At 41.0% G+C, this 61241-nt stretch overlaps 1 protein-coding gene and 1 non-coding gene across 2 annotated transcripts; both read right to left on the bottom strand.

Moving 5' to 3' along the window:
- Positions 1 to 4604: 4604 nt before the first annotated feature.
- Positions 4605 to 5648, bottom strand: LOC103696314 (uncharacterized protein At5g48480-like). Its single transcript, XM_008777899.5, has 2 exons — positions 5282 to 5648; positions 4605 to 5089 (listed from the first exon to the last, which is right to left on the bottom strand). The coding sequence occupies exons 1-2, from the start codon at positions 5545 to 5547 to the stop codon at positions 4864 to 4866; spliced, it is 492 nt and encodes a 163-aa protein (XP_008776121.3). The 5' UTR covers positions 5548 to 5648; the 3' UTR covers positions 4605 to 4863.
- Positions 5649 to 14147: 8499 nt separating this feature from the next.
- On the bottom strand, positions 14148 to 14253 carry LOC120106392 (small nucleolar RNA R71). Its single transcript, XR_005508554.1, has one exon. It is a non-coding gene; the product is annotated as a small nucleolar RNA R71 (small nucleolar RNA).
- Positions 14254 to 61241: the final 46988 nt, after the last annotated feature.

Genomic DNA, 61241 nt, shown 5'->3' with positions numbered 1-61241 from the left:
ACAAGTTTGGTTGTGAGCTCGTAAAACAGCAAGTTTGGTTGTGAGGTCCGAACCACTATAAAACTTGGGGTTTGTGTTTGATTGTCTCTCTTCTTCTTCCTCTCTTATCACTCACAGCACATAGCATTTAATTAAACAAGTTGCAATAGTTTTAATTAGTCATCCACAACGTTTTAAATATCTAAATTATTTTAAAACCCAATTCACCCCCCCCCCTCTTGGGTTGTCTATCTGGGCAACAATGAGATCAAATCTCATACCTGATTCCTTGGAGGTCTTGGATGACTCCTTGATCATGCTTTGCAGCCGCACACATGTCCGGCCTCTATAGATTATCCATGTGAAGCCCTAGGTAGATCATCTTCCGTGGGAGTGCTGAAGCTTTCTCCTTCTAAACACTCAACCTTTGATTGTTCTTTAAGGACATGGAGGATGGACGTGAGGAAGAAGGAGAAGAAGGGATGGAGGCCCTCAAGAATTTTTTTCAGAATTTTTTGAAACCTCTAAATATTATATGTTTTGAACCCTAGGTGTGGGGGTCTTTTATAGCCAAAAGACCCCCCCACGCCTCACACTTAATTTAACCAATTAATATGGCTGATAAAATCTCCAAAAAATTCTGGTGATTTGGTAGCTAAGAGGAGATAAACATATCCAAATTTCGTGCATTTTGGATCCCTAAGAGATAGGAATTCATGCATCCAAAGTTCAGCCGCAGACCACCCTATTTCATGCGCCATGCAATCCCAACAAATTAGGAAATTCATCTAAATCTTTTTAGGTAGATTTGAGGCGACATTTTTATAGAAAATATAGTCCCATGCCTCCTCTCTTCTCACGCCAATTTTGACCAAAAATAAAGAGGATAGGCATGGAAAATCTTGGGGATAATCAAGGTATCATTCTTCTCCAAGAAAGATAAGGATGGGTTCCTAAAATTTAGAAATTCTTCTTCTTATCCAATTCTGATTATTTGGACTCATAATCCTCATCAAATAAGGTCTTTTAATTGATTTGGATCAAGCCCAATCCAATTGGGTCAAGTCCCATCAATTGGGTCAAGCTCAATCTACTTGAGTTGAACCCAATTCAATTAGGTCAAATCCTAATGTAGCCCAAATTGAATCCTATTCAATTTGGCTCAACCTAAGCCCAATTACTCAATCAAATTGAGTTCATTAGCAATCTAATTTTCAATTAATCCTTCAATAATTCAATAATTATTTTAATGCAACTTTTGCTTAGGATAATTTAATCGAATTGACCAAATTACCCCAGAATGATTCTTAATCATCAATCAGCCATTTGATCAACCTAGAAACTTCTATGCTTGTGACTCCATAGGTTAGAACCTAAGCCGGTAGCACAAGAATAACTTCTTGTACTAATCGAAATGACCATTTAGCAATGATACCCGACGTCCGGATAGGCCGAATGATTGCATAGCAACATTCAAGAATCCTTGGACTATGGTTACCGTATAATTTATTCCTATAACTCCAAATGCTTAGGACGACTTTAGAATTCATTGTCAACTCTTTAATCAGTTCGTCCATAATGTGTTTCAACTTTACAAATCCTGTGACTCTTCATAAGGATTCCTCTGGACAAAGTTTTGCTAAATTGAACACAAGGGCATTATCTCCTGTCACTAGGAGGGGTCAATTTCATCTTGATTCACACACCGACTTCACAAGTACTTAACTGTACCCAGTAACTTTCCATCATTGAATTAGAAACTCAGATAGTCCGGTACCAAAGTACAGTGAGTTGTTTGCTGATCACCGTGGTGATCTCAGGTTGGAGGGACACATATACCCATATCCACTAAGAACAATCTCTTGACAGCAGAGCATTCCGGAATTGGTCACGTTCAGTGAAATGTACTCCTACACTTCACCTGTGTGGCATATCAGTGTCTCTACACTCCTTGATTAAGAGGACAACCAACGATATGGCACACAACGACCTATTCTTAATAATGCTATTGTCATAGTAATAGCATGTCATTTGATCGCAAACTGGTTTAAGGACTCATAGACAAATCCTCCTTTATCTCTTAAAAGAGTCCTAAGGACTTCATCACATCACAAGAGTTCAAAAAGATGTATAGAATATATACAATGAATAATGTCAAATAACCTTTTATTAATTCATTAATTCATATACAATTCAATCATCAATAGGCCGACGATTGACTTTTAGGACACAATTTCCAATATATCGTGGGTTAAAAAAGATAGGTTTACTTGGCTTGCCCTTTATTATTGTTTCAGATAGATATTGCCAATCCATGTAATAACTATTAATATTTTTTTTTTGTGTTTGGATGCTTTTACGGATACGCATTTGGATGTGAGGATAAATATGGAAATGACTTGGTCAAGTTTGCCCTACACAGCTATCCTCCATTTATTCGTAATACATTATTCTAAAGGATAATTAAAATAATATTACTATATAGAGAATATCAATTGTTAAAATTACTAAAATCATTTTTTAGTAATATTAACAAATTACAATATTTTAACATTATTGTGTGCGGCTATTTTATTTGAATAAATATAATTAATAGTATATTAATAGTATATATCGTTGTAATATCATATGAATATTTAGAAAAATATTGTACAGCATTAAAGAGCAGGGAAGAAAAGAGATGAAGACTAAAGTAATGACATAAGACCTCAGGCAATACAAGCCTTACCCCAAACATTTAATTGCCCGGCATCCCAACTTACAAGTTCACTCTCCACCACCATCAAGCCATCCACGTTGGCCCTAGGTTGACCAAACCATCAGGGAAGGGGGCCGAGGTAGGATTTGGGGGACGTTTGGGGGTTACCCGTAAAATAAGTGGGAATAATTGCACCATATTCGGCTTTCAAGCTGACCTTTGGAATTCTTTTGTCTGATATCAGACTATTTCTTGTTACAATATACCCTAAAATGTTTCATTGATATTTTATAATCATTACATAAAATTTGAGAAAAAAATAATATTACAATTATATTATCTTATTACATTTTATATATATTGCCTTTTATCCTTATATATCCTATCTAGAAAGCTAACACTTCAACCAAAGCCACCAAGATGGTAGTACATATAGAATGAGGCGTTTGCTTCCACCGGGATGGTTCAGATTCGAAATGCGGGCGTCGATTAAATTTGGAGACCCGATGGAAACGCTACTGATCTACTGATACCGAGATGGCGCTAGGATGACATAGTCACACGTGGATATTGATCCTAGTAGGAGAAGCCCGTGGAAACTTACGAGCTGCTACACGAGTGTGGTTCTCCTCTTCCGTCTTCTATTTTCTCTAAAAAAAAAAAAAAACTCCAAAGAGAGAGAGAGAGAGAGAGAGAGAGAGAGAGAGAGAGAGAGAGAGAGATCTTATAGTCGTACACAAATCACAAATTACTCGATGCTCAGAACAGCCGCGTGATACAAAAAAAAAGCTTATCAGCAAGGCATAACGTCGAACGGACTTCTCAAGGTAGAATCGGGAAGCAGGATAGTCACTCTAGGTTTTACTAGCTAAAGCGAGTAGGGTAGGGATTCCTAGGTGACCAAAACAAGGACCGTGCAATGCACGTATTATTTTATTTTTAATAAAGAATAAAATGTACAAAAAGACCGGGGATGGGGAAAACGGAAAGGCAAGGCCCAGATGGTGAAATAAAACGACCACATTTTGGCATGATACAGTAGAATATAAATCAGGAACGTACAAGGAAAACAAAAACCGCCACAAGCTCCGCAAAACGAGCTAGAACCACATCAATTAACATCCCCTGGATTAAAGGTGACAGGATTGATGTAAACATCATTGCCGTTCACAACGAAGAAAATCTTAAAGAAGCCTCCCAAGGAAAGGTGGGTTTGATGTGTAAAATGACGAGGACATGCGGCAATAAGACCCTTAAGAGAAAAAGGACAACAAAACCACTATTTTTACAAAAACTAATATTTTAAACAATGAGATCTCCCAGCGGTTTGAGGACATCGTGCAAGCGGGCCCATCAATGGAATAGAGTTTGAAAAAGAACGCAGAAAAAGGAGAACATGGTAGCTGCTCCCGAAAAAATATTTGCGGACTTCGTCTCTGAAATAACTGCTACCAATTTTATAACACACATTAGAAACAATGCACCACAAATAAACCAAAGAGCGGAGTAAAATTATGCCACCTTATCAATCCACAGAGCCACACCGTACCAACAATCCACAGTCAGTCAAACCAAGATTAAGAAAACATATCCACGCACAAAACAAGCTGCTTCCACGATCATTATTTTATTCCAGTCGCTAATAAACAAAAGAAGAAGGCCAGTATTGCTGTTCCCCCAAAAGGAAGAACCTCTGCCTTCTCCAGAGCTAAGGTTGTCACCAACATCCAAATGGCGCGGAGAATAAAAAAAATTAATACATAAAATTAAAAGCAAACATAGAAAACAGAAATGATAAAAAAACTAGGGTTAATTAGATAGAAGATTAAAGGAAGCTAAATCATAGAAAACAGGAATTACAACATGATAAGAGAGAATTAGAGAGATATTATGGGAAACTATATAAAGCCCACATGGAGAGACATGGTAAGGGTGCAATCGCCACATGAAAGTTAGTCCATTCCACTTGCCAAAAAAACCATGATATCCACAACCGTCAATCACGGGCGACCGCCACGACCAACTTAATAATGTCCAACGACATTAGCACAATCCATCAAGTGTCCAACTACTTCAAACTAAAAACAAGTAATACCAGTTTACTACCAGAGATAATATAGTAAAGTAGGTAAAAGAGTATTCCGTTCAGTTCCAAAAGGCGAGAGTCGAAGGAGACCGATCATGGCCTAGGCCTCCGCCTCGAACTCGGCGCACTTCTTGCCGGCAGAGGCGATGGCCCAGACGAGGCCGAAGGGATCCTTCACCTTCCCGAGGAGCCCACCGCCACACGCGTCCTCCTCTGTGATCTCCCCCTGCAGCGCCGCTCCCGCCTTCACCGCATTCTCCACGGCACCCTCCACGTCCCCCGTCTCCACCCGGAACACGATCCCCCCTCCGATCGCCCCCTTCTCCCTAAATCAACATCAACATCGAAAACAAAGAAAATGCCTTAGATCTCCGGCCAAAACGCTTCAAGAAAAACAAAGAGCCTAGAGGTTTCAACTAAATCTTGTTAGATCTAAGGTAAGATGGACTTATTCTAGGGAAGAAAAATCGGAAAAGAGACGAAAAAAAGGTAGATCCCAGAGGAGAAGGGAAATTTACGCGGCGGCCGAGGAGTCCTCGGTTTGGTCGCAGACGAGGAGCGAGGAGGAACCGATCTTGAGCTCGGCGCAGAGGATGAGGGGGAGCTCCTGCTCGGCCTTCCGCTTGGGGTGGGTCATCCGCTTCAGCTCCACCGCCCCGAACGCCGCCTTATAGAACTGCACCGCCTCGTCCGCCTTCATCGCCGGCACCACCAACTGCGGCTTGAACACCGCGACACTCACAGTCTTCGCCGCCGCCCCGTTCTCCGTTCCATCCTGCGCCATGGCCGACCCTCGAAACGAAGAAGAGAAAACCCTAGCTAAAGCCCAAACCCACAGAGAGAGAGAGAGAGAGCGAGAGAAGAAGCAGCGAAATAAAATGGGAAAGGTCGGGCAGGTGAGGGGCTATTTATAGAGGCGTCGAGAGAGAGATGAGGGCCGCGAAACCGGTTCACACTTTCACTGCTTCCAATTTATTGCCATTAATTTTTTCTCCCCCTAAAGATCCCTGCTTTTTATGCGAAACTACGAATCCACCCCTCATCTTCTTCTGGTGTTTACCTCCTTTCCCTTTTACCGATGTGGGCAATGAACAATCCCACAATCCATTCAATCACAGCCGTTGATTTCATAAATTCTTAAATCTATAGATAGATCATTTCAACGGGAATCGACGCATTTAAGAAATATCTTGACAGCAAGGTGGCGGGTTAGTTATATTCCCCTGAGTAGGGGTATAATCGTAATTTAGTTGGAAATGAAAGGGCCGGCTTTTTCTCTGCATCACGTTTATCCGCCCGCCTCTTGCATAGGACTAGGGTTAGGGTATCGTGGCGTCCTTTCTGCAGCACTGGCCCTTTTTTTTTTTTTTGGGTACGTTAGCCGCGTGGTTCGATCCGCTATAATAATCTTTCCGCCAAAACTTAACACCTTCACACCCAAATCCACACTCCGACATAACGTCTGTGGGCCCGGCATTCAGGGTGTCATTTAAGGGGGCAAAAAATAAATTATTACTATTATTATTGCAATTCTTTTCTTTTCTTTTCTTTTCTTTTCTTTTCTTTCTTTCTTTCTTTCTTTCTTTCTTTCTTCTTTTTTTTTTTTTTTTTTTTTTTTTGGCTAAGAACGGACATATCATACTACACGGTACGAATACACCCAGCAGAATCTGCAAACAAAAGGCCCCGAAATGCACCGGGCAAGTCATCCTCACCAACCCATAGGGTGCTTCCTGAGTGGTTCGCAACATACGACGCCACCCAATCAGCCGCCCCATTTGCCTCACGATATATATGCCTAGCCTGAAAAGTAAACCCCTCCCTCACCATCAACCATATATCACGGAGCAAAGGATGAGCCCCTCCATCTCTGTGAGAGCCCTTTCGGACCCAGCTAATCACCGTGGTCGAGTCACCCTCCAGGAGGATGGAACTCGCCTGAAGTACATGTCGTGCATCTCAGGTTTCGGACGATCTCAGGTTTGTTGGAAACGTGGGGTCTGGGGGCGCACTAGAAGGCGCCACGTGGAATTTATGTAACGGTTGATGCGAAGGCGCCGTGGTTCCAGGAGTAAACGGCTGAAGCGGTATACCGTATACGTATCAACATCTCAACGGTTGGTATTCGTTGATTTGTCGTGCTAGGATTTGGGTAATAAAAACCTGGCGTCTATGCTGAGGTTAAATGCCAATGGGCCAGCAGAGGAAAAGCTAGTCATGGCTCATGGGTCTGTTAAGGGGCACAAAGGTAGTAATGCTTAACCATTCAACGTGTGTAACCTATTTCTACCATTCTAGATCGAGCTAAATTATTTGTTTAATAAACTGATCATATTCAAATCTAATTTTTTAATTTATTTAATAAATATATAAAATTTAGAGTGACAATTTTTTGATCTGTTATATATTCAATCCAATATGTAGCTTGTTCAACTCGATCCGACCCATGCATTGTAGTGACCATAGCATATGATCTCCAAGAGATCAGAATTGGATGTGGTAAAGAGTTAGATAGGCCTATTGATTATTCATTTTTTATCCTAAAATGGCCAAATAGTACAAACATGGTTTCAACAAGGTTACGGCCGATGTAAGGATTTTTCGTAGTAAACTTCACTACTTGTAGCCCTTAGTGAGTGATAAATTCTATGGGAAGGCAGGTGTTTAGTGGATAATAGGGATCAGTTATCAACATCTTTGGCATGGCCCTAATTTTTTATAACATGGAACCCTTGCATGATGTGCTCCTCTTTTTATTTGATCTTTCTAGAACAGGGAACAGAAGACACATGCATTAAATAGAAGAGGAAGTGTACATATGGAAGTGAGACTGAGAGATTCGAATGCAAACATCTGGCCATGATTGAAAATGCATTTACACCCTACATTTGGTAGATCTTATGAAAAATTGAACGCGTTATATCCTCAATCCTTGCACGGATTCAACTTTTTTTTTTTGTTTTTAAATAGTTATTATTTCATTATTGGCCAATAAAATTGAAAATTAATGTATAATGATAGCTGTGGAATAATACCTTTGTGCATTTATCTGAACGTCAGCAAGGAGTTATAATATGTTTATGGAGTTATAATTTGTTTATGGTCAGTGGAAAAAAGCCTAGCCTCCCCGTCACATATTAGCTATTTATTTTATATGGAACATTATCCTTTTTTTCTTTTTTTTTTGGTCATGAAGCATTATTAAAAAGCTTTGGAATAAATACAGCCACTAGCATTTGCAATCAGCCTATCTCGTAACTGGATGCTAAAAGGGTGAACCAAGTCCTAGATGACTGAGCTTGAGTAACTGCCAGCATAGGCAGAAGGTCGTCCTTCTTAGATCCTCCCAAATGGGGTGGGAGAGTATTGTCTAGTATAGGCTTGGTCCAACTTAATCCATAGAAAAAAACAAACGAACCATCATGTTGATAGGGTGAAATTTGTACGCTAGAAAAATGAGTAATGTGAAATAAGTATGCACAGCAAAATAAGTGATAAATAAATACACAAGATAAGAACAAGCAACTCAAACATAAATTTTATAGTAGTTTGAAGCCAAACTTAGCTCCTATGTTCGCTCTTTAAGACTTTCTTCTTAAGAATTTTACTATAATCTACCAACAAGATTACGGCTCAGTTATTTTTCAGGCTCATAACCAAACTCAGTTGATTTTTTCTAACAATTAACCAAAACCAAGCTGTTTTGCTGATGCAGCTCGATCAATTTCGAGTTATTGTGAATGATTTTTCTAGACATTGTTAGATGTATGCCCTAGAAGCCAATTTTGGCTGACACATTATTAATTCTAGGACATAATTTGTACTTGACTTTATTATTGAATAAATGAAAAGCATCTTTTTCATTCATATGTTATTGTGTCTATGAATCGTCCAAGAAATTAATAAGATGATGATGCATATTCTCAAGAGTTGAGAATTTGAGCCATGTATCATTAGTGATTAACTTCTAAACGCTCCTGATCGATGGATCATCGCGAGGACGGTGATCGATCCGATGAGATCAGTGCACACATTACTTTCCCTATGGATGGACGAGACTCGAGTCCACTGTGTGGAGACACTGAAGTAATAGTGCAGGTGCTTGTTAGAGAACAAAGGTACTGAGCGTGACCAAGACAAGAAGTCACTTGGATGTCTATCCACTCGTCAGTGACTTGCTTGATGTTGCAGTAGTGTGACTGGTCCTTTGACCTGCAGTGCTTCGGCTACTCACAGTAAGGTTATTGTAGTTTGACTGCACACATGCATGGTCTCTAGCTATATGGGTCCATGCAGTGAGATTGGCTGCAGTAGGTTCACTGTAGGAGTAGGGTATGCACCTATAAGGAATCTATCGACCTTGATAGATAAGGAGAGATCCTATGTGATTTATAAGACTGAGTTCGTAAGACCTTGGCCGGGGCAGTATGCACAGTGGAGAAAGAGTTTTTCACTCTCGAACTTAAGTCGAATAAATCTTCACATACGACAGACGATGGGGTTTGACGAGTTGTCCATGACCTCCGTCCTGTAGGGATCAACGATAGTAGGACTGTATCATATATTAACTGCACCTAGAGGTTCATCATTCTATTCTGCTGGGTAGCCACTACATGTTGCTAGGTGTAACTGGTGGATGGTGAGACTCACAGAGAATATCTCGATGATCGATAAACCCTAATGAGTTGAGTTGGAATCGTTCCAACCTATTGAAAGGAGTTTTCAATGATATTGAGATAAAGATCGTAATATATCTCACTACCAGTCAGAATAGAACCTATGGGGTCACACATACTAGAAGTATTGACCGATCCGATGGTTGAAAAGTGATTATGAATCACAAGTAATCAATTCGATTGATAATAAGTTGAAGAAGAAATGAAAATTGATTAATTGGACTTAAAACACGAATCCTACTTGGAGTGGGATTCCTAGAGTCCTAATTGGATTAGGACTGGAAGTCCTACTTGGAGTAGGACTGGGATTCCTACTTAAAGTAGGATTTCCATAATCCTAATAAGATTAGAATTTTGAATCTATGTTGGATTCCTACTTAGAATAGGATTCCTAGAAATCCTAATTGGATTAGGACTTCGGATTCAAAATTAGAATCCTAATTGGATTAGGACTAAAATTAAATAAGTCCTAATTGGATTAGGACTTCTTAAGTCCTAATTAATTATTAATCTAATGAATTATGATGACTCCTAATTTGATTGGAATTGAATGGTTCAATTAAGTCATGATTCAAACGAATCCTAATTGGATTAGGATTTGAAGGGAAACAAGTGCACCCAATCCTCTTTGGAAGAGGATTGAATCACCTAGAGTTAGGACCCACGCCCCACTTGATTAGATCAAGTGGGGGCGTGCGTGATGAGGGGTTAGGAAGAGGGCTTGGCCGAAATCCAAGAGAAAAGAAGAGAGGCGTGCGCCCCTCCTCTTGGTTCTTAAAAGGAATATAATGAAACTCCTAAAAGGTAGGAGCATCATATGACTTTATAAGGACCAAAAGGCCAAACCCTAGAGTGAATTCCTCTTTTCCTCCTCCTTGTGCCGTGGCCCCTTCCTCCTCTTGGTCTTCAGCCGCAAGCAAGGGAAAAAGAGTCCAAGGTGTTGGCGGCCTCATCCTCTTCCCTTCCTTCTTCCAACGCAGGGAAAAGAAAGAAGGCTGCAGGGGCTTTGTTCCTCTTCCTCTCTTCATCCTTCTTCTTCATCCTCCCAAGCACAATCAAAGGTCGATTCAAAAGGAGGACATTAGCCATTAAAAGAAGTCTCTGCAAGGGAGCTAGCACCCCGGGGAGACAAAGAAGCTTGGATCGATTTTTTGCTTCGTGTGGATACCCGTAGAGGCCGGACACGTGAACGGCTTCAAGAGAACCTGATAAGTGCTGATTAATCTATAATTTAATATTCTTTTTCCAGCACTTATCAATGTTCTTAAACGGATAACTACTTGTTTTACCATGAAATTGAATAAACAATGAAATAAATTTAAATTATGGTAAGAGGTAAATAATACTTTTCTTAAAACAGACTCTGAATTTGTCTCTCTTCTGGTTGAGATCTTTCATAAAAACATATAAGGAGGAGATTGTGTTGACCCGAATTATTAACCTGATGGAGTTGCAATCAAGCTAAGGGTATAATTCAATGGGCTTTGGTCCTGGTTAGATTGAAAGTTATAATTATATGGAAAAATATTTGATTAACCCTTTTATTAAGTCACGGTCTGATCTGGTTGAGTTCAATCTGAAGCGGTATAGAAAGAATTAAATGTCATTGGGCTCGAGAACAAATTCAAGCAAATCAACAATCATGACCCACCTCAAACCCAAAGTCAATTTCCAACCAATGCCTTGCGTGCCTTCATATAAAATTTATAATTTTAAAATAAAAAAATAAAAAAATAATAATAATAAATAATAATAATAAAATAATAAAATAAATAAAAATAATTTCGGGAAGAATTACTGTTCATATGAACAGTATCCCGTGAAAACACTGTTCATATGAACAGTGTTTTTACAAATATATATATATATTTATGTATATATATAAATCAAATAATAAATAAATTAATAAATGATATCCCATTGTTTATCTTCTTTCCCCCCCTCCCCCGCAGTGCATCCGGGCCGTTCCGCTTCTTCCCGTTGATCCCGCGTCGATCCGCCGCCCGTGCCAACTCCCAGCAGCCAGCGATGCAAATCCTCCACGCGGTGCAGCCGGCGACCAGCTCCTCCACGATCATCGTGCGTGCAGTCAGCCTTCCGTTCCTCCGCCTCTTTCTCCGCCTGCATCCCCGCCTCCGCGCTGCCGTTCTGAGCATCCAAGATCCCGGCAGTCCAGCCTCTTCCGTCGTCCATTAACCACCCGGATCCACCTCCCGGAACTCCAGCACCCCAGCAAAGCCGCAAGAATCGGTCCGAATTTCCTCACGCACCCGTTTCTTCTCCCACCAGCCCATGGGTCATCACCAATCCTCACGGCATCCCGCAACGTCCCAGCTTTTCCGTGACCCAAGCACCGCATCCGGATGATCGCCTCCTCCTCCGCCTCTGCTTCCGCCGTGATGCAGCCAGCTTCATCATCCACGGATCACCTTTTCCGCAACCAGCTCCCGAGATCCAGCCCTTCATCGTCTTCGTTCGCGACTGCCCTCCGGCATCACGCCCCGAAATCAACCACCCATAATCTCTTCTCCCTTCCCAAATGAGCACTCCGGACGGCTATAAAAGGAGGAGGGCGTTCGGTGGCAAAAGGGGGGGCTCGGTTCGAAAGAAAACAGGGGAACCCCTGTTTCGGTGAAGAAGAAGAAGGAGAAAGCCGAGAGAAAGAAATAAAAAAAGAAGAGAGAGGGGAGGAGAGAGAATAGTTTGTGATATATTGGGAAGAATGGGAGGTGAAGGCTTTCATTTGAAGATGGAAGGACATCCGGCCACCATGCGCGGCTAAACGTCTAGTCTAGGGCTGGATGAAGCCCTAGCAATGTAACAGGGCATTGTAGTTCTTACTCTTTTAATCTTTTTGGAGTTTGTTTAAATTCTCATTCTCAATGAAACATTATTTTATGATGTTTAAACCTTGAGCATGCCATTTACTATTCATGTTTGCTAAAGTAGTCTAAGATGATCCATGCCTAGGAAGATGAGATGTGCTACACCCTAGATTAGCATACTTAGGTAGACACTTCATGCTATACCGAAGATGGATCTTCCTAAAACTCTTTATGTTTTTATTTTAAAAGGCTTGTAGCCAAAATTGCATGCCTCTCCAAAAGATAAAAACTAAGAACACAATCCTTGATGCAATGCTATGTGGTGGATTCCAAACCCTAGATCTATTTACTTTGATAAAATTTCAATTCGTACTCATAGATTAATTTAGTTAAATCAAGTTAGCAAATCCTTCTTTTTGATTTATTTTTAAAAGAAAAATAACTTGTCTCCAATCCCTGTGGACCGACACCCGTAATCACTATCCTACGGGATACGTGCTATTGCGTGGTTTATTTTCAAAATTGAAAGAACCGATCAATTTTTGGCGCCGTTGCCGGGGATTGCTAGCATAGTTATTTTTCTTATTAAAAAAAAATATTTAAAAATTAAAAAAAAATTAAAAAAAAATTTATTATTCTTACTTTTCTTATCTTCTTTTTCTCCCTTACTAATTTTTATTTATTTATTTATTTTTTTATCAGGAATCGAGAAAAAAAATCTGGGATGATCAAAAGGAGAACTGCCGGAAAAGAAATGCTGTAGAGGTTTGCAAAAAAAAAAAATTTAAATTGCTGGGGAAATTCCCTTTGGTAACCTCTAAACTTTTCTTGTTTAAATTAATTATTGGCTTGAAATTTTGCGGTGATTGTTTGATTTTAATTATAGCAAAATTGTGAATGCATGCTTGATACACATACACAAATCAATTTGCACATAGTAAGGGCAATCACCCCAACAAGATAAGAGCCGGATTTCATCACCGGACTCTTGCCCAACTTAGGTGAACTCAATCTCACATAGTGTCATCTTTAATTAAAATCAATTAGACGTTGGCCCCTAGGGACATTCGAGCTCAATAGGACGAAGATCACCGAAGGTTGCACCAATTTCGCTCTGTGGCTTAGTTGATGTCTAGGCAAGCTTTGTCCCTATAAGGGAGACAGTTCATCTGTTCGAGGTAAGTGGGTTTTAAGTGGGACCTTTGCGAACGCATCGTGACCCCTCCACTTACCTGGGAGCTTACCTGGTCAACTCGGTTCATTAGACCGGATTGGAGGCTTAGGTGCCCTCTTCAAACCAGTTAGGAGCTGTCTAGTGATTTTAGGTCAAATACTAGGATTGTTATGCTTTTCTCTTTTATTGCATGCTTGATTGATCGAGTACTAGTGTATGTACGGTAGTCGTTCTAGAGTACAAAATCTATTACCTTTCGACCCTGAAATAGAACGAACCCTTAGGAACATTCGAGCTAAGATCAAGACATTAGGATCATCCCCACCTCTTAAGATGGCTGAAGAACAACCCAAACTCCTGAGGGAGTACTTTACTCCCACTATTTACACTTCCCCATCTTGCATTCGATTACATGAAGTAGCAGCGGTACAATATGAAATAAAGTCTAGTGTGATCCAAATGCTTCCATCTTTTTATGGGCTCACCAATGAAGATCCATATAAACACCTAGATGAATTCCTTGAGATTTGCACCACTGTCAAGATTCAGAATTTCACTGATGATGCTCTGAAACTTAGGTTATTCCCCTTCTCCCTTAAAGATAGAGCCAAACAATGGCTGAATTTTTTAGAAGCTAACTCAATTCGTTCTTGGGATCAAATGCAACAAGAATTCTTAAAAAAATACTTTTCCATAGGAAGAACGAACCAGTTTAGACGTGCTATCACAAGCTTCTCCCAAACTGAGGGAGAAGAATTTCATGAAACGTGGGAGAGATTTCGGGACCTAATATGTAAATGCCCACATCATCAAATACCTAAGTGGCAGCTAGTGCAATGCTTCTATGACGGATTGACTGAACGAAACCGTCAGATGATTGATGCCGCATGTGGGGGGACATTCATGCTTCAAAATGAGCATGAAGCATGGAAATTATTTGAAAATCTAAATGAAAACTCTCTCCACCATGCTTCATGTTCTCGTCAAGCACCCCCCGAGTTCTCAAAGAAAAGGGACTATTTGTGAAATAAGTCATTCTATGGACCTGTCTAGCAAGGTAGATGCATTGTCCCATAAGATTGACCAACTGATGATAGGTGGGCATTACATGAACTCTTCCCAAGCACAAGTGTGTACTATTTGTTCTAGCCCATCCCAATTTCAACACACTTCTCCTCCACCCCAAAGAAACACAGCCTTTGAGGAGAAAGTGTTGAACGCCCTTCAAGGTTTAGAAACCATTACACAATTAGTGCACTCTCACACGCAATCAATCGCCAAGCTAGAATCCCAAATGGGTCAACTAGCTAATGCACTAAACAAGCGAGAGGAAGGAAAGCTTCCAAGCCAACCACTAAGTAATCCTAGGGGACAATACATGGCTCAAGAAAATCAACTAAATGCAATTCATCATGAACAAGCCAATGCTTTGACTACCCTAAGGAGTGGACGTATAATAGACAATAAGATTGGGGAGGACAACAATAAGGAAGGTGAAGAAGAGGATAGAAATATGTCAAATGAAAATCTAAAACCTTCTTCTTCTTCTTCAGCTAGTCCATCTTCTGCCAAAACTCACATCCCAAAGGCCCCATTTTCTGAAGCTCTTACTTCACCCTCTCCATTTGGCAAAAAGGGAACCTCATTAGAAGAGATGATGGAGGTCTTCAAACAAGTTAAAATCAACCTCCCACTCCTTGATGCCATCAGACAAGTTTCCTCCTATGCCAAATTTCTCAAAGACCTTTGTACACAAAAGCGAAAATTTAGGACACATGTGCCTAAAAAGGTCTTCCTAACTGAGCAAGTGAGTTCAATTCTCCAACACAACACCCCTCCAAAATTCAAAGATCCTGGTGCTCCCACGATCTCCTGTGTCTTAGGAAATAATTTCATTGATCGAGCACTCTTAGATCTAGGGGCAAGTGTCAACCTTTTACCTTATTCAGTTTATGAGAAACTTGATTTAGGTGAGTTAAAACCAACCTCGGTATCCCTTCAATTGGCTGATCGATCTGTAAAAACACCACGTGGGATAATTGAAGATGTTCTTGTCAAGGTAGACAAATTTTATTTTCCAGTAGATTTCATTGTCCTTGATATGGAATATGAGCCCAATCCTAATAAACAAATCCCCGTGATCCTTGGGCGGCCCTTTTTAGCAACAGCCAATGCATGCATCAATTGTAGAACAGGGGTAATGAACATATCATTTGGGAACATGAAGGTAAAATTAAATGTGTTCAATGCGGCCGACCAACCCGCAAGGAAAATTGAGTGTTTTATGATAGACAAAATAGATGACCTCATAGAAGGAGATGCAAAAACTATCTCACTATGTCTGGCTGAAGACAATAAACTTAGCGCTTGTTGGGAGGCAACCCAATTCTCTTAGATTATTTCTTAACATTGAGGACAATATTAGGTTTAGGTTTGGGGGTATTCATCTTGATTTTCATTCCAAAAAAAAAAAATAATAATAATAAAAATAAAAAAAATAAAAAATAAAAAATTAAAAAAAATAAAAAAATAATAATAATAAAAAATCATTTTTTAAAAAAAGAAAAAAAATAAAAAATAAAAAATATTTTTTTAAAAAAAATGTGTTTATTTTTTATAAAATAAAAAAAAAGTTATTAAAAAAAGTTTTTGTTAAAAAAAAAACCCTAATTTATATACATTTATGCGAGAATGATAAACACACAAGGTATATAAAATCTAAAAAGCCCAATGACTAGTGGGAAGTAATACAAATTTAAGTTCTTTTTATTAAGTCTCTCTTAGGGAGTTGTAAGCTAATTAATACTTTGGAATTTCACTACACACTGGCCAACTCTTCTAAGGTTTAGGCTTGACATTATGTTGAGAGAATGGTAGCAACCTTGGACCCTGATGAATCATACTTATCTAATCCACAAAAAAAAAAAAAACATCAATAAAAATGGATTTAGTCAGGAACATCGAAAAGGGCTACCTATTGTCAAAGATCAAGTGGGCTTGTGATGAGGACTCCGAGCATAAGTCCGTGTTAGATGTATGCCCTAGAAGCCAATTTGGCTGACACATTGTTGATTCTAGGGACATAATTTTGTACTTGACTATTTATTATTGAATAAATAAAAGGCATCCTTTCATTCATATTGTTTATGTGTCTATGAATCGTCCAAGAAATTAATAAGATGATGATACATATTCTCAAGAGTTGAGAATTTGAGCCATGTATCATTGGTGATTAATTTCTAAATGCTCCTGATCAATGGATCATCACGAGGACGGTGATCGATCCGATTAGTGCACAGATCGCTCTCTTTCTAGATGGACGAGACTTGAGTCCACAGTGTAGGGACACTGAAGTGATAGTGCAGGTGCTTGTTAGAGAACAAGGGTACTGAGCGTGACCAAGACAAGAAGTCACTTGGATGTCTATCCACTCGTCAGTGACTTGCTTGATGTTGCAGTAGTGTGACTGGTCCTTTGACCTGCGGTGCTTCGGCTACTCACAGTGAGGTTATTGTAGTTTGACTGCACACATACATGGTCTCTAGCCATATGGGTCCATGCAGTGTAGATTGGCTGCAGTAAGTTCACTGTAGGAGTAGGGTATGCACCTATAAGGAATCTATCGACCTTGATAGAAGAGGAGTGATCCTATGTGATTTGTTAGACTGAGTTCTAAGACCTTGGCCAGGGCAGTAATATAAAGTGGAGAAAGAGTTTTCCACTATCGAACTCGAGTCGAATAAATCTTGACATATGACAGACGATGGGGTTTGACGAGTTGTCCATGACCTCCGTCCTGTAGGGATCCACGATAGTAGGACTGTATCACACGTTAACTGCACCTAGAGGTTCATCTTTCTATTCTACTGGGTAGCCACTACATGCTGCTAGGTGTCACTGGTGGATGGTGGGACTCATAGGGATTATCTTGATGATCGATAAACCCTAATGAGTTGAGTTGGAATCGTTCCAACCCATTGAAAGGAGTTTTTAATGATATTGAGATAGAGATCACAATATATCTCACTACCAGTCAGAGTAGAACCTATGGGGTCACACACACTAGAAGTATTGACCGATCCGATGGTTGAAATCGTGATTAGGAATCACAAGTAATCAATTTGATTGATAAGAAGTTGAAGAAGGAAAGGAAATTAATTAATTGGACTTGAAACAAGAATCCTACTTTGGGTAGGATTCCTAGAGTCCTAATTGGATTAGGACTGGAAATCCTAGTTGGAGTAGGACTGGGATTCCTACTTGGAATAGGATTCCTACAATCCTAATGAGATTAGGAACTTTGAATTAAAATTGGATTCCTACTTGGAGTAGGATTCCTAGAAATCCTAATTGGATTAGGACTTCGAATTCAAATAAAGTCCTAATTGGATTAGGACTAAAATTAAACAAATCCTAATTGGATTAGGATTCCTTAAGTCTAAATTAATTATTAATCTAATGAATCAACATGACTCCTAATTGGATTAGGATTGAAGAGTTCAATTAAGTCATGATTCATTCAAGTCCTAATTGGATTAGGACTAGCGTAGATTGAACCCAAATTTGGCTAATCCTAATTAGATTAGGATTAAACCATGAGAGAGGCACCTAATCCTTTTTGGAAGAGGATTGGGTTAACCAAGTAAGAGGGGCATCAGCCCCTCTTCACTTAGTTGGTGCGACATGAAGAGAGAAGGGGGCCGGCGCCCCCTCTTGGAAAGTAGTCAAGGGCTCCTAACTTGTAGGAGCCCTTCATCCTTATTAAAGGAGGACTAGGGCCGGCGCCCTAGATGGACCTTTCTCCTCTTCATCACGTGGCCACCCCCTCTCCATCTCTCCTTGGTTCAGCCGCCATCAGCAAAGGGAAAAGAAGAGGAGGCGTCTCCCTCCTCTTGGTCTTCTTCCTTGGCTCCAACGCATGGAAAAAGAAGAAGGCTGCAGGGGCTTTTGATCTTCTTCCCATCTTCATCCTTCTTCTTCCTCCTCTCAAGCACAATCAAGGGTTGATTGAAAGAGAGGAGATCAGCCATCAAAAGCTATCTCTGCAAGGGAGCTAGCACCCCGGTGAGATAGAGAGCTTGGATCGGATCCTGCTTCGTGTGGATACCCGTAGAGGCCGGACGTTTGAACGGCTTCAAGCGAACCCTCTTCCAAAACCACGAATTCAGATTTGCGGTGATCATCTACCCGCGCAAGGTGAAGATTTGATCTTCCTAATAGTTTTAAAAGTTTTAATTCTTACCTAATTACGAAAGGTCTAGAAACAACGTTCATGCGATGAACGTCGAACTTGTGCATGCCGATTCCGCTGTCATCTGATTTTTGTTTTGAAATATCAGCGGCATGGGCGGGTTCCCAACAGTGGTATCAGAGCATAGGCTTCGTAGATTAAGGTAAGAATTAAATATCTAAAGGCTTATTAGATCTGAAAATTGAATGATCATGCATGCTGAAAAATTCTGCATGCAGATTTTTCAGGGGTGCTGATTTTTTACATGCTGATTTTTATGTGATAAAAAGATGATTCTAATTGCATTGTTAATGGGATTACAAAGTTTAGAATCATGATTAGCATGATCAGTGACCTATGTCATGATATAATCAGTTAGTTTTCAGATCTGAAAATTATAATTGTTGCATACGGTGATGATCATAGGATTCAAACCCTTTTGGTATCAAATGTAATGACCTGCGATGTGATCTGCGATGTCATGTAATTTTTCAGATGCTTGCATGCATCTTGTTTGATGTTTTGAGAGGCCTGCGTGCCTCCTAAAAGGAGATGTAAATTATTTTTATTTTTATTTTACATCTGGTTGTATTTCTGTGATGTGATGTACATCAACGATCAAGTTGAAGCAAAGGCATGAGATGAAAGGTGATCTAAGCGGTTGATGGCGATGGGATCAAGAGTTGATCAAGGATCGAATCAAGGAGGCTTGGAACCAATTCAAGAGTTGAAGACCACTTGATCGATTGATGTGCATGTGCTTGTAATACGACCTAATTAGAATCCATGATCATCACCTAGTTAAAGTTTAGCTTTAATTTGATGCTGCGATTATAACTGCCTGTGATGTGCCGTTTGCATGTGATGTGCGAGTCGGGTAGATAGGTTTACATGTGATGTAGCAAACCCAATTGAAACCTAAATCAAAACCTCCTCAATCAAGTCGAGAGTGAACCGACATGAGCAAGTCATATTAGATTAATTGATCTAATTGGTGTCTAGGAAAGCATGAAAGGTGGTTACTTAATTAGGACCTTACTCTCTGAGTAAGGGGAGCCTCCCACCTGCTTACCTGGCCAATTGTTCGATTACCTCTTATGAAGGGCTCAAGTTGCAAACACTAAGACCTGATTAACCAATATTAAGTCAATAGGTCTTCCACTGTAGTAGAGCTGCTAAGGCCTTTCTGATGTTGATTTGTCTCGGCTGGACACAGTGGTCAAGTTGCATCGGGGGGCTGGACCTCTCTATAGACATGAGATGTTGTAGGGTAAAGGTGGGGTTGGGCACCAATAACTGTTAGGTGAGGACCCAATGACGACTTTATTCCTACGGTTATACGGTGGGTCTGACTTAACTAAGAAATGGGACCAATAACTGTTAGGTGAGGTCTTCATGGCTTAGAGACCAAGTTACACTGCAACATGCTTGAGAAGCATTGTACAAGAGTTGTACACTCATCCATCTATGTGTCACCAATAACTGTTAGGTGAGGTGGCATGTAAATCGGTGGGACCGCAGTACCCATTAGAAATCCTAGTCGTGTGGGATTTTCGTTTCCCTACCAGGGGAGTGTGAGGGATTCGAGAAAATAGTGGGAGTTACATTTGTTCTAAAAGACCTTAGAACAGATTAGGATCAAGTACAAAAGTCTAACTAGAATCTTTACTCTCTGCAGATACAATGTCGGCTTCAAACCCTTTGACCCGTATTCTTGAGACCAACCGACTGACCGGAACCAATTACAAAGACTGGCTTAGGAATCTCAAAATAGTTTTGGACTGTGAGAAGATAGGCTACATACTCGATTCAGATATCCCCACACTACCAGCACGTCCTACTGATGTTCAGCGTGAAATGCATAAAAAGTGGTTGGATGATGACATTAGAGTAAAATGCTATATGATGGCATCCATGTCTAATGAACTCCAATGCCAGCATGAAAATATAAAGATTGCTAGGGACATACTGGCATACCTGCAAGAGTTGTATGGTGAGCAGAGTCGCACAGCTCGTTTTGAAGTGTCCAAGAGGCTCTTCAAAGCGAAGATGCGCGAGGGGCAGTCTGTCCATGATCACGGTCTGACTATGATCAAGGACCTAGAGGAGCTTGAGAAGCTCGGTATGGACATGCACAAGGAATTACAAGTGGATTTGATCCTACAGTCACTTCCTGATTCATTTGGTCAGTTTATAGTAAACTACCACATGAATAAGATTGAATGCACTAAGACTGAACTAATCAACATGCTGGTAACTGCTGAGGGAGCCTTGAAAGGTTCAAGGGGCAATGTCCTTGTTGCTGAGTTGACTTCTGGTTCCAAGAGAAAGTCTACTTGGAAGAAAAAAAAGAAGCCTGCTAAGAAGCAGAAGAAAGACAAGAAGCCAAAGAAGGAAGTTCAAAAGAAAAAGGCTAACGACAAAGGAAAATGTTTCCACTGCAATGTCGAAGGCCACTGAAAGAGAAACTGTCCTTCATACCTCGAGAGCCTGAAGAATAAGAAAGGTGACACACCTTCAGAAGGTATAGACTTGCTCATAATTGAAACTAATCTAACGGTTTCTTCTACTTCTAGTTGGGTTATAGATTCTGGTTCTAGTGCTCATCTGTGCACTACCATGCAGGGTCTAAAGGAAAGTAGAAGGCTGGCAGAAGGTGCGGTAACCCTTAGGGTTGGCAACGGGGCAAAAGTTGCTGCTGTGGCTGTGGGCACCTACCATCTGCGACTCCGTCTTGATTTAGTTTAATACTTAGAGACTGCTATTATGTACCTGTTGCTAGCAGAAATTTGATTTCTGTTTCATGTCTAGCACAGGAAGGTCATGTTTTTACATTTGACAAAGACTGCTGTTCTATTTATTTAAGAAATAAAATAGTCGCACGTGGTTTTATGATTGACAGTCTCTATCATTTACATATGGATGTATCTGTGAATGTTACCGAGCAAGAAGTGAGTGCCAAAGGATCCAAAAGATCCAGAGATGAGATAAACCAAAGATATTTGTGGCACCTCAGACTTGGCCATATTGGAGAGGATAGGATGAACAAAATGGATAAAGATGGGCTTCTCGGCTCATTGACTTCCGAGTCATATCCAGTTTGCGAGTCCTGTCTTCAAGGAAAAATGGCTAGACTGCCCTTTGTAGGACATGGAGAGAGGACCACTGAAATACTTACCCTAGTACATACAGATGTATGTGGCCCATTCGATGTGCTTGCCAGGGGACGTTATTCTTACTTCATTACCTTTACCGATGATTATTCACGGTATGGGTATGTGTATCTTATGAGACACAAGTCTGAATCCTTTGAAAAGTTCAAAGAGTTCAAAAATGAAGTAGAAAAACAAACTGGAAAACCTCTTAAGGCTCTTCGATCAGATCGAGGAGGAGAATACCTTAGTGGGGAATTCCGGAACTATCTCAAAGAAAATGGCATAGTCTCACAATGGACACCTCCGGGTACACCTCAACTCAACGGGGTGTCAGAGAGGAGGAATCGGACCCTGTTGGACATGGTCAGGTCCATGATGAGCTTCACTGATTTACCTATGTTCCTTGGGGGAGATGCCTTACTCACAGCGATTTATTTATTGAATAGAGTTCCCTCTAAATCCGTTCCTACCACACCGTATGAGATATGGCATGGTAAGAAACCAAGTCTGGGTCATCTCAAGATTTGGGGATGTCCGGCCCATGTCAAGAGACTACAGGCGGACAAGTTAGAGGCTAGGACCATAAGTGCTCGTTTTATAGGATATCCTAAAGAGTCATTAGGATACAATTTTTACGTCTCAGAGGATCACAATGTGTTTGTGAGCCGTCATGCCATCTTCTTGGAAAATCAGTTTATCCTTGATAGAGGCAGTGGGAGGAAAATTGAGCTTGAAGAGAAAGTCTCTGAAAAGCAACGAGTCATGGATCCTATAGAACCCATTCATAAAGAGCCAGTACACGATGTCCCTCGACCACCTCGTAGATTTAGTAGGGTCTCCCATCCTCCCGATAGATACTTAGGTATACTAGAAGAGGATACCAAGGAAATGTTCCTAGTGGGAGATAGGGATCATACACAAGATCCCAAAACCTACAACGAGGCGATATCTGATATCGATTCCGAAAAATGGCTGGAAGCTATGAAGTCAGAGTTAGACTCCATGCATTCCAACCAAGTCTGGACCTTAGTAGACCCACCAGAAGGTATTGTACCTATTGGATGCAAATGGATCTACAAAAGGAAGATAGGTTCGGATGGAGAGGTAGAGACCTATAAGGCAAGGCTTGTGGCGAAAGGGTATAGTCAGCGCGAAGGCATTGACTATCAGGAGACCTTTTCACCTGTAGCCATGCTAAAATCCATCCGAACATTGCTTGCCATTGCAGCATTTCATGATTATGAAATCTGGCAGATGGATGTGAAAACTGCTTTCCTGAATGGATATCTTGATGAAGATATCTATATGGAACAGCCTTTGGGTTTCACTTCCAGTGATGGAGATCACAAGGTCTGCAAGCTGCAAAGGTCCATCTATGGACTAAAGCAAGCATCTCGGAGTTGGAACACTCGTTTCGATGACGCAATCAAAACGTTTGATTTCATCAAAAACGAAGAGGAACCGTGTGTTTACAAAAAGGTTAGTGGGAGTGCTGTCGTTTTTCTCGTACTGTACGTAGATGACATTCTCCTAATAGGGAATGATATTCCCATGCTAACCTCGGTTAAGGTCTGGTTGTCAAAAGAATTCTCCATGAAAGACCTTGGGGAAGCATCCTATATTTTGGGAATAAAGGTCTATAGAGATAGATCTAAAAGGATGCTTGGCCTTTCACAGAAAATGTACATAGAGGAGGTGCTGAAGAGGTTCAGCATGGAAAACTCCAAGAGGGGTCTCTTACCCCTAAGGCATGGAATTCATCTCTCCAAGAAGATGTGCCCCAACACATCTGAAGAGATTCAACGCATGAGCAAGATTCCTTATGCATCGGCAATAGGAAGCCTCATGTATGCCATGCTATGTACACGACCTGATATAGCTCTTGCTGTGAGTGTCACAAGCAGATATCAGTCGAATCCAGGTGAAGAACACTGGATAGCTGTGAAGAACAGTCTTAAGTACTTGAGAAGAACTAAGGACATGTTCTTGGTCTTTGGGAGAAGATCAGAGTTGAAGGTAGAAGGATGCACACATATTGATGATAGAAAGTCTACATCAGAATATGTGCAATTGTGGTTCAGTAAATTGGAAGAGTTCCAAACAACCGATCATTATAGATTCTACCTTAGAAGCTGAATGTTAAGCCGTATCTAAGGGTGCAGTGGAAACCTTCTGATTAAAAGTTAATTGCAGAGTTAGGTGTAATGTCATTAGATGTCATAACACTTTACTGTGATAACATTGGCACCATAGCACTAGCTATGAAGCCATGGTCTCATCAGAAGTCCAAGCACATAGAACGGCGCTTCCATCTCATACGCGACTATGTTGAGAAGAAATGCAGAGAGTAGACTCTGCGGATAACGTGGCAGACCCGTTCACTAAGCAGCTGAGTCAGCAAAAGACTGAATCCCACCTTGAGAAGATGGGCCTAAGATATATGACCAATTGGCTTTAGTGCAAGTGGGAGATTGTTAGATGTATGCCCTAGAAGCCAATTTGGCTGACACATTGTTGATTCTAGGGACATAATTTTGTACTTGACTATTTATTATTGAATAAATAAAAGGCATCCTTTCATTCATATTGTTTATGTGTCTATGAATCGTCCAAGAAATTAATAAGATGATGATACATATTCTCAAGAGTTGAGAATTTGAGCCATGTATCATTGGTGATTAATTTCTAAATGCTCCTGATCAATGGATCATCACGAGGACGGTGATCAATCCGATCAGTGCACAGATCACTCTCCTTCTGGATGGACGAGACTTGAGTCCACAGTGTAGGGACACTGAAGTGATAGTGCAGGTGCTTGTTAGAGAACAAGGGTACTGAGCGTGACCAAGACAAGAAGTCACTTGGATGTCTATCCACTCGTCAGTGACTTGCTTGATGTTGCAGTAGTGTGACTGGTCCTTTGACCTGCGGTGCTTCGGCTACTCACAGTGAGGTTATTGTAGTTTGACTGCACACATACATGGTCTCTAGCCATATGGGTCCATGCAGTGTAGATTGGCTGCAGTAAGTTCACTGTAGGAGTAGGGTATGCACCTATAAGGAATCTATCGACCTTGATAGAAGAGGAGTGATCCTATGTGATTTGTTAGACTGAGTTCTAAGACCTTGGCCAGGGCAGTAATATAAAGTGGAGAAAGAGTTTTCCACTATCGAACTCGAGTCGAATAAATCTTGACATATGACAGACGATGGGGTTTGACGAGTTGTCCATGACCTCCGTCCTGTAGGGATCCACGATAGTAGGACTGTATCACACGTTAACTGCACCTAGAGGTTCATCTTTCTATTCTACTGGGTAGCCACTACATGCTGCTAGGTGTCACTGGTGGATGGTGGGACTCATAGGGATTATCTTGATGATCGATAAACCCTAATGAGTTGAGTTGGAATCGTTCCAACCCATTGAAAGGAGTTTTCAATGATATTGAGATAGAGATCACAATATATCTCACTACCAGTCAGAGTAGAACCTATGGGGTCACACACACTAGAAGTATTGACCGATCCGATGGTTGAAATCGTGATTAGGAATCACAAGTAATCAATTTGATTGATAAGAAGTTGAAGAAGGAAAGGGAATTAATTAATTGGACTTGAAACAAGAATCCTACTTTGGGTAGGATTCCTAGAGTCCTAATTGGATTAGGACTGGGAATCCTAGTTGGAGTAGGACTGGGATTCCTACTTGGAATAGGATTCCTACAATCCTAATGAGATTAGGAACTTTGAATTAAAATTGGATTCCTACTTGGAGTAGGATTCCTAGAAATCCTAATTGGATTAGGACTTCGAATTCAAATAAAGTCCTAATTGGATTAGGACTAAAATTAAACAAATTCTAATTGGATTAGGATTCCTTAAGTCTAAATTAATTATTAATCTAATGAATCAACATGACTCCTAATTGGATTAGGATTGAAGAGTTCAATTAAGTCATGATTCATTCAAGTCCTAATTGGATTAGGACTAGCGTAGATTGAACCCAAATTTGGCTAATCCTAATTAGATTAGGATTAAACCATGAGAGAGGCGCCTAATCCTTTTTGGAAGAGGATTGGGTTAACCAAGTAAGAGGGGCATCAGCCCCTCTTCACTTAGTTGGTGCGACATGAAGAGAGAAGGGGGCCGGCGCCCCCTCTTGGAAAGTAGTCAAGGGCTTCTAACTTGTAGGAGCCCTTCATCCTTATTAAAGGAGGACTAGGGCCGGCGCCCTAGATGGACCTTTCTCCTCTTCATCACGTGGCCACCCCCTCTCCATCTCTCCTTGGTTCAGCCGCCATCAGCAAAGGGAAAAGAAGAGGAGGCGTCTCCCTCCTCTTGGTCTTCTTCCTTGGCTCCAACGCATGGAAAAAGAAGAAGGCTGCAGGGGCTTTTGATCTTCTTCCCATCTTCATCCTTCTTCTTCCTCCTCTCAAGCACAATCAAGGGTTGATTGAAAGAGAGGAGATCAGCCATCAAAAGCTATCTCTGCAAGGGAGCTAGCACCCCGGTGAGATAGAGAGCTTGGATCGGATCCTGCTTCGTGTGGATACCCGTAGAGGCCGGACGTTTGAACGGCTTCAAGCGAACCCTCTTCCAAAACCACGAATTCAGATTTGCGGTGATCATCTACCCACGCAAGGTGAAGATTTGATCTTCCTAATAGTTTTAAAAGTTTTAATTCTTACCTAATTACGAAAGGTCTAGAAACAACGTTCATGCGATGAACGTCGAACCCGTGCATGCCGATTCCGCTGCCATCTGATTTTTGTTTTGAAATATCAGCGGCATGGGCGGGTTCCCAACAGTCCGTAGGGGAGTCTTGATGGCCGACACCTTATGCCCTCTGGTGTGAGAGTTGTTGACTGATTGCTCGTTACACGGAGAAATCACCACAAGAGTAAAAGTGCACAATTTATATACCTTTATTAAAAAAAAAAAGAAAAAAAAAAGGAAAAAAAAATGTTGTATTGACCGAAAAGACAATAGTGTGAAAGCCGTCGTTGTAAAAATTCGAGTAAACTGGAATATTACAGATAAAGCCCGTGAGGTACTAAAGTAAACATCCACAACTCTCGAAATCCTGCAGATAAGATGATTTTGAATCAGTGAGTAGGTCTTTTCGACCAATCCTTGGAAACTACTAGTATTAACAATATTTTAGAGATTCGAACCCTTAGCTTGTGTACGGTCCAGATTTCACCGAGCACTCCAGTATAAATAAGTCTTACAACTCCCTAAACGGAAACTTAATGACTTTAACTTAGATTGCATACTAATCTAGAATTTGGGCTGACTTAGTAAATAAAACCGTGTGTGCTTTGAAATTCTTATCATTTATGTATCTTAAATTAGATTTTAATTAAAAAAAAAAGTTTTTTTTTTCTTTTTTCTAGCTAGTATGCACTTGGAATTTGAAGTTTCATCAATCGAATTAAAAAAAAAAAAAACAACAACAACAAATTAATCATAACAATAAATGATATTGAAGTTTGTGGGTATCTTCACTGGAAATCCTCACGAGACTATAACTCGTCCACTAGGGTAACCTAGGGGTTTAAAGCCTTGTTGCATATGGTAAATGCAATCGCGATGCCTGCGAAAGTGAGTTAGAGCTTTTCTTTAATTTCATTTTGCTCGAGGACTAGCAAAACATAGGTTTGGGGGTGTGATAAGTGCTGATTAATCTATAATTTAATATTCTTTTTCCAGCACTTATCAATGTTCTTAAACGGATAACTACTTGTTTTACCATGAAATTGAATAAACAATGAAATAAATTTAAATTATGGTAAGAGGTAAATAATACTTTTCTTAAAACAGACTCTGAATTTGTCTCTCTTCTGGTTGAGATCTTTCATAAAAACATATAAGGAGGAGATTGTGTTGACCCGAATTATTAACCTGATGGAGTTGCAATCAAGCTAAGGGTATAATTCAATGGGCTTTGGTCCTGGTTAGATTGAAAGTTATAATTATATGGAAAAATATTTGATTAACCCTTTTATTAAGTCACGGTCTGATCTGGTTGAGTTCAATCTGAAGCGGTATAGAAAGAATTAAATGTCATTGGGCTCGAGAACAAATTCAAGCGAATCAACAATCATGACCCACCTCAAACCCAAAGTCAATTTCCAACCAATGCCTTGCGTGCCTTCATATAAAATTTATAATTTTAAAATAAAAAAATAAAAAAATAATAATAATAAATAATAATAATAAAATAATAAAATAAATAAAAATAATTTCGGAAAGAATTACTGTTCATATGAACAGTATCCCGTGAAAACACTGTTCATATGAACAGTGTTTTTACAAATATATATATATATATTTATGTATATATATAAATCAAATAATAAATAAATTAATAAATGATATCCCACTGTTTATCTTCTTTCCCCCCCTCCCCCGCAGTGCATCCGGGCCGTTCCGCTTCTTCCCGTTGATCCCGCGTCGATCCGCCGCCCGTGCCAACTCCCAGCAGCCAGCGATGCAAATCCTACACGCGGTGCAGCCGGCGACCAGCTCCTCCACGATCATCGTGCGTGCAGTCAGCCTCCCGTTCCTCCGCCTCTTTCTCCGCCTGCATCCCCGCCTCCGCGCTGCCGTTCCGAGCATCCAAGATCCCGGCAGTCCAGCCTCTTCCGTCGTCCATTAACCACCCGGATCCACCTCCCGGAACTCCAGCACCCCAGCAAAGCCGCAAGAATCGGTCCGAATTTCCTCACGCACCCGTTTCTTCTCCCACCAGCCCATGGGTCATCACCAATCCTCACGGCATCTCGCAACGTCCCAGCTTTTCCGTGACCCAAGCACCGCATCCGGATGATCGCCTCCTCCTCCGCCTCTGCTTCCGCCGTGATGCAGCCAGCTTCATCATCCACGGATCACCTTTTCCGCAACCAGCTCCCGAGATCCAGCCCTTCATCGTCTTCATTCGCGACTGCCCTCCGGCATCACGCCCCGAAATCAGCCACCCATAATCTCTTCTCCCTTCCCAAATGAGCACTCCGGACGGCTATAAAAGGAGGAGGGCGTTCGGTGGCAAAAGGGGGGGCTCGGTTCGAAAGAAAACAGGGGAACCCCTGTTTCGGTGAAGAAGAAGAAGGAGAAAGCCGAGAGAAAGAAATAAAAAAAGAAGAGAGAGGGGAGGAGAGAGAATAGTTTGTGATATATTGGGAAGAATGGGAGGTGAAGGCTTTCATTTGAAGATGGAAGGACATCCGGCCACCATGCGCGGCTAAACGTCTAGTCTAGGGCTGGATGAAGCCCTAGCAATGTAACAGGGCATTGTAGTTCTTACTCTTTTAATCTTTTTGGAGTTTGTTTAAATTCTCATTCTCAATGAAACATTATTTTATGATGTTTAAACTTTGAGCATGCCATTTACTATTCATGTTTGCTAAAGTAGTCTAAGATGATCCATGCCTAGGAAGATGAGATGTGCTACACCCTAGATTAGCATACTTAGGTAGACACTTCATGCTATACCGAAGATGGATCTTCCTAAAACTCTTTATGTTTTTATTTTAAAAGGCTTGTAGCCAAAATTGCATGCCTCTCCAAAAGATAAAAACTAAGAACACAATCCTTGATGCAATGCTATGTGGTGGATTCCAAACCCTAGATCTATTTACTTTGATAAAATTTCAATTCGTACTCATAGATTAATTTAGTTAAATCAAGTTAGCAAATCCTTCTTTTTGATTTATTTTTAAAAGAAAAATAACTTGTCTCCAATCCCTGTGGACCGACACCCGTAATCACTATCCTACGGGATACGTGCTATTGCGTGGTTTATTTTCAAAATTGAAAGAACTGATCAGAACCTTCATCCTAAACCACGATCATCAGTTTGCGGTGATCATCTACCCACACAAGGTGAAGATCTGATCTTCCTAATAGTTTAAAAGTTTTTAATCCTTATCTAACTACGAACGGTTTTTGAACAACGTTCATGTGATGAACGGTTGATCCCGCGCATGCGTCTTCCGCTGCCATCTAAATTTTTTTTTAATTTTCTGCGGCATGGGCGGGTTCTAACAGTGGTATCAGAGCCTAGGCATCGTAGATTAAGGTAAGGATTAATTATCTAAAGGCATCTTAGATCTGAAATTTAAAAGGTTATGCATGCTGAAAATTTTCTGCATACAGATTTTTCAAGGGTGCTGATTTTTGCATGATGATTTTTATGTGATAAAATGATGATTCTAATTGCATTGTTAATGAGATTACAAGGTTTAGAATCATGATTAGCATGATCAGCAACCTATGTCATAACATAATCAATTAAGTTTCAGATCTTAAAATTATAATTGTTGCATGTGGTGATGATCATTGGATTCAAACCCTTTTGGTATCACTTGTAAAGACCTGCGATGTGATCTGCAATGTCATGTAATTTTTCAGATGCTTGCATGCATCTTATTTGATGTTTTGAGAGGCCTGCGTACCTCCTAAAAGGGGATGTAATTTATTATTATTTTTATTTTTATATCTGGTTGTATTTCTGTGATGTAATGTACGTCAATGATCAAGTCGAAGATAGTCCATGAGATGAACGGCGATCTTAGCGGTTGATAGCAATAGGATCAAGAGTTGATCAGGAATCGAATCAAGAAGGCTCGAGACCAATTCAAGAGTTGAAGACCAGTTGATCGATTGACGTGCATGTGCTTGTAATATGACCTAATTAGAATCCATGATCATCACCTATTTAAAGTTTAGCTTTACTTAATGCTGCGATTATAACTGCCTGCAATGTGCCGTTTGCATGTGATGTGAATGAGAGTCGGGTAGATAGGTTTACATGTGATGCAAACTATTGTTAGATGTATGCCCTAGAAGCCAATTTTGGCTGACACATTATTAATTCTAGGACATAATTTGTACTTGACTTTATTATTATTGAATAAATGAAAGGCATCTTTTTCATTCATATTATTATTGTGTCTATGAATCGTCCAAGAAATTAATAAGATGATGATGCATATTCTCAAGAGTTGAGAATTTGAGCCATGTATCATTAGTGATTGATTTCTGAACGCTCCTGATCGATGGATCATCACGAGGACGGTGATCGATCCGATGAGATCAGTGCACAGATTACTTTTCTTATGGATGGACGAGACTCGAGTCCACAGTGTGGCGACACTGAAGTAATAGTGCAGGTGCTTGTTAAGAACAAGGGTACTGAGCGTGACCAATACAAGAAGTCACTTGGATGTCTATCCACTCGTCAGTGACTTGCTTGATGTTGCAGTAGTGTGACTGGTCCTTTGACCTGCGGTGCTTCGGCTACTCACAGTGAGGTTATTGTAGTTTGACTGCACACATACATGGTCTCTAGCCATATGGGTCCATGCAGTGTAGATTGGCTGCAGTAAGTTCACTGTAGGAGTAGGGTATGCACCTATAAGGAATCTATCGACCTTGATAGATAAGGAGAGATCCTATGTGATTTATAAGACTGAGTTCGTAAGATCTCGGCCGGAGCAGTATGCACAGTGGAGATAGAGTTTTCCACTCTCGAACTTAAGTCCAAAAAAATCTTCACATATGACAGACGATGGGGTTTGACGAGTTGTCCATGACCTCCGTCCTGTAGGGATCTACGATAGTAGGACTGTATCACATGATAACTGCACCTAGAGGTTCATCATTCTATTCTACTGGGTAGCCACTACATGCTGCTAGGTGTCACTGGTGGATGGTGGGACTCACAGGAATTATCTCGATGATCGATAAACCCTAATGAGTAGAGTTGGAATCGTTCCAACCCATTGAAAGAAGTTTTCAATGATATTGTGATAGAGATCGCAATATATCTCACTACCAGTCAGAATAGAACCTATGGGGTCATACACACTAGAAGTATTGACCGATCCGATGGTTGAAAAGTGATTATGAATCACGAGTAATCAATTCGATTGATAAATAAGTTGAAGAAGGAACAATGAGAATTAATTAATTGGACTTGAAACAAGAGTCCTACTTCGAGTAGGATTCCTAGAGTCCTAATTGGATTAGGACTGGAAATCCTAGTTGGAGTAGGACTGGGATTCCTACTTGGAGTAGGATTCCTACAATCCTAATTAGATTAGGATTTTGAATTCATCTTTGGATTCCTACTTAGAATAGGATTCTAGAAATCCTAATTGGATTAGGACTTCGGATTCAAATAGAGTCCTAATTGGATTAGGACTAAAATTAAATATGTCCTAATTTGGATTAGGGTTTTTAAGTCATAATTAATTATTAATCTAATGAATCAATAAGACTCCTAATTGGATTAGGATTGAAGAGTTCAATTGAGTCAAAATTGATTTAAGTTCTAATTGGATTAGGACTTACCTAGATTGGATCCAAATTGGTTCACCTTTGGGCTAAGCCTAATTGGATTAGGGCTTGACCACATTAGGGCATCCCAATCCTTACTTAATAAGGATTAGGGCAACCATGAAGGAGGGGCTCACGCCCCTCCTCCTTTGATCCTTTGGTGCGGCAACAAGAGGGGCCGGCGCCCCTCTTGGTAATACATCAAGGGCTCCTAACTTGTAGGAGCCCTAGATGGTTATAAAAGAAGGGCAAAGGGGCCGGCGCCCTAGGTGATTCTTCTCCCCTCCTTGCAGCCGTAGCCACCCTCTCCCCTCTCCTTGTTTTAGCCGCAAGCAAAGGGAAGAAAAGAAGAAGCCTTGGCGGCCTCCTCCCCTTCCCTTCCTTCATCCAACGCAGGGAAAAGAAAGGCTGCAGTAGGGGCTTTGGTTCTTCTTCAAGATCCCCTTTCTTCTTCCTCCTCTCAAGCACAATCAAGGGTTGATTGAAAGAGAGGAAATCAGCCATCAAAAGAAGTCTTTGCAAGGGAGCTAGCACCCCGGGAAGACTAGAGAGCTTTGATCGGATCTCTGCTTCGTGTGGATACCCGTAGAGGCCAGACACTTGAACGGCTTCAAGCGAACCCTCTTCCTAAACCACGAACTCAGATTTGCGGTGATCATCTATCCGCACAAGGTGAAGATCTGATCTTCTAATGTGTTTAAAAGTTTTTAATCCTTGCCCAACTACGAACGGTTCATGAAACAACGTTCATGCGATGAACGTCGATCCCGCACATGCCCCTTCCGCTGCCATCTGAAATTTTTGAAATATCAGCGGCATGGGCGGGTTTCCAACAGTGGTATCAGAGCCTAGGCATCGTAGATTAAGGTAAGAATTAATTATCTAAAGGCTTATTAGATCTGAAAATTGAATGATCATGCATGCTGAAAATTTCTGCATGCAGATTTTTCCTAGGGTGCTGATTTTTACATGCTGATTTTTATGTGATAAAAAGATGATTCTAATTACATTGTTAATGGGATTACAAAGTTTAGAATCATGATTAGCATGATCAGCAACCTATGTCATAAGATAATCAGTTAGTTTTCAGATCTGAAAATTATAATTGTTGCATGCGGTGATGATCATAGGATTCAAACCCTTTTGGTATTAAATGTAAAGACCTGCGATGTGATCTCCAATGTCATGTAATTTTTCAGATGCTTGCATGCATCTTATTTAATGTTTTGAGAGGCCTGCGTGCCTCCTAAAAGGGAGATATAATTTATTTTTATTTTTATTTTATATCTGGTTGTATTTCTGTGAAGTGATGTACGTCAACGATCAAGTCGAAGATGATGCATGAGATGAGCAGGGGTCTAAGCGGTTGATGGCGATTGGATCAAGAGTTGGTCAAGGATCGAGTCAAGGAGGCTTGGAACCAATTCAAGAGTTGAAGACAAGTTGATCGATTGACGTGCATGTGCTTGTAATATGACCTAATTAGAATCCATGATCATCACCTATTTAAAGTTTAGCTTTAATTATTGCTGCGATTATAACTGCCTGCAATGTGCCGTTTGCATGTGATGTGAATGAGAGTCGGGTAGATAGGTTTACATGTGATGTAGCAAACCCAATGAGACCTAAACTAAAACCTCCTCAATCAAGTCGAGAGTGAACCGACATGAACAAGTCATATTAGATTAATTGATCTAATTGGTGTCTAGGAAAGTATGAAAGGTGGTTACTTAATTAGGACCTTACTCTCTGAGTAAGGGGAGCCTCCCACCTGCTTACCTGGCCAATTGTTCGATTACCTCTTATGAAGAGCTCAAGTTGCAAACACTAAGACCTGATTAACCAATATTAAGTCAATAGGTCTTCCACTGTAGTAGAGCTGCTAAGGTCTTTCTGATGTTGATTTGTCTCGGCTGGACACAGTGGGCAAGTTGCATCGGGGGGCTGGACCTCTCTATAGACATGAGATGTTGTAGGGTAAAGGTGGGGTTGGGCACCAATAACTGTTAGGTGAGGACCCAATGACGACTTTATTCCTACGGTTATACGGTGGGTCTGACTTAACTAAGAAATGGGACCAATAACTATTAGGTGAGGTTTTCATGGCTTAGAGACCAAGTTGCACTGCAACATGCTTGAGAAGCATTGTACGAGAGTTGTACATTCATCAATCTATGTGTCACCAATAACTGTTAGGTGAGGTGGCATGTAAATCGGTGGAACCGCAGTACCCACTAGAAACCCTAGTCGTGTAGGATTTCCGTTTTCCTACCAGGGGAGTGTGAGGAATTCGAAAAAATAGTGGGAGATACATTTGTTCTAAAAGACCTTAGAACAGATTAATGATCAAGTACAAAAGTCTAACTAGAATCTTTACTCTCTGCAGATACAATGTCAGCTTCAAACCCTTTGACCCGTATTCTTGAGACCAACCGATTGACCGGAACCGATTGACCGGAATCTTTACAAGGACTGGCTTAGAAACCTCAAAATTGTTTTGGACTGTGAGAAAATAGGCTACATACTCGAATCAGATAGCCCCACACTACCAACACGTCCTACTGATGTTCAGCGTCAGATGCATCAAAAGTGGATGGATGATGACATTAGAGTTAAATGCTATATGATGGCATCCATGTCCAATGAACTCCAATGCCAGCATGAGAATCTCAAGACTGCTAGGGACATACTAGCACACCTGCAAGAGTTGTATGGTGAGCAGAGTCGCACAGCTCGTTTTGAAGTGTCCAAGAGGCTCTTCAAGACAAAGATGCGCGAAGGGCAGTCTGTCCATGATCATGGTCTGACTATGATCAAGGACCTAGAGGAGCTTGAGAAGCTCGGAATGAACATGCACAAGGAATTGCAAGTGGATTTGATCCTACAGTCACTTCCTGATTCATTTGGTCAGTTTATAGTAAACTACCACATGAATAAGATTGAATACACTAAGACTGAACTGATCAACATGTTGGTAACTGCTGAGGGAGCCTTGAAAGGTTCAAGGGGCAATGTCCTTGCTGCTGAGTTGACTTCTGGTTCCAAGAGAAAGTCTGCTTGGAAGAAAAAGAAGCCTACGAAGAAGCAGAAGAAAGACAAGAAGCCAAAGAAGGAAGTTCAAAAGAAAAAGGCTAATGACAAAGAAAAATGTTTCCACTGCAATGTCGACGGCCACTGGAAGAGAAACTGTCCTTCATACCTCGAGAGCCTGAAGAACAAGAAAGGTGACACACCTTCAGAAGGTATAGACTTGCTCATAATTGAAACTAATCTAACGGTTTCTTCTACTTCTAGTTGGATTATAGATTCTGGTTCTAGTGCTCATTTGTGCACTACTATGCAGGGTCTAAAGGAAAGTAGAAGGCTGGCGGAAGGTGCAGTAACCCTTCGGGTTGGCAACGGGGCAAAAGTTGCTGCTGTGGCTGTGGGCACCTACCATCTGCGACTACCGTCTGGTTTTAGTTTATTGCTTAGAGACTGCTATTATGTACCTGCTGCTAGCAGAAATTTGATTTCTGTTTCATGTCTAGCACAGGAAGGTCATGTTTTTACATTTGACAAAGACTGCTGTTTTATTTATTTAAGAAATAAAATAGTCGCACGTTGTTTTATGATTGACAGTCTCTATCATTTGCATATGGATGTATCTATAAATGTGTCTGAGCAAGTAGTGAATGCCAAAGGATCCAAAAGATCCAGGGATGAGATAAACCAAAAATATTTGTGGCACCTCAGGCTTGGCCATATTGGAGAGGATAGGATGAACAAAATGGATAAAGATGGGCTTCTCGGCTCATTGACTTTCGAGTCATATCTAGTTTGCGAATCCTGTCTTCAAGGAAAAATGGCTAGATTGCCCTTTGTAGGACATGGGGAGAGGACCACTGAAATACTTACCCTAGTACATACAGATGTATGTGGCCCATTCGATGTGCCAGCCAGGGGACGTTATTCGTACTTCATTACCTTTACCGATGATTATTCACGGTATGGGTATGTGTATCTTATGAGACACAAGTCTGAATCTTTTGAAAAGTTCAAAGAGTTCAAGAATGAAGTAGAAAAATAAACTGAAAAATCTCTTAAGGCTCTTCGATCAGATCGAGGAGGAGAATACCTTAGTGGAGAATTCCGGGACTATCTCAAGGAAAATGGCATAGTCTCACAGTGGACACCTCCGGGTATACCTCAACTCAACGGGGTGTCAGAGAGGAGGAATCGGACCCTATTGGATATGGTCAGGTCCATGATGAGCTTCACTGATTTACCTATGTTCCTTTGGGGAGATGCCTTACTCACAGCGATTTATTTACTGAATAGAGTTCCCTCTAAATCCGTTCCTACCACACCATATGAGATATGGCATGGGAAGAAACCAAGTCTTGGTCATCTCAAGATTTGGGGATGTCCGGCCCACGTCAAGAGACTGCAGGCAGACAAGTTAGAGGCTAGGACTATAAGTGCTCGTTTTATAGGATATCCTAAAGAGTCATTAGAATACAATTTTTACATCTCAGAGGATCACAATGTGTTTGTGAGCCGTCATGCCATCTTCTTGGAAAATCAGTTTATCCTTGACAGAGGCAGTGGGAGGAAAATTGAGCTTGAAGAGAAAGTCTCTGATAAGCAACGAGTCATGGATCCTATCGAACCCATTCATACAGAGCCAGTACACGATGTCCCTCAACCACCTCGTAGATCTAGTAGGGTCTCCCATCCTCCCGATAGATACTTAGGTATACTAGAAGAGGATACCGAGGAAATGTTCCTAGTGGGAGATAGGGATCATATACAAGATCCCAAAACCTACAACGAGGCGATATCTGATATCGATTCCGAGAAATGGCTGGAAGCCATAAAGTCAGAGTTAGACTCCATGCATTCCAACCAAGTCTGGACCTTAGTAGATCCACTAGAAGGTATTGTACCTATTGGATGTAAATGAATCTACAAAAGGAAAATAGGTTCGGATGGAGAGGTAGATACCTATAAGGCAAGGCTTGTGGCGAATGGGTATAGTCAACGCGAAGGCATTTGATGAGAGCACAAAAGTGCAATCGTCAGGCCATTTTAATTAGTATTTTAGCTAATCATTTAAAAAAAAATTAACTAATTAATGTTTTATTTGTGCAAGCATCCCACATTCCATGTCCAGGTTCAACCGAGCCCAACTGCATCTGACTTCTCTTAATTCCCACGAGCATCACCCTGATGGAGTTGAGTCACTATCGGCTGCCATCCCACCGTTGACTCAGCCCAACTTTGATTCCAACTCCCAATCGCGCGCATCAGCGTATCACCTATTTTCTATCGCACCCATGCATGCATGGGAAGCCCACTTCCCAACACAACAGATCCATTCCGGCAGCCCGAGCTCAAGCCCAGCCAGCCATTCCAGATATTCTTCCATCAGCAGAGTCCCACCATTTCAGCCCGCATGCATGGAGATTCAGCCAGCGATGCAGCCAAGCATCCCACGTTCCATGCATGTAACTTCCATCCCAGCATCGCCCAGCCGAAGCAGAGAAGATCCTCCACAATCTCAGCATGCCAGCCCGTTTCAAACGCAGCCCAGCCTTCCATTTTCGCCAGGAGAAATTGCCGATTCAGCTCTTTCCCAAGGATCTCGCGATCAGCCCAGAAGCAACCTTCCATCCGTGCCTTCCGCATGCGTCCCAATCCTCCACGCCATCAGCAGCAAGCAACGCCTCAGTTCTTTCCGTCTCAGCGTGCCAGTCCATGCCGCGTCCCAACCGAATCAACCGGCAGCTCTTTCCCAAGGATCTCACGATCAAATCCCCAGTGTATCAGACGCGTCTCACAACCGTGGCCATGATCGGATTCTCCCCAAGATCTCAGCTTCCAGCGGATCAATCTTCCCGAGTCCCTGCTCCTTCCACATTCTCCGCGATCCATCCCGTGATGCACTCCCGCAGCTCTTCCGCGATCAAGACTGCAACCCCTCCTCCTCAGCGCGCGTCTCCACCTTCCGCTTTCAACGCCAGCATCACGCGTCCGTGAATGGCGTCCAACCTTCTGCATGCGTCCCCCTCTTCCCATTTTCCTCTGTTTCCTCAGCTGTCCTTCCGCCGAGATTCAGCCATCCATGCTTGCTGTGGCACTATAAGAGGACGTGGTGGCCGGCTGGTTCAAGGGGGAAAGAGGAGAAGAGGCGGAGAGGAGGAAAAGAAACAGGGGAGGAAGAGTGCTCGGTTTGGGGTGGGAGGCTAAGAAACAGAGGAACCAAGAGAGGAGAGAGCTCGGTGGGAGAGAAGAAAGAAAAAAGAAACAGAGCATTGCTCTGTTCTTTTGGAGAAGAAAGAAGAAAAAAATAATATTTTATGTTGTTCCACCGTGGGAGAGAAAGGGAGAAGTGTTCTTTTTGATTTTTTTGTTATTTCTTTTCTTTATTTTATTTGCAGAAGAAAGGCAGCATCAAGCCACCAATCTTCATTTCTACCTTTGTAATTAATTTATTTTTATGAAATCTAGCAAAATTTCTTTCATGCAATCCCTGTTCTAGGTTCAAGTTAATTTCTGTTTTCTTTTTATGAAATCTTTTAATGCAATCCATTAATTTTTCTTTTATGCAATTCATGTTTTAGGTTAAGTTTAATTCCTGCAGTTTGTTTTATGCATTCAAAAATTCTCGTTGTAGTTGCAATTTATGAAATCTTCTTTCATGCAGTCTATGTTCCAGGCTTCAATCTCCATAAGCACTGTTGTCATCCATTTTAATTTAAAAAAAAAACTCTTCTTTGATTAATTAAATAAATGCTTTTCGAATTTAAGTAACTGTCTTTCTGTTAATTTCAATTAGAAAACATTCTCTGGTAGTCCAGGGAATCATTCAACATCCTCAAGATAATGTTTTCCTTTTATCATTCAAAAATCGATTTCAAATCCGAGTGAACGTTCTAATTTTTAAGCAACTCCAATCGCCTCCCTGTGGATCGACCTCTTACAACCACTATTCTTCGAGTAGAACAGGTAAGAGTAAATTAAATTTAAACTTTGTTCGTCGGTTCTAACAACGATCTGTCTAGCATATTTTTAGTTAGACAGGAAATGACGAACAGAATTTTGGCGCCGTTGCCGGGGAGGCAAATCGAGAAGCAAGAACGATCACGAAGATCAAATCAAATTTTGGATGCCCGGAGTGAACGTACTCCGGTAGTAAGTTTTTATTTTTATTTTTATTAATTTTTCTTATTTTGATAATTTCTAGTTAATAATTTTGTAATTATTAAATTCTGAAATTTGAAATTCGAAATTTAAAATTCAAAAAAAAATTAAAGTTAAAAAAATTCAAAAATTCAAAAATTTAAATTCAAAATTTGAATTCTGAAATTCGAAATTTGAAATTTAAATTTAAATTAAAAAAAAATATATTAAAAAAATTCAAAAAAAATTTTTAATTTTTTTTTTAAAAAAAATCTATATTATTTTTGCTAGTAATTGATAAGGCGCAATCCCCTGAGGTGATCATACCTCTATTGGGGCTCCTCACGGAGTAATCTCCAGAGCTTATTCAACGGGCATTCGGAGATTGACTGATGCATAAGGATTAGTTTTAGTTTACATTCAAGTTATTCCTAAATTAAAAAAAAAAACAACATAAAATTAAAAAAAATTAAAAAAAATATAAAAAAATAAAAAAATTTTGCTTGCTCATTTAATCAATACAACCTAATGACATTGCATAAACTTTAAAAAAATATATTGATTATTTGCTGCATTTAGTATTAAGCATTTGCATAAAGTAATTAAGGGCAAAACCCACTAAAAAGATAAGGTCGGGAAGTCATTACCTGTTCTTAGCCCAAAAATCACCACCTTGCATACTTATCCTAAGCCAAATTAAATTAAAATCAAATTAGACGTCGGTCTTAGGGTTTTCGAGCTCAATTAGGCTCTTGGAAAGAAGCGGCTGAAAGCCACTCCAGTGAGGATTTAGTAATTGGTGATGTGTAGGAAAGTTTTACAACAGTGAGAACTGTTACGGGTATTGTGGTATCGGTGTATCCCTTCTGGCACCACTGCACACCCCGAGACTTTTCTGGTCACTGGTTACTGGATCTGGTAAGCTCAAGCTTAATCTGAAAGGGAGATTAGGAGCTGTCTAATCTAGGAGAGAATTTCAGGAACTTTTTAACCTGATACATCTTTGTGCAACTAGATTTAAGAAGCTACTAAACCTCACTTAGTTCTAAGACTAATAGGGTCAAATTGTTGTGTGGTGTTGATTGTGGTCATCTTGGTCTAGCCCTCCTTCTTATCTTTTAGGATTTCGTTTAAAAAAAAAATTGAGTCTAATGAAGTGTTGATAATGTATGCATGGTAGAAGGTCATTAAGGGATAAGTTAACCCTATTTGATCCTGAGATTGACAGAACTTTTCATCACAACTTGCGAACTGTAAACCAACTGTCAATCTCTACAATGAGTGAACACATTAGAACCCTAAATGAATTATTTGCACCCGCATCTGCTAGTCCCCCTACTTGCATAGTATTACCAATTAATAATGCAGCCCAATTCGAGATTCGGGCTGCAACAATAAACATGTTACCCAAGTTTCATGGGTTCGAGAGTGAACAACCCTATATTCATCTAAACAAGTTTTTGACAATCTGTCAAACATTTAGAAATCAAAACTTAGATGAAGAGGGTATTAAATTAAGATTGTTTCCCATGACTTTAGAAGATCGTGCTGCTGCATGGCTGTATTCCCTTGCTTCAAATTCCATCACATCATGGGAACAGTTGTCTAGGAAGTTCATGGCTAAGTTCTATTCCATGGTAAAAACTGAAAAAATTAAGGATGCCATCAGAACTTTTAGAGGAAAATCTGAGGAGGAATTTTTCCAACTTTGGGAAAGATTCCATGATCTGTTAGTCAAGTGCCCGCACCATGGGCTTGACAAGGCTGACCTAGTACATTTCTTTTACAAAGGACTACCTCCGGCACATAGAAACATGATCGAGTCCATGCACAAGGGTAGGTTCATGAACCAAACACCGGATCAAGCCTATGAATTTCTTGTTGACTTAGCCGAGAACGCCCAAAATTGGAGTAGCTATGGTGAGGAAGTAAATAGAGATGAGTTTAGGTCTAGAAAACCAGGTAATTATGAAATGAAAGCAGACCCAGAACTCAAAAATGTCATGTCCAATCTGGTGACTGGAATGAACAACTTAAGCAAAAAGTTTGATGCTTTCACTGTTTCCACTAGTTCGAGTTCATACAAAGAGTCAAATTCCGTCATGAAAGTGGATCACGAGTCATATAGTTTGTGTGTTTTGTGTAACAGTCCTGAGCATCTAGTGGAGTGCTGCCCTAATCTGCCCACTATAAAGGTCGAGCAAGCAAATGCTCTAAATTCATATAGTGCCTTTAAGAAGCCCACTCCCAACTCGTTCAGCCCAGTTTATCACCCTGATAATAGGTTCCACCCAAATTTCTCATACAAGCAAAATGAACCTATTCAGCATCAAGGTGGTCCACCAGGTTTTCAGAACAACTTCTCCAGGATAGGTCCACCACAAATGAACCAACCTTTGGTTCCATCTGTACCGCCTTATAATGCCCCTATCCCACAGCAACCTTCACAATTAGAAACCATGATGGCTAATATGATGGAACAACAATAAGATTTTATCAAGCAACAACAACAGACCAATACAGCCCAAGCCCAGACTAACCAATTCCATGCGCAAGCAATTGCAAAACTTGAGGTTAGTTTGAGCCAAATAGCTAACTCTTTAGGGGATAGGAAGAAAGGTGAACTACCTAGTCAACCAGTGCCTAACCCTAGTAGACAACAAAATCAAGGTCAGATAGGTCAGTATCAAATCAATTCTAATGGAAATCCGACCTATGAAGTCCAGGCAATTACCACTTTAAGGTCTGGCAAGCAAGTGGACAATAAAGTCCAACTTCCTGAACATGAAAAAGAAAATAAAACTGAATCCGATAAGAACCCTATTCGGAAGAGGGGTCAAGAACAGGACAAACCGAAAAAGAGGGAAGAACCCATAGAAACATACAAACCCAAGGTTCCCTTTCCCAGTAGACTTCAGGACTCCAAGAAACAATCTAACTTTGATGAAATCATGGAAGTCTTTAAAACTGTTCAAATAAATATACCTTTTCTCGATGCCATAAGACAAATTCCCTCCTATACAAAATTCTTGAAAGACCTCACCACGGTCAAAAGAAAAACAAGTATTCCTAGGCAAGCTGTTATGGCTGCACAAGCCTCATCTCTCATTCAACAACAGATTGCCCCGAAATTCAAAGACCCTGGTTGCCCAACTATTGAAATAAAAATAGGAGGGACGATCATCCAAAGAGCTTTATTAGATTTAGGAGCCAGTGTAAACCTACTTCCCTACTATGTGTACCAAAAATTAGGTTTGGGGGAATTAAAGCCTACAAATATTACCCTTTTCTTAGCAGATAGGACAGTGAAGTACCCCAAGGGGATTGTAGAGGATGTAATAGTGAAAGTAAATGAGTTTTACTATCCTGTGGACTTCGTTATCCTTGAGACTGAACCTGCAATACATCCAGACAGTCACACACCTATAATTTTAGGTAGACCTTTCTTAGCCACAGCAAATGCTGTGATCAACTGTCGAAATGGGATGCTGAAGTTATCTTTTGGCAACATGAAAGTCGAGCTTAATGTCTTCAACATAAGTAAACAACCACCAGACGACAAAGAAATCAATGAAGTTGACATGATTGAAAGTCTGGTTCAGGAGACTTTCTTACAAACTTATAATAAGGACCCTTTAGAATCTTACCTTGCCCATTCCGAGGAAGGGGTCAAGCATGCGCCTCTTAGTTCTATTCCCCTTATGAGCATAGATCGTCATCAGCCGACTGTTCTTCATCGGACTTGTCCAAAACCATTCTTAGATAATGGTTGAAAAAAAAAGGAGATTTACATTTTGTCTGGCTGAAGACATAAAACTTAGCGCTCTTTGGGAGGCAACCCAACATGTAAGTTTCTTTTATTAACAAAAAAAAAAATCATCAATAAATTACTAACATGCAGGTTTGGGGGATTTTGCCCCAACTTTCAATTAACCCACCTATATCAGGTACTTCTCCTCTGTCCTCTTACTGCTTTAAATTTTCTTTAACATTGAGGACAATGTTAGATTTAGGTTTGGGAGTATTTTTACGCATTTTATTAAAAAAAAAATTAGTTAAAATTTTTGAAAAAAAAAATATACAACACACAAGGTATATAAAATCTAAGAGCCCAATGACTAGTTGGAAGTAGTGCAAAGTGAGTTCTTTTTATTAAGTTCCTTTTAGTGAGTTGTAAGCTAATTAGTGCTTTGAATTTCACAACACATCTGGCCTGCATTTTCTAAGGTATAGGTTCGACATTGTGTTGAGAATATGGTAGCAACCTCGAATCCTGATGAACCATCTTTTTCTGATCCAAAAAAAAAAATGGTGGATTTAGTCAGATACATCGAAAAGGGCTACCTATTGTCAAAGGTCAGTTGGCTTGTGATGAGGAACCCGAGCATAGGTCCGTAGGAGAGTCTTGATGCCCGACACCTCATGCCAACTGGTGTGAGAATTGTCGACTAATTGCTCGCTACATGGAGGAATCATCATAGGAGTAAAAGTGCATAATATATACATTATCATTTCTCTTTAACGCAAAAAAAAAAACACAAAAAAAAAATGAAAAAAAAATGTATACTGACTTTAAGAAAGACAATAGTGTGAAAGCCGTCGTTGTAAAAATTCGAATAAACTGGAATATTACAGATAAAGCCCATGAGGTATTAAAGTAAACATCCACAGCTCTCGAAATCCTGCAGAAAAGATGATTTTGAATCAGCAAATAGGTCTTGTCCGACCAATTCTTGGAAACTACTAATATTAGCGATATTTTGGAGATCCAAAACCTTAGCTTGTGCATGGTCCAGACTTCACTAAGCACTCAAGTATAAATAAGTATTACAACTTCCTAACGAAAAACTTAAACTTAAATTGCATACTAACCTAGAAATTGGGCTACTTAGTAATTAAAACCTTGTGTGCTTTTGAAATTCTTATCAGTTATGTACTTAAAATTAGACTTTCATTTCACAAACCAAATTTTATTTTGGGATTGAAGTTTGTAGGTAACTTCACTGCAAACCTTCACGAGACAACACTCGTCCACTAGGGTAACCTAGGGGTTTAACGGCTTGTTGCACGTGCTAAGTGCAATCGTAATGCTCTACGAAAGTGAGTATTTATCTTAGTTCATATATATTTATATATATATATATAAAATAAAACTTTTGCACTCTCATTTTATCATTGTCGCACTAAATTGCTAGAGACTAGCAATAAGCTGGTTGGGGGATGTGATGAGAGCACAAAAGTGCAATCGTCAGGCCATTTTAATTAGTATTTTAGCTAATCATTTAAAATAAAATTAACTAATTAATGTTTTATTTGTGCAAGCATCCCACATTCCATGTCCAGGTTCAACCGAGCCCAACTGCATCTGACTTCTCTTAATTCCCACGAGCATCACCCTGATGGAGTTGAGTCACTACCGGCTGCCATCCCACCGTTGTCTCAGCCCAACTTTGATTCCAACTCCCAATCGCGCGCATCAGCGTATCACCTATTTTCTATCGCACCCATGCATGCATGGGAAGCCCACTTCCCAACACAACAGATCCATTCCGGCAGCCCGAGCTCAAGCCTAGCCAGCCATTCCAGATATTCTGCCATCAGTAGAGTCCCACCATTTCAGCCCGCATGCATGGAGATTCAGCCAGCGATGCAGCCAAGCATCCCACGTTCCATGCATGTAACTTCCATCCCAGCATCGCCCAACCGAAGCAGAGAAGATCCTCCACAATCTCAGCATGCCAGCCCGTTTCAAACGCAGCCCAGCCTTCCATTTTCGCCAGGAGAAATTGCCGATTCAGCTCTTTCCCAAGGATCTCGCGATCAGCCCAGAAGCAACCTTCCATCCGTGCCTTCCGCATGCGTCCCAATCCTCCACGCCATCAGCAGCAAGCAACGCCTCAGTTCTTTCCGTCTCAGCGTGCCAGTCCATGCCGCGTCCCAACCGAATCAACCGGCAGCTCTTTCCTAAGGATCTCGCGATCAAATCCCCAGTGTATCAGACGCGTCTCACAACCGTGGCCATGATCGGATTCTCCCCAAGATCTCAGCTTCCAACGGATCAATCTTCCCGAGTCCCTGCTCCTTCCACATTCTCCGCGATCCATCCCGTGATGCACTCCCGCAGCTCTTCCGCGATCAAGACTGCAGCCCCTCCTCCTCAGCGCGCGTCTCCACCTTCCGCTTTCAACGCCAGCATCACGCGTTCGTGAATGGCGTCCAACCTTCTGCATGCGTCCCCCTCTTCCCATTTTTCTCTGTTTCCTCAGCTGTCCTTCCGCCGAGATTCAGCCATCCATGCTTGCTGTGGCACTATAAGAGGACGTGGTGGCCGGCTGGTTCAAGGGGGAAAGAGGAGAAGAGGCGGAGAGGAGGAAAAGAAACAGGGGAGGAAGAGTGCTCGGTTTGGGGTGGGAGGCTAAGAAACAGAGGAACCAAGAGAGGAGAGAGCTCGGTGGGAGAGAAGAAAGAAAAAAGAAACAGAGCATTGCTCTGTTCTTTTGGAGAAGAAAGAAGGAAAAAATAATATTTTATGTTGTTCCACCGTGGGAGAGAAAGGGAGAAGTGTTCTTTTTGATTTTTTTGTTATTTCTTTTCTTTATTTTATTTGCAGAAGAAAGGCAGCACCAATCTTCATTTCTACCTTTGTAATCAATTTATTTTTATGAAATCTAGCAAAATTTCTTTCATGCAATCCCTGTTCTAGGTTCAAGTTAATTTCTGTTTTCTTTTTATGAAATCTTTTAATGCAATCCATTAATTTTTCTTTTATGCAATTCATGTTTTAGGTTAAGTTTAATTCCTGCAGTTTGTTTTATGCATTCAAAAATTCTCGTTTTAGTTGCAATTTATGAAATCTTCTTTCATGCAGTCTATGTTCCAGGCTTCAATCTCCATAAGCATTGTTGTCATCTATTTTAATTTATAAAAAAAACTCTTCTTTGATTAATTAAATAAATGCTTTTCGAATTTAAGTAACTGTCTTTCTGTTAATTTTAATTAGAAAACATTCTCTGGTAGTCCAGGGAATCATTCAACATCCTCAAGATAATGTTTTCCTTTTATCATTCAAAAATCGATTTCAAATCCGAGTGAACGTTCTAATTTTTAAGCAACTCCAATCGCCTCCCTGTGGATCGACCTCTTACAACCACTATTCTTCGAGTAGAACAGGTAAGAGTAAATTAAATTTAAACTTTGTTCGTCGGTTCTAACAACGATCTGTCTAGCATATTTTTAGTTAGACAGGAAAGGACGAACATAATTGACTATCAGGAGACCTTTTCACCTGTAGCCATGCTGAAATCCATCCGAACATTGCTTGCCATTGCAGCATTTCATGATTATGAAATCTGGCAGATGGATGTGAAAACTGCTTTCCTGAATGGATATCTTGATGAAGATATCTATATGGAACAGCCTCTGGGTTTCACTTCCAGTAATGGAGATCACAAGGTCTGCAAGCTACAAAGGTCCATTTATGGACTAAAACAAGCATCTCGGAGTTGGAACACTCGTTTCGATGACGCAATCAAAACGTTTGATTTCATCAAAAACGAAGAGGAACCGTGTGTTTACAAAAAGATTAGTGGGAGCGCTGTCGTATTTTTCGTACTGTATGTGGACGACATCCTCCTGATAGGGAATGATATTCCCATGCTAACCTCGGTCAAGGTCTGGTTGTCAAAAGAGTTCTCCATGAAAGATCTTGGGGAAGCATCCTATATTTTAGGAATAAAGGTCTATAGAGATAGATCTAAAAGGATGCTTGGCCTATCACAGAAAATGTACATAGAGGAAGTGCTGAAAAGGTTCAGCATGGAAAACTCTAAAAGGGGTCTCTTACCCCTAAGACATAGAATTTATCTCTCCAAGAAGATGTGCCCCAACACATCTGAAGAGATTCAACGCATGAGCAAGATCCCTTATGCATCGGCAATAGGGAGCCTCATGTATGCCATGCTATGTACACGACCTGATATAGCTCTTGCTGTGAGTGTCACAAGCAGATATCAGTCGAATCCAGGTGAAAAACACTGGACAGCTGTGAAGAATATTCTTAAGTACTTGAGAAGAACTAAAGATTTATTCTTAGTCTTTGGAGGATCATCAGAGTTAAAGGTAGAAGGATACACAGATTCAGACTTCATGACTGATGTCGATGATAGGAAGTCAACATCTGGATATGTGTTCTTGTGCAATGGTGGTACGGTAAATTGGAAGAGTTCTAAACAACCGATCATTGCTGATTCTACTATGGAAGCTGAATACATCGCCGCCTTTGAAGCTGCTAAGGAAGGCTTCTGGTTCAAGAAATTCATTGCGGAATTGGATGTAATGTCATCAGATGCCATAACACTCTACTGCGATAATAATGGCGCCATAGCTCTTGCTAAGGAGCCAAGGTCTCATCAGAAGTCCAAGCATATAGAGCGGCGCTTCCATCTCATACGCGACTATGTTGAGAAGAAGTATGTCGAAGTGCAGAGAGTAGACTCCGCGGATAACATGGCAGACCCGTTCACTAAACAGCTAAGTCAGCAAAAGACTGAAGCCCACCTTGAGAAGATGGGACTAAGATATATGACTGATTGGCTTTAGTGCAAGTGGGAGATTGTTAGATGTATGCCCTAGAAGCCAATTTTGGCTGACACATTATTAATTCTAGGACATAATTTGTACTTGACTTTATTATTATTGAATAAATGAAAGGCATCTTTTTTATTCATATTATTATTGTGTCTATGAATCGTCTAAGAAATTAATAAGATGATGATGCATATTCTCAAGAGTTGAGAATTTGAGCCATGTATCATTAGTGATTGATTTCTGAACGCTCCTGATCGATGGATCATCACGAGGACGGTGATCGATCCGATGAGATCAGTGCACAGATTACTTTCCTTATGGATGGACGAGACTCGAGTCCACAGTGTGGCGACACTGAAGTAATAGTGCAGGTGCTTGTTAAGAACAAGGGTACTGAGCGTGACCAATACAAGAAGTCACTTGGATGTCTATCCACTCGTCAGTGACTTGCTTGATGTTGCAGTAGTGTGACTGGTCCTTTGACCTGCGGTGCTTCGGCTACTCACAGTGAGGTTATTGTAATTTGACTGCACACATACATGGTCTCTAGCCATATGGGTCCATGCAGTGTAGATTGGCTGCAGTAAGTTCACTGTAGGAGTAGGGTATGCACCTATAAGGAATCTATCGACCTTGATAGATAAGGAGAGATCCTATGTGATTTATAAGACTGAGTTCGTAAGACCTCGGCCGGGGCAGTATGCACAGTGGAGAAAGAGTTTTCCACTCTCGAACTTAAGTCCAAAAAAATCTTCACATATGACAGACGATGGGGTTTGACGAGTTGTCCATGACCTCCGTCCTATAGGAATCCACGATAGTAGGACTGTATCACATGATAACTGCACCTAGAGGTTCATCATTCTATTCTACTGGGTAGCCACTACATGCTGCTAGGTGTCACTGGTGGATGGTGGGACTCACAGGGATTATCTCGATGATCGATAAACCCTAATGAGTAGAGTTGGAATCGTTCCAACCCATTGAAAGAAGTTTTCAATGATATTGTGATAGAGATCGCAATATATCTCACTACCAGTCAGAATAGAACCTATGGGGTCACACACACTAGAAGTATTGACCGATCCGATGGTTGAAAAGTGATTATGAATCACGAGTAATCAATTCGATTGATAAATAAGTTGAAGAAGGAACAATGGGAATTAATTAATTGGACTTGAAACAAGAGTCCTACTTCGAGTAGGATTCCTAGAGTCCTAATTGGATTAGGACTGGAAATCCTAGTTGGAGTAGGACTGGGATTCCTACTTGGAGTAGGATTCCTACAATCCTAATTAGATTAGGATTTTGAATTCATCTTTGGATTCCTACTTAGAATAGGATTCCTAGAAATCCTAATTGGATTAGGACTTCGGATTCAAATAGAGTCCTAATTGGATTAGGACTAAAATTAAATATGTCCTAATTTGGATTAGGGTTTCTTAAGTCACAATTAATTATTAATCTAATGAATCAATAAGACTCCTAATTGGATTAGGATTGAAGAGTTCAACTGAGTCAAAATTGATTTAAGTTCTAATTGGATTAGGACTTACCTAGATTGGATCCAAATTGGTTCACCCTTGGGCTAAGCCTAATTGGATTAGGGCTTGACCACATTAGGGCATCCCAATCCTTACTTAATAAGGATTAGGGCAACCATGAAGGAGGGGCTCACGCCCCTCCTCCTTTGATCCTTTGGTGCGGCAACAAGAGGGGCCGGCGCCCCTCTTGGTAATACATCAAGGGCTCCTAACTTGTAGGAGCCCTAGATGGTTATAAAAGGAGGGCAAAGGGGCCGGCGCCCTAGGTGATTCTTCTCCCCTCCTTGCAGCCGTAGCCACCCTCTCCCCTCTCCTTGTTTCAGCCGCAAGCAAAGGGAAGAAAAGAAGAAGCCTTGGCGGCCTCCTCCCCTTCCCTTCCTTCATCCAACGCAGGGAAAAGAAAGGCTGCAGTAGGGGCTTTGGTTCTTCTTCAAGATCCCCTTTCTTCTTCCTCCTCTCAAGCACAATCAAGGGTTGATTGAAAGAGAGGAAATCAGCCATCAAAAGAAGTCTTTGCAAAGGAGCTAGCACCCCGGAAAGACAAGAGAGCTTTGATCGGATCTCTGCTTCGTGTGGATACCCGTAGAGGCCAGACACTTGAACGGCTTCAAGCGAACCCTCTTCCTAAACCACGAACTCAGATTTGCGGTGATGATCTACCCGCACAAGGTGAAGATCTGATCTTCTAATGTGTTTAAAAGTTTTTAATCCTTGCCCAACTACGAACGGTTCATGAAATAACGTTCATGCGATGAACGTCGATCCCGCACATGCCCCTTCCGCTGCTATCTGAAATTTTTGAAATATCAGCGGCATGGGCGGGTTCCCAACAACTATTAGCAAACCCAATGAGACCTAAATTAAAACCTCCTCAATCAAGTCGAGAGTGAACCAACATGAGCGAGTCATATTAGATTAATTGATCTAATTGGTGTCTAGGAAAGCATGAAAGGTGGTTACTTAATTAGGACCTTACTCTTTGAGTAAGGGGAGCCTCCCACCTGCTTACCTGGCCAATTGTTCGATTACCTATTATGAAGAGCTCAAGTTGCAAACACTAAGACTTGATTAACCGATATTAAGTCCATAGGTCTTCTACTGTAGTAGAGCTGCTAAGGTCTTTCTGATGTTGATTTGTCTTGGCTGGACACAGTGGGCAAGTTGCATCGGGGGGCTGGACCTCTCTATAGACATGAGATGTTGTAGGGTAAAGGTGGGGTTGGGCACCAATACCTGTTAGGTGAGGACCCAATGACGACTTTATTTCTACGGTTATATGGTGGGTCTGATTTAACTAAGGAATGGGACCAATAACTATTAGGTGAGGTATTCATGACTTAGAGACCAAGTAGCACTGCAACATGCTTGAGAAGCATTGTACAAGAGTTGTACACTCATCTATTTATGTGTTACTAATAACTGTTAGGTGAGGTGGCATGTAAATCGGTGGGACCGCAGTACCCACTAGAAATTCTAGTTGTGTAGGATTTCCATTTTCCTACCAGGGGAGTGTGAGAAATTCGTGAAAATAGTGGGAGGTACATTTGTTCTAAAAGACCCTAGAACAGATTAGGATCAAGTATAAAAGTCTAACTGGAATCTTTACTCTCTGCAGATCATAATGTCAGCCTCAAACCCTTTGACCCATATTCTTGTGACCAACCGATTGACCGGTACCAATTATAGAGACCGGCTTAGAAATCTCAAAATTGTTCTGAGTTGCGAAAAAATAGGCTATGTGCTTGACAATGATATCCCCGCATTACCAGCATGTCCGACCGCTGATCAGCGTGCGACGCATGAGAAGTGGACAAACGATAACATTAGGGTCAAGTGCTATATCATGGCATCCATGTCCAATGAACTACAATGCCAGCATGAAAATATGAAGACTGCTAGGGACATACTGGCACACCTGCAAGAGTTGTATGGTGAGCAGAGTCGCACAGCTCGTTTTGAAGTGTCCAAGAGGCTCTTCAAAGCAAAGATGCGCAAGGGGCAGTCCGTCCATGATCACGGTCTGACTATGACCAAGGACCTAGAGGAGCTTGAAAAGCTCGGTATGAACATGCACAAGAAATTGCAAGTAGATCTGATCCTTCAATCCCTTCCTGATTCATTTGGACAGTTTATAGTAAACTACCACATGAATAAGATTAAATGCACTAAGACTGAACTGATAAATATGTTGGTAACTGCTGAGGAAGCTTTGAAAGGTTCAAGGGGCAATGTTCTTGCCGCTGAGTTGACTTCTGGTTCTAAGAGAAAGTCTACTTGGAAGAAAAAGAAGCCTGCAAAAAAGCAGAAGAAAGACAAAAAGCCAAAGAAGGAAGTTCAAAAGAAAAAGGCTAATGACAAAGGAAAATGTTTCCACTGCAATGTCAACGGCCACTGGAAGAGGAACTATCCTTCATACCTCGAGAGCCTGAAGAACAAGAAGGCTGACACACCTTCAGAAGGTATAGACTTGCTTGTAATTGAAACTAATCTAACGGTTTCTTCTACTTCTAGTTGGGTTATAGATTCTGGTTCTAGTGCTCACTTGTGCACTACTATGCAGGGTCTAAAGGAAAGTAGAAGGCTGGCGGAAGGTGCGGTAATCTTTCGGGTTGGCAACGGGGCAAAAGTTGTTGCTGTGGCTGTGGGCACCTATCATCTGCGACTACCGTCTGGTTTTAGTTTATTACTTAGAGACTGCTATTATGTACCTGCTGCTAGTAGAAATTTGATTTCTGTTTCATGTCTAGCACAGGAAGGTCATGTTTTTACATTTGACAAAGACTGCTGTTCTATTTATTTCAGAAATAAAATAGTCACACGTAGTTTTATGATTGACAGTCTCTATCATTTGCATATAAATGTATCTATAAATGTGTCTGAGCAAGAAGTGAATGCCAAAGGATCCAAAAGATCCAGGGATGAGATAAACCAAAAATATTTGTGGCACCCCAGGCTTGGCCATATTGGAGAGGACAGAATGAACAAAATGGATAAAGATGGGCTTCTCGGCTCATTGACTTCCGAGTCATATCCAGTTTGCGAGTCCTGTCTTCAAGGAAAAATGGCTAGATTGCCTTTTGTAGGACATGGGGAGAGGACCACTGAAATACTTACCCTGGTACACGTAGATGTGTGTGGCCCATTCGATGTGCAAGCTAGGGGACGTTATTCGTACTTCATTATCTTTACCGATGATTATTCACCGTATGGGTATGTGTATCTTATGAGACACAAATCTGAATCTTTTGAAAAGTTTAAAGAGTTCAGAAATAAAGTAGAAAAATAAACTGAAAAATCCCTTAAGGCTCTTCGATCAGATCGAGGAGGAGAATACCTTAGTAGAGAATTCCGAAACTATCTCAAGGACAATGGCATAGTCTCACAATGGACTCCTCCGGGTACACCTCAGCTCAACGGGGTGTCAGAGAGGAGAAATCGAACTTTATTAGATATGGTCCGGTCCATGATGAGCTTCACTGATTTACCTATGTTTCTTTGGGGAGATGCCTTACTTACCGCAGTATATTTACTGAATAGAGTTTCCTCTAAATCCGTTCCTACCACACCGTATGAGATATGACATGGTAAGAAACTCATCTCAAGATTTGGGGATGTCCGGCCCACGTCAAAAGACTATAGACGGACAAACTAGAGGCTAGGACCATAAGTGCTCATTTTATAGGATATCCTAAAGAGTCATTAGGATACAATTTTTACGTCTAAGAGGATCACAATGTGTTTGTGAGCCGTCATGCCATCTTCTTGGAAAACCAGTTTATCCTTGATAGAGGCAGTGGGAGGAAAATTGAGCTTGAAGAGAAAGTCTCTGAAAAGCAACGAGTCATGGATCCTATTGAACCCATTCATACAGAGCCAGTACACGATGTCCCTCAACCACCTCGCAGATCTAGTAGGGTCTCCCATCCTCTCGATAGATACTTAGGTATACTAGAAGAGGATACCGAGAAAATGTTCCTAGTGGGAGATAGGGATCACATACAGGATCCCAAAACCTACGACGAGGCGATATCTGATATCGATTCCGAGAAATGGTTGGAAGCTATGAAATCAGAGTTAGACTCCATGCATTCCAACCAAGTCTGGACCTTAGTAGATCCACCAAAAGGTATTGTACCTATTGGATGCAAATGGATCTACAAAAGAAAGATAGGTTCGGATGGAAAGGTAGAGACCTATAAAGCAAGGCTAGTGACGAAAGGGTATAGTCAATGCGAAGGCATTGACTATCAGGAGACCTTTTCACCTGTAGCCATGCTAAAATCCATCCGAACATTGCTTGCCATTGCAGCATTTCATGATTATGAAATCTGATAGATGGATGTGAAAACTGCTTTCCTGAATGGATATCTTGATGAAGATATCTATATGGAACAGCCTTTGGGTTTCACTTCCAGTGATGGAGATCACAAGGTCTGCAAGCTGCAAGGGTCCATCTATGGACTAAAGCAAGCATCTCGGAGTTGGAACACTCGTTTCGATGACGCAATCAAAACGTTTGATTTCATCAAAAATGAAGAGGAACCGTGTGTTTACAAAAAGGTTAGTGGGAGTGCTGTCGTGTTTCTCGTACTGTACGTGGACGACATCCTCCTAATAGGAAATGATATTCCCATGCTAACCTCGGTTAAGATCTGGTTGTCCAAAAAGTTCTCCATGAAAGACCTTGGGGACGCATCCTATATTTTAGGAATAAAGGTCTATAGAGATAGATCCAAAAGGATGCTTAGCCTATCACAGAAGATGTACATAGAGGAAGTACTAAAAAGGTTCAGCATGGAAAACTCTAAAAGGGGTCTCTTACTCCTAAGACATGGAATTCATCTCTCCAAAAAGATGTGCCCCAGCACATCTGAAGAGATTCAACGCATGAGCAAGATCTCCTATGCATCGGCAATAGGGAGCCTCATGTATGCCATGCTATGTACACGACCTGATATAGCCCTTGCTGTGAGTGTCACAAGCAGATATCAGTCGAATCCAGGTGAAGAACACTGGACAGCTGTGAAGAATATTCTTAAGTACTTGAGAAGAACTAAAGATTTATTCTTGATTTTTGGAGGATCATCAGAGTTGAAGATAGAAGGGTACACAGATTCAGACTTCATGACTGATGTCGATGATAGGAAGTCAACATCTAGATATGTGTTCTTGTGCAATGGTGGTACGGTGAATTGGAAGAGTTCTAAATAACCGATCATTGCTGACTCTACTATGGAAGCTGAATACACGCCGCATCTGAAGCTGCTAAGGAAGGCTTTTGGTACGAGAAATTCATTGCAGAATTGGATGTGATGACATCAGATGCTATAACACTCTACTGCGATAATAATGGCGCCATAGCTCTTGCTAAGGAACCAAGGTCTCATCAGAAGTCCAAGCATATAGAGCGGCGCTTCCACCTCATACGCAACTATGTTGAGAAGAAGTATGTCGAGGTGATCAGAGTAGACTCCGCGGACAACGTGGCAGACCCGTTCACTAAGCAGCTAAGTCAACAAAAGATTGAAGCCCACCTTTAGAAGATGGGACTAAGTTATATGACTGATTGGCTTTAGTGCAAGTGGGAGATTGTTAGATGTATGCCCTAGAAGCCAATTTTGGCTGACACATTATTAATTCTGGGACAGAATTTGCACTTGACTTTATTATTGAATAAATGAAAGGCATCTTTTTCATTCATATTGTTATTGTATCTATGAATCGTCAAAGGAATTAATAAGATGATGATGCATATTCTCAAGAGTTGAGAATTTGAGCCATGTATCATTGGTGATTAATTTCTAAACGCTCCTGATCGATGGATCATCACGAGGACGGTGATCGATCCAATGAGATCAGTGCACACATTACTTTCCCTATGGATGGACGAGACGCGAGTCCACGGTATGGAGACACTGAAGTAATAGTGCAGGTGCTTGTTAGAGAACAAGGGTACTGAGCGTGACCAAGATAAGAAGTCACTTGGATATCTATCCACTCGTCAGTGACTTGCTTGATGTTGCAGTAGTATGACTGGTCCTTTGACCTGCGGTGCTTCGGCCACTCACAGTAAGGTTATTGTAGTTTGACTGCATATATGCATGGTCTCTAGCCATATGGGTCCATGCAGTGTAGATTGGCTGCAGTAGGTTCACTGTAGGAGTAGGGTATGCACCTATAAGGAATCTATCGACCTTGATAGATAAGGAGAGATCCTATGTGATTTATAAGACTGAGTTCGTAAGATCTCGGCCGGGGCAGTATGCACAGTGGAGAAAGAATTTTTCACTCTCGAACTTAAGTCGAATAAATCTTCACATACGACAGACGATGGGGTTTGACGAGTTGTCCATGACCTCCGTCCTGTAGGGATCCACGATAGTAGGACTGTATCACATATTAACTGCACCTAGAGGTTCATCATTCTATTCTGCTGGGTAGCCACTACATGCTGCTAGGTGTCACTGGTGGATGGTGAGACTCACAGGGAATATCTCGATGATCGATAAACCCTAATGAGTTGAGTTGGAATCGTTCCAACCCATTGAAAGGAGTTTTCAATGATATTGAGATAAAGATCGCAATATATCTCACTTCCAGTCAGAATAGAACCTATGGGGTCACACACACTAGAAGTATTGACCGATCCGATGGTTGAAAAGTGATTATGAATCACAAGTAATCAATTCGATTGATAATAAGTTGAAGAAGAAATGAGAATTGATTAATTGGACTTAAAACATGAATCCTACTTGGAGTGGGATTCCTAGAGTCCTAATTAGATTAGGACTGGGAGTCCTACTTGGAGTAGGACTGGGATTCCTACTTGAAGTAGGATTCCCACAATCCTAATAAGATTAGGATTTTGAATCTATTTTGGATTCCTACTTAGAATAGGATTCCTAGAAATCCTAATTGGATTAGGACTTCGGATTCAAAATTAGAATCCTAATTGGATTAGGACTAAAATTAAATAAGTCCTAATTGGATTAGGACTTCTTAAGTCCTAATTAATTATTAATCTAATGAATTGTGATGACTCCTAATTTGATTGGAATTGAATGGTTCAATTAAGTCATGATTCAAACGAATCCTAATTGGATTAGGATTTGAAGGGAAACAAGTGCACCCAATCCTCTTTGGAAGAGGATTGAATCACCTAGAGTTAGGACCCACACCCCACTTGATTAGATCAAGTGGGGGCGTGCGTGATGAGGGGTTAGGAAGAGGGCTTGGCCGAAATCCAAGAGAAAAGAAGAGGGGCGTGCGCCCCTCCTCTTGGTTCTTAAAAGGAATATAATGAAACTCCTAAAAGGTAGGAGCTTCATATGACTTTATAAGGACCAAAAGGCCAAACCCTAGAGTGAATTCCTCTTTTCCTCCTCCTTGTGCCGTGGCCTCTTCCTCCTCTTGGTCTTCAACCGCAAGCAAGGGAAAATGAGTCCAAGGTGTTGGCGGCCTCATCCTCTTCCCTTCCTTCTTCCAACGTAGGGAAAAGAAAGAAGGCTGCAGGGACTTTGTTCCTCTTCCTCTCTTCATCCTTCTTCTTCATCCTCCCAAGCACAATCAAAGGTCGATTCAAAGGGAGGACATCAGCCATTAAAAGAAGTCTCTGCAAGGGAGCTAGCACCCCGGGGAGACAAAGAAGCTTGGATCGGTTTTTTGCTTCGTGTGGATACCCGTAGAGGCCGGACACGTGAATGGCTTCAAGCGAACCTTCATCCTAAACCACGATCATCAGTTTGCGGTGATCATCTACCCGCACAAGGTGAAGATCTGATCTTCCTAATTGTGGAGTGATTGATTAAAACCCCTATTTGATTTTGATGAGCTCAAAGCATTTGAGTATATCTTATGTTTACTAATGAATTCAATTAAGTGTTTCAGTGAAAATCGTGTCTAAGTGTTTCTAGACTTGGTTCAAGATATTTTGGATAAGGTATGAAGTCAGTTTGAACCAAAGTCTGAGATTCGAGTCGACTCCAGGATATTACGAGTCGACTCCAAGCGTATTAGAATCACTGGCATGGGCTCGAGTCGACTCCAGACCAGTACGAGTCGACTCCGACTGAGAACAGACAGACGAACAGAAAGCATCAACTTAAAACCTGTCAGCGAGTCGACTCCTGAAGTGCGCGAGTCGACTCCGATGCTTACCGAGTCGACTCCGGAGTAATATGAGTCGACTCCAAGAAGCTACAGACAGAAAAGTCAGAGAGCGTTATTTCGACCCTGAGATTCGAGTCGACTCCTGTGGAACGCGAGTCGACTCCGATGGTTGGCAGGTCGACTCCAAAGAAAGCGAGAGTCGACTCTCAGTGGCACACAAAGAAAAAGTCAGAGAGGAGTTTTCGGACTCTGAGATTCGAGTCGACTCCCGCAATACACGAGTCGACTCCAAGGCAGCGCTCCACCAAAAAGACAGAAGGCCAAGTTTCGGAAACTGAGAGCCGAGTCGACTCCAGAGAAGTTCGAGTCGACTCCAAGACTGGACGAGCCAAAAGACAGAAGATCGGGAGTTCGGGCTCCGAGCGCCGAGTCGACTCCCAGGATTATCGAGTCGACTCGAGTGGGCCAAGTTGAAAATTGGCTCCGTGGATTTCATGAGATGAGCCGACTCCGAAAATGCCAAGTCAGCTCCAGAAGTTGGCGAGTAGACTCCGGGTCAAGACGAGTCGACTCCCAGTCGAAGAGGCCACTTTAATTCAAATCCGGAACAGTTGCCGAGTCGACTCCAGAAAAGCATGAGTCGACTCCCGCTACAGCCGAGTCGACTCCTGATCGCGCGAGTCGACTCCGACCCCCCAACGGACATATTGTCAGGTTGTGCAGAGTGTGCAGAACGGGCAGAAAAAGGTGTCTAACGGCTAGTTTCCGTGGGGGATGGCTTAAATAGCCACAGAGGACTGTAGCAAGGTAGAGAACTACCATTCCATTCAAAGAGATCAAGCTTTCATTCTCTGCAAGTTGGTTTTCAACGAAAAGAGGGAAGAGCGGCATTAACTCCATCCAACTTCCTCTTCCCAGCATTTAAAGAAGCCTCCTCCTGCATTCAAGTCGACCAGACATTCAAGAGGAGACCCGAAGCTCAAGAAGCCCTACTCAACTCCAACTCAAACGTGTTTGAGGGCTTCTAACCTCTCTTCAGTTTATATTGTTATTTATCTGCTTTTGAGAAGCTTTGTTTTCTGTTTGTCCCTTTTATTTACATCTTGTCTTTGCTTGGTTCAATCGGGGGATTGAATCAAGGGTGTAGAGGTTGGTTGGTGAGCCGAGTGTAAAACCAACGTGTAAGGGTTCGATTGTGATCCCGAAAAAACAATCGGGGTTGGTTCTAGTCGGTGAGCCTGGGAAAACCGACCGAGTTCGTTGTGAGCTCGTAAAACAACAAGTTTGGTTGTGAGCTTGGAAAACAACCGGCTGTAATCCAAGGAGTTATAGTGAATTCCCAAGTGAGGCTTGGAGAGTGGACGTAGGAGCAAGGGTTAGCTCCGAACCACTATAAACATCGTGTTTGTGATTGCTTGTCTCTCTTTCTCTCATTCTCATTTCACTCAAAGCACATAGCAACTAATTAATCACCTTGCAAAAGTATTAATTAGTCATCTACAAAAGTTTTAATTGTAAAATTATTTTAAAACCCAATTCACCCCCCCTCTTGGGTTGTCTATCTGGGCAACAAGTGGTATCAGAGCCTAAACTCTTCTACCCTAAGAGTAAAAGATCGAAATGACAACCCCATTTGGATCTTCCCACATTGAGGGTCAGTCCACCCAAAGACCCCCATTCTTTAATGGATCCGATTACTCATATTGGAAGGCTAGGATGAGAATATTCATCCAAGCCCAAGACTATGAGATGTGGACCATTGTATCAAATGGACCATACATCCCATCCATCTATGTAGAGGGGGTCACTGTACCCAAACTAGAAAAGGATTGGGATGAACATGACATGAGAAAGGCACAACTCAATTCTAAAGCAATGAATGTGCTAAACTGTGCATTAGATAGGAATGAATTCAATAGAGTCTCTACTTACAATTCTGCAAAAGAGATTTGGGACAGACTTGAAGTGACCCATGAGGGCACGAATCAAGTCAAAGAATCCAAAATAAATATATTAGTTCATAAGTATGAACTATTTAAGATGGATTCTAATGAGACAATCACTAGCATGTTCACTAGGTTTACTGACATTGTCAATGGCCTAAAAAGCCTTGGCAAAAACTATACTAACAGTGATCTTGTCAGAAAAATTCTTCGCTGTCTACCAAGGTCATGGGAAGCCAAGATGACGGCAATTCAAGAAGCTAAGGACTTGAACAAACTTCCACTTGAAGAGCTCCTTGGATCCCTAATGACTCACAAGCTAACAATGAAGCAGCACAGCGAAGAAGAGTCCACCCATAAGAAAAAGGTAATAGCTCTTAAATCTACATCATCTAACAAGGACTTATCTTGCAGTAGCAGCAGTGAAGAAGAGGATCATGAGGGAGATGATGATGAGGCTCTTCTTGTGCGCAAATTCAAAAAATTCATCAACCACAAGAAGTCCTATCATCAAAGGAGAGGCCCCTCAAATTCCTATCGCAAGGATAAAGGTAAGGAAAGGAAAAATGAGGGGATTGGTTGCTATGAGTGCAAAAAGCCGGGACACATCAGAGCTGAGTGTCCCTTACTAAAGAAGAGCAGCAAGTACAAGAAGAAGAAAGCCCTTGTCACCACCTTATCGGACTCCGACGCATCATCGTCATCATCGGATGAAGAACAAGAAGAAAAGGCCAATTTCTGCTTCATGGCCAATAAAAATGAGGTAACATCCGAAACACATCTTGATTTTACTTTTGATGAACTGTATGATGCATTTAATGAACTAATGATTGAATATAAGGCTATAAACGTTAAGAATAAAGAGCTAAAACTAGCTAATCAATCTTACCTACATAAATGCGATAAATTAGTTAAGGATAAGGACTATATCACTAAAGAAAATCTAGAACTTAAGACAAGCAACCAACTCTTAACTCAAAAGACTAATACCTTGAGCAAAGATAATGAAAAACTAACTAAGAAAATTTCAGAACTTAAAAACAATAAACCAATCTTAAACGAGAATCTCATAAAAGACTTAAACATTCTAAAAACAGAAAAACAAACTCTAACTAAAGAACTTGAAAAATACAAACCTTTGGTTGAAAAATTTACATATAGTTCTGAAAAATTGAATATGATACTTAACAGTCAACGAGCGGTATTCAATAGAGCGGGTTTAGGGTATAAACCTAAAAATAAGCAAAAACTTCTTAGTAACTTCTTTGTTAAAGCAGGAGAAAGTAAAACTAAGAAAATAACCTGTTTTTGTTGTGGAACTGTAGGACATAAAGCAAATGTGTGTAATTATAGAAAAGGAAAAACAAAAAGAAAAGTTAAAAGGGTATGGGTTCCAAAAGGAACCAACATGACTAACCATGAAGGACCCAAGAAAACTTGGGTACCTAAAATTACATGATTTGCTTGTGTAGGAGTGTCTTGCAGCCAAGGTCAACAAAAATTGCTGGTACTTGGATAGTGGCTGCTCGAGACACATGACGGGTGACAAGGATCAATTCTTCACCCTTGAAGCTAAGAAGGAAGGTGCTGTGACTTTTGGAGACAACAACCAAGGTCACATCATTGGTATAGGTAAAGTACAAATTACCCCTTCTACTTTTATAGATAATGTTCGATATGTTGATGGTCTTAAGCATAATTTATTAAGCATTAGTCAATTATGTGATAGAG

Source organism: Phoenix dactylifera, chromosome 13, assembly GCF_051530095.1.
Source record: "Phoenix dactylifera cultivar Ajwa chromosome 13, Ajwa_hap1_PhDact_Kaust_v1.1, whole genome shotgun sequence".
Classification (NCBI taxonomy): Eukaryota; Viridiplantae; Streptophyta; class Magnoliopsida; order Arecales; family Arecaceae; genus Phoenix; species Phoenix dactylifera.
The sequence above is the reverse complement of the archived record's forward strand: the minus strand, read 5'-3'. Positions and strand labels throughout refer to the sequence as shown.

Coding starts and splice junctions, on each gene's coding strand:
- LOC103696314 (XM_008777899.5), bottom strand. CDS start 5,547: ATGGCGCAGGATGGAACGGAGAACGGGGCGGCGGCGAAGACTGTGAGT. Junction 5,090..5,281: donor GAGGACTCCTCGGCCGCCGC/GTAAATTTCCCT, acceptor ATGTTGATTTAG/GGAGAAGGGGGCGATCGGAG.